This window comes from Lissotriton helveticus, chromosome 2_1 (genome assembly GCF_964261635.1).
Source record: "Lissotriton helveticus chromosome 2_1, aLisHel1.1, whole genome shotgun sequence".
Taxonomy (NCBI): Eukaryota; Metazoa; Chordata; class Amphibia; order Caudata; family Salamandridae; genus Lissotriton; species Lissotriton helveticus.
Genome location: NC_136059.1, coordinates 2,000,863,091 through 2,000,935,179, shown reverse-complemented (window position 1 = coordinate 2,000,935,179; position 72,089 = coordinate 2,000,863,091).

Genomic DNA, 72,089 nt, shown 5'->3' with positions numbered 1-72,089 from the left:
AGCTCCTAAAAGAGGTTGACATGTATCTTGATATCAATGACCCTGCACAAATGTTATATTATAGTAAAAAAAAGAATTATAAATGGGGCTTGCTGGGGGAATGTTTGAGGGAAACCAGTGAGAGCATAACATCGAAATTATGGAATACAGCAAGGGACATCAAGATATTATATTTTTATAGAGCAGCCATAAATTTATTTTGCAGCTTTGAGAATGAAGCTATGCTGTGGTCATATGTACAACTAGCGATCAAAGGGAGGAAGGAAAATTAGCATCTTGAGGCCCTACAATACGAAACTATATAGGTCATACATTCACAGGACAATTATAATACTGTATGCCCATTATCACCTGTGAATTGATTCAATTATATGCTGCTATCCATATGCACTTTATTGTTTAGTCTATTATAGAAACCACATTACTATTAAGCTGCTATTCTTTATGCACTTTATCGTTTAGTCTGTGGTAGACAATTATATATGTACAAAGCTGCTTAATCCCTTGAGGTCTGGAAATCGAGATATAAATGATGATGTGGTTCTTCCGTTTAATTAAGTGATAACATATAATAAGGAAGTTAAATCATACCCTGTGGCCTTACTAGACGAAATTAAAATATGGCACACACCTACAGGATGACTTATTTATTTAAGCTTTTATCGCGCACAGCTACCCACAGTGGGTTTCCCGGCGCCAGGGATAGACTGTAGAAGACTTACATTTTGTTGCGCCTTTTTTTATTCCTGGGATAACTCAAAAACACTATATGCTGCTATTATATGTTTTTTTTCAGTTATTCATTGTATTTTACTGAAACTGTTTATGGTTATGTTTTAACTGGAAAAAGCTGGACTGAATTAAATTGATTTGATCTATAGTAATCTAAATATTGTTTACCAAACTATTGCTCTATTCAGTGTAAATTGTCTATTATTAACTTTAATGTGTCAACATTTTTTGTGAACGATATTTAAGACATAGTATTTGTGATGTATGAAAATAAGACCACAATATTCCAGTACCATACAAGAGAGCAGTAAATGGGTCTTTAAAAAAAAGGCTGATCAAACAGGTGACACAGATCTTTGCCCTTTGGACTTTATTCATTGGTTTGCCAAGGGGTGTCACTGTCGCTTTGATTACAGTGTATGGTGCATAATAAGGTTGCTGCAAAAACTTAAGAACCATTCAATGTTTTTCATCAGATACGCGAAGAGCCTGCAAAAGTGACGAAGGTGCAAAAACATATTTTGGGGTAAAATTCTTAATTCTCTGGATGATCAACTTTTAAAACACCACAATGACCATGGAACTGCATCAATCATATGCTAATTGAAACTGCATGGCTTGGATACCAGAATATCTACTCAATATGCTGCAGGTTGTTCAGAACGCCGCAGCCTGAGCTATTCTTATGGTAAATCTCAGAATGCACATGTCACCTCACCTGAAGGCATTGCACTGGCTCCCGGTTAGAAAGAGGATCCAGTTTAAGGCTCTAGCGCTTGCCAATCAAGCTTTCCATGGTACGGGTGCCGTCTATCTTAGAAGGCGGATCCAGCACTATCAGCCCCAACGAGTCTTGAGGTCCTCTGGGTGGTCCCTCATGCTCATCCCCAAGTTTGCCCGCTCTCGGACGGGGGACGCTCTTTTCGGGTTCTAGGGGCACGTCTGTGGAATGATCTGCCTCTGCATCTCAGACAGACCCAGGACCTGTTACTGTTCAGGAGACAATTACAAACTTGGTTGTTAGAGCTATAGCACTTTGGCAGGCAAAGTACTGCTCTTACAGTTTTCTTTTTTGTTGGTGGTTAAGCACCAGGACAATCTTTGTGTGTAGCCGTGCGCTTTATAAATATCTATTTTCATTTTCATTTTCCATTTCATTTCCGTTTTCATTTAATTTAATTTCACTAGTGGCCCATAGTTAGACGCTGATAAACATAAAAGGAAAATCCTTAATTACAATTAACAATTCAATAACCAGCGTGTAAAACCTATTCAGAACCTGAAAGTATGGAGCACATGAACAGGCTAGGTACAGAGGCAGCATTATGGTTATTCTTAGGACAGATGGGAGAACATGGTCTTAGAAGAAAAACATATATCCAGGAGTGGAAGACATAAGCCACATAGGAGCAGTGCTGACCCATCAGCTCTGTCAAGAGTTACAAATTTGATGTAGATTATGGATACGAATTCAGCCGACAGATTGAATGATTCATGGGAATTGGGTCAGAGAAAGAGTATATCCAATAGATCTGATGAGCACTTGGCAGGAGTGGGGACAACACTTCAGGAAACAAATAACTGAAACATAATCAACAATAACAGAATGAGTACCAAATCAAGCAGAACAGGAGCAAAGTTTGAATCTTTTCATTAGATGTTGCACACGCTTGTCGGGATTTGAGCAAACAAATGGCAGCAGGTTGGCTTCTTTGTGAAGGACAGACATTAGTAGGAGTGACAAGCATTGGTAGGAACTTATACAGTTGCTAGTAAGATATTTTCAGAACAAAGGTCTAGGTTCAATTTAAGACAGAAAAACAAACAGATATAAAGTTTGAGATACAAGAGGGGTCTTCAAGAGCTCTGCCAAATAACACAGGTGCTTAGCGCATTAGGAAGCTTACCTTTGTTAGGTAAGGCTATGACGCAAGCATTGATTTAAATTATTTGTATAACGCTGGAGTGTGATTAATACCATTTTATACTGATTTTCAAAACTATAGTGTAAGTTAATGAGAAATAAAGATGGGTCCATGTCGGTATAGGGTGAGGATCACCTATGGGTTACATAATTGCGGTCATCCTCAATTAACATTTCCCTCTCCATGGCTCTATCACTTAAAGAAGGGGTTACTCCTGGGAACTATAAGAAAGGATGCCACAGCCTCTTTTGAACAGGCTTTTTTGATATTCTACTTGAACAACGTCATGCTAGGATGATTTCTTGGGGCAAAAACATTCTACCTTGATTGACTTGGCTCCATGGTTTTTGGGGTTGAAGTTGGCTTGTGAAACCTGCCTTGACTTGCTTAGTTTCATGCCATTGTTGGACATGTAATCACCCATTCTTTTATGTCCTCAGAGGCCTTCGTGCTACTTACCCCTAAAGAAAGAAGAAGGACCCCACTAAATATTAGAGTTTGATATAAACGTTAAATTAGATCCCTATTGCATCGCTCCTGAGGACATAAAATAGTGGATGATTAACCTGATGCGTGCGGGCGGAATTCCGCTCGTACGCTGAGAATCTGTAAAAGTGCATGTTACATGACGAGCTGGGCTCGTCATGAGCGTGCGAGGAGGCTACCTCATGACGAGCCCAGCTCGTCATCAGCGTCGAAGGGGTTAAGACAAAATCATAGGATAGACGTCCTAATAAAAGTGTTGAGACAGCACTTGAAAACTGAAATTTTTTATCAAATGACTAAGGTGAGGATCAAGTTAGAGGAAGTATTTACTTCATTGTTTTGCATGATTCGGACACGTTATACATTTGGAACCATATTAGAAGATTACTATTTGACTCTAAAATTGGATGGGTCTAAAAGATACTTAGGGTCTGCTGTGTTTGAAGTATAATTTAGATTAGGTAACAGTCAGATGCACCTGTCAATTGATGAAGGAGGTCAGCCACTCTAATATTTGAGAAGTAAGAACTGTGGGTTGGCAACAGAGATTTAAAATAAATTCTCTATAAATCATGAGGAGAAATTGCGGGGACTAGGTGTGACATACATTAGATATAATATTAGAAAATCTTGAATTCAGAGAAGTCTTTACTTTGAATCATAAAAACATATCCTCTAAACAAGGTAGAGATAATTACTGAGTGTGTTTTTTTTTTGGGGTGAGTTAAAGCAACCGATGTGGAAAGTTACATGGATGACATTGAGAATAAACAAAATAAATAATAATGTTTGTTTTCTAATTAGGGATGTATTTGTTGAATTGTCTGTATACTATGCGTTAAAGTGGTTTATAATTGTACAGAGATATATTATGGGCGATGCGATTGTTTTTTAAGGGTGGTGAATTTGTCTGTTTTTAATTCTTATATGTTTTAGTTTTTTATGTGTTTTAGTTTATATATGTGTTGTATTAATGAATAGAAAATATAAATTAATAAAATATCATTTAGAGATATGTGGTATCAATGTTATATTTTTTACATTGGACTCAGGTTGATATTTGAAAGAGTGTTATTGTGGACTGAGTGATATTTTGTTATTGCAGCAGCCTAGGGAAGCTTTGTTGAGGTTTCTAGTTTATTAACCCTGGCCTTCGGGTTTGAAGGCTTGAGCTCTTTTCGCTATTTGCCTTTGGTATAATGAAAGACCGTAATCAGAAAGAGATTTCCTTATGGATACTAAGCTTTGTCTCCGAAGTTAGCATTTTAAACTAGGCATGTAAAGTATCATTAGTAAATATAACTGAACTAGAACTACACATATCGCATTATTATTAGAGTTGGAAAGAGTAGCACATCCTCATACCGGTAATGACCACTTTCCAATATCAGCTAAAGTGACTATTCCTTTATATTAGGTGATTACGCATTTCTGTGTTCCACATATAATGGTTCATTCCACAGTGTGTCCAGTAAGATATAAGTAAAGATCATTTTGGTTGGGCCCCTACCTGACCTTCTTAATAGCATGCTTTCCATTTTTAGAGGAGCAGCAACATGCTCAGGGGACCAAGGAACACAGGATCTGCAGTTTTATTCTATCCATTTCTGAGACAATAACAGTGTGTTCTGTGTCTTGATCTGGCTTCAATCCTGCATATGGTGTGGGTGTGGTTGTTAGTGGTTCTGGCACTTCTTCTGTTAATGTAGTCCAGAATATACTGATTGATTGATTGATAGTCCATCATAGAGTCGAAGTCTCAAAAAATTGAAAGCCAGCCTGACAAAAAAGGCTAACAAAAGACGTCATTTTATAGAAATCTCATAATGTAGAAATGCCATCTTCTCAAAGAGTTTCGTGAAAAATAAATATCAGAATGGGTGTGGTTCCTGGATTTCTCACAATTCCTAAAAACATTGTAATAATAAATGTATTTTAAAAGGAGAAAAGAATAAATAAAAAAGGGTCTGCAGAAGTCGTCTTTTATGCCAACTATTAGGTGGTGTTGAAGAAGAAGTAGAGGACGATGACACAGGGAAGAGGGAAGAGCACAGTGAATCAGAAATAAGAGGTGTAAGTGGGCAGGAACTGAGGATAGAGGAGGTTGTTTGGGTGAGGTTTTTCCTTCTAGGATCTCTTATAGAAAGAGACCAGCAATGTCTGCTGGGGAGCTAAGGAAGAGGTGATTCAAAGGGTGAAACGGCAGGGGGAAGGGGATTTTTAGAGAGGAATCCCCCCTTTCAAAAAAGAAATAAAAATAAAAGGTGAGGGAGTGGCCTGGGGGTAAGAAAGAGCATTTCCTATTTAAAGACAGAATTGATAACACAATCTGAGGAAAGGTTTTCTCAACAAGAATGGAATCCACCAGGACGGTTTCATCAGTCTGGTTCAAGCCATTCTGGGTGGAAAAAACATCAAAGCAGGTTCGAAGAAAATGATTTATTAGAACAGTTTCCTTCAGTTGTATTTTCATGGAATACTCAGATAACTAATTGACTATGACATAATCTACAGATATAAATTAACAACTAGAGAGTAAGGGCACGAGCAGGCACTCCTGTACCCCAATCAATATTTTAACAACAACTAAGGAGTGACTAGGTGCAAATGAACAAAGGATAATTCAACAAAAGGTTTTTAGTGTCTTTTTCTTTATATATATGCCTCTTACCTCCCCCCTCAAGAACAAAGAGACCCCTATGGAGAAAAATATTCCCAAAGGGAACCAAAGTCCCTGTGTGATTTCCAGGGGGAAAGCAAAATCACATCTTTTTTGTAAATGGACCCTCACTCACCACTAGTTGGTGACATGCTTCATCATTGGGTCCCCGCTGGGGTGACCGAATGCCTCCCCAGCGTGCTACGACGCCTGATCTACAGCGGAGCGGGATGTGGTGAGTGCAACAGTGCCCAAATTAGGGTGTGAGTGTAACTGTGGGTGCAAAATTAAAAATACAAGGTTGGGGCATGTACAAAAATCTTAATACCGACCAACCTGTATTAGGTTAAAAACAAAGTGGCGGACTACAAGGTTCTGTTTCAGGAAACCTGTGTCCTTTAACACAAATAACTGGTCAACATGTTTCTGCTGTAACAACTGCAAATTCGCTCAGCATTCGTCAGGACCTAAATTAAGTCCTCCGGTGGTGTACGCGCGTTATGGCACACCCTCCCGTGAGGCTCTAAATGTGAAAAATTATTTTTGAAGTTTAGACCATATAATATTATTCACGGTTAGTCGCCGTGATAGCTCACTGCGATTTGCAGGAGCACAAAAAACCTGTGGAGAGGGAAAGAAAAAGACAATACAAAATAACACATAATGACACACACTGACATAGAATAAGCTCATCGTAATAGCAAATTATAGTGCATAGCAATATTACATGCACAATGTCAGAATGGTGTCAAAGCCATTATTTTATTATATTAGGGTGATCATTTCCAGGCACTCTGAAATTCACAGAGAGCCTTCAAGGTTTTTGATGTCCCCCATCGGTAAAGTGAAAGACTTTTCCACCCCGAGGTGACTTCAAAGGCTGTATTACAGTTGCTTTTATTTAATATAGGCAGGATGTAGGTGAGTATGCTTTACTTATCCTGACACTGCCAAAAGTAATAATTAAAGAGAATGTAGCTATCGTGCTTCGTCCTGAATAGTATCGTGCCTCTTCTACTAGTACCTGGAAACCCAGTGAAAGAAGGCGCCCCTGGTAAGATTTCAGTGGTGCTTTTAACAGTAGCGTCATACAAACACAAACACTCACGTTACGAGAGCAATGGACTCTCCCCGTGGGTCAAGACAGCGCGGGATGCCTTCACGCGGTGTCTATCTTAACAAAGGGGAGAGAAGATGTTATCCCATGGACAGAAAATGTTTTCCTTTGTTGCCGCTAAATCAAATTAGAGCTTGTGACTTACTTCAGCACTCGCGACTCCCCGCGGTATAATGCGGGGAGTCATGAGTGCTGAAGTAAGTCACAAGCTCTAATTTGATTTAGCGGCAACAAAGGAAAACATTTTCTGTCCGTGGGATAACATCTTCTCTCCCCTTTGTTAAGATAGACACCGCGTGAAGACATCCCGCGCTGTCTCGACCCACGGGGAGAGTCCATTGCTCTCGTAACGTGAGTGTTTGTGTTTGTATGTCGCTACTGTTAAAAGCACCACTGAAATCTTACCAGGGGCCCCTTCTTTCACTGGGTTTCCAGGTACTAGTAGAAGAGGCACGATACTATTCAGGACGAAGCACAATAGCTACATTCTCTTTAATTATTACTTTTGGCAGTGTCAGGATGAGTAAAGCATACTCCCTCTACATCCTGCCTATATTAAATAAAAGCAGCTGTAATACAGCCTTTGAAGTCACCTCGGGGTGGAAAAGTCTTTCACTTTACCGATGGGGGACATCAAAAACCTTGAAGGCTCTCTGTGAATTTCAGAGTGCCTGGGAATGATCACCCTAATATAATAAAATAATGGCTTTGACACCATTCTGACATTGTGCATGTAATATTGCTATGCACTATAATTTGCTATTACGATGAGCTTATTCTATGTCAGTGTGTGTCATTATGTGTTATTTTGTATTGTCTTTTTCTTTCCCTCTCCACAGGTTTTTTGTGCTCCTGCAAATCGCAGTGAGCTATCACGGCGACTAACCGTGAATAATATTATATGGTCTAAACTTCAAAAATAATTTTTCACATTTAGAGCCTCACGGGAGGGTGCGCCATAACGCACGTACATCACCGGCGGACTTAATGTAGGTCCTGACGAATGCTGAGCGAATTTGCAGTTGTTACAGCAGAAACATGTTGACCAGTTATTTGTGTTAAAGGACACAGGTTTCCTGAAACAGAACCTTGTAGTCCGCCACTTTGTTTTTAACCTAATACAGGTTGGTCGGTATTAAGATTTTTGTACATGCCCCAACCTTGTATTTTTAATTTTGCACCCACAGTTACACTCACACCCTAATTTGGGCACTGTTGCACTCACCACATCCCGCTCCGCTGTAGATCAGGCGTCGTAGCACGCTGGGGAGGCATTCGGTCACCCCAGCGGGGACCCAATGATGAAGCATGTCACCAACTAGTGGTGAGTGAGGGTCCATTTACAAAAAAGATGTGATTTTGCTTTCCCCCTGGAAATCACACAGGGACTTTGGTTCCCCTTGGGAATATTTTTCTCCATAGGGGTCTCTTTGTTCTTGAGGGGGGAGGTAAGAGGCATATATATAAAGAAAAAGACACTAAAAACCTTTTGTTGAATTATCCTTTGTTCATTTGCACCTAGTCACTCCTTAGTTGTTGTTAAAATAATCTACAGATATGCATCTATGAAAAATATTCTACTGCTCTTCTGGGCCCTTTTGCCAAAGCACTTCCTTTGGAGACTCCTCAGTATACCAAATCTTGTGCTGAAAAACTCTAGGAGCTCTTCCACAGCCAGGAGATGATTCATAAGGGGAGTCTGGAGAAGCCTGGGCTCAGCATTGCCGAAAATAATGTACTCTTCAAAGCTTTGTACTACTAAACCATAAGCTTGTGATCAGAATCCAACAAACTCCGACCTTCTTCTCCTTTTTACCACACATTCAGATCATGATAATGTCTTGTTGCCTAGGGTTCTCCTCTTTCATCATTGTGTGTAGCTCAGCCTTGGTACGTGCAGCCTTTTTGACAGCTATTTTGATTTTCAGTTCATAGAACTTCTTAAATTACAGGTCTGCCACTGTTCATTTTGATACCAAAACAGAACTCTTCATCAGCATCTTACCCAAACCCATTATGTTATTATTCCACATGACAGTGCTGTAAATATATATATATCAATTAGGCTGGAAGGTTTTTCCTTCAGACATCTGCAAATTCAGGTTGACCTCTTTCCAAGTACAGTCATGATCTTCAGGAAATGGCCAAGAAGCATACCTTCCATCTGATAGAACATGTGCAAAACCCATGTATCCAGAAGGTTTCTGATGTCATGGGTCCCTCAAAGTACCTGCGAAAGACCAGTCAATCTAAATTGAAAAACCACTAAAACCTATACTTGTGTAATATGTCTACCCTGTACTCACACTATCATATATATATTTACACTGGGTAATGCAGAATACCACACTGATTGTTTTTATATTTAGTGCAGTTTAATGCAGTTTATTCAGCCACAAGTAGGAGTATCAATAATTAGCTATAGGGGGCAGATGTTTTTTGTACTTGCCACATGACGTTGCTTTCGAATCCTGATATTTTTAGATAGAGATTGTGTTATTATTTGTTGGCCCCATACTTGCACCTTAAAATTGAATTACCTCATTTACACTTGAGCATTTCAGCCGAGCACTCTTCCTGCCTTTCCCCCTGGTGCCACGACGAACCGCCATCTTGGAGAGTTGGCGGTCTAGTTCCTCGGGCACCCGGGGCTATTCTAATCGCATGGTAGTCGGAGTCGAGAGCTATAGGGGGTAGATGTGTTTTGTATTTCCTGCATGACGTTGCTTTTGAATCCTGATATTTTTAAATAGAGATTGTGTTTTTATTTGTTGGCCACATACTTGCACCTTAAAACTTAATTACCTCATTTACACTCAAGCATTTCAGCCGAGCACTCTTCCTGCCTTTCCCCCTGGTGCCACGAGGAACCGCCATCTTGGAGAGTTGGCGGTCTAGTTCCTCGGGCACCCGGGGCTATTCTAATCGCATGGTAGTCGGAGTCGAGAGCTATAGGGGGCAGATGTGTTTTGTATTTGCCGCATGACGTTGCTTTTGAATCCTGATATTTTTAAATAGAGATTGTGTCTTTATTTGTTGGCCACATACTTGCACCTTAAAATTGAATTACCTCATTTGCACTCGAGCATTTCAGCCGAGCACTCTTCCTGCCTTTCACCCTGGTGCCACGAGGAACCGCCATCTTGTAGAGTTTGCGGTCTAGTTCCTCATGCTCCTAGCACTATTTCAATGCGTTTGGAGCGGGCACGCCAATGGCGCGCCGAAGGCGTGCCTAAGGCAAGCCGGTATGCGCCCGTCTGCGCCCGTCAGTGTCCCAGAAGCGGCCAGCACCAGCCACGCTGCCCGTGAGCCTTCAGGGTCTGGTAGGAGATATACGGCGGCTGCCTTGCGGGCTTTAGATCCTTGTTTTTATTGTCATGCTGGTCATTGGAATCTAGCTGGGGCACCTAAAAATGCTTGCAATGCTTGTGGGCTTAGGCTATCTCTGAATTTGGGCATCTCAGCTGAGCCCGAACTACCTCTCTAGCCACGGTCACAGGCCCTCCTAATCCGGGCTGTCCTGATCAATGTGCGCTCGCTTAAGACACATCATGCTGAAGTTTTCGAGCTTCTAGAGGACCATGATCTGGATTTATTGTTTTTGACTGAAACCTGGCTCGACCCCTCAGCTGAGCCGATTGTCACTCTGGCTTTACAGCGGGGTTATAAAATCTCCCGAGCGGATCATTTGAATGGGCGGGGGGGGGCGGAGTCGCAATTGTTTATAGGAAAAAGTGGGCACTCAGGATAGAAGAGGCCACTTCGTGGGGTGGCTGCGAAGCCATTGATTTTAGTGTCCGGCTCTCAGCACATTTTACCCTGGGTGGCTCATTGATTTATAGGCCCCCTGGTCCAGTAGGTCCATTTCTCTATGCCTGGGGGGATGCAGTCACCACTAAAGCGGTCAGATTTGCCAATTACATGGTCTTAGGAGACCTGAACATACATTTGGACCAGGCTGGTAACAAGGATACACAAGACCTGCTTGAAGGTTTACAACTGGCTCTCCTTGAGCTGCAGGTTAGCCTTCCCACTCATCAATCAGGGCACGTTCATGATCCTATCTGCACTAACTTTCCAATACAGGTAGATGAACCTCACCCAGTTACTTGGTCGGACCACTTTATTATCTATTTTTCTCGGGAGGTTTCCAAGGCAGAGCCTTTAGCCTTCTCGAGCCATAATTCAGGCTTGGGCAGGATTTATCCTGTAGCGTTCAACTCGGCCCTGGCTCCTTCCAGACCCAGGTTGGTTGGAGAGCTCGAGGACCAGCTCGCAGGGCTCTCTAGCTGGATCTCTACTACTGCTGCGTCGGTGGCTCTCCCCTGTTCTGTTAGACGGGCTAGAGATTTGGTTCAATGCGTCCCTTAAAGCTCTGAAGCATAACTGTAAAACTCTGGAACAGGCATGGAGGAAGAGTGGCTACTGTTCAGCTGCCAAGTGCAAGCTTAGGGATAAGCAAAAGATATATTATGCCGCCAATAAGCTGGCTAAAGGGCAATTCTATTCAGCCCGTATCGAAGCGGCCAATAATAACTCCAGAGAAATCTATGCAATTGTTCAGAGTTTTATGTACCTGCTGGTCCTAGCTATTGCAATGCCATCCTCGCCCTCCTGGTGCAATATGCTTTCCGGCTTCTTCAGAGATAAGATCTTGGCCATTCAATCTACGTTTACATCTTGTAGTAGCCGCTTGGACACCACTGTGAAGTGTCCAGTGGCTGATGGGGGACACTCATTGTCGGAATTTAATGCCGTGGATTCCTCGGATTGCCTGTATCTTCTGAAAAGTTTAAAATCAGGATCACCTGTAGACCCTTGTCCGGCGAGGCTATTGGCATCTTCGGCTCAGGTTGTTATTGAGGAAGTGAATACCAATATTAATCTTTCCCTCCAGACAGCGGTGCTCCCTGAGGTTTGGAAGAAGGCAAAGGTCTTACCTTTTTTGAAAAAGCAGTCTCTTGACCCTCGCTGCCCAGTGAATTATCGGCCTATTTCTCTTCTCCCTGCTCTGGCTAAGGTTTGCGAGAAGGCCGTTAATAAACAGCTTACTGACTATGTGGAGAAGGAGGGTCTACTTCACCTACACAATCTGGTTTCCGGAAGTCACACAGCACAGAAACAGTACTGGTCAAGGTGGCAGAGGCCATACGGGACTGTTTGGACACAGGCAGGAGGGCGGCACTTTTTTTGCTGGACCTCTCAGCCGCGTTCGTTACGGTCCCTCACTCTTTGCTCTTGTCACGCTTGGCCAGTATAGGGTTATCGGGTGCTGTGTGGGGATGGCTCCTCTCTTTTTTGAGAGGGCGGTCAGAGCAGGTATGGATTCCTCCGTGTTACTCCGCTTCACAGTCAGTCATAACAGGTGTCCCGCAGGGCTCTTCCCTTAGTCCCCTATTATTTAATATCTACATGACTCTCCTGCTATATTTAGCAGGGGCGATGGGGGCTTAGGTGTTGGCCTATGCGGATGACACCCAGCCGCTTTTCACCTGGGCAAAGGGGGATGACTCTGTGCTCCGGGCCCAACTTTGCCTGTCATCTATTTTTAAATGGATGGCAGAGGCACAGCTTAAATGTAATCAGGGGAAATCAGAGATCTTACTCTTCGGTACATTCTCTCTAAATTTTAGAGAACAGCTTTGGCCCCCTGAGTTCCCATGTCCCACCTCTACTGGGCAGCCAGCAAAAAATCTTGGGGTCTGATTCGACGAAGATCTCTCTTTCGTGGACCATATCAAGAAGCTGGCCGGTGGCTGCTTTGCCTTATTGAAATCTTTCAGATTTTTTTCCCCTACTGCCTCTGGCGCCAAGGCAAACAATTACTTGCGCATTGATCCTGTCACAGCTGGATTATGCGAATGCCCTCTTCGCCGGTATTCCTGGTTACCGGCTAAGGAGGCTTCAGGTGGTACAGAATACCACAGCCAGACTTTTATCGGGTCTGTCATCCAGGGATAGTGTCCATCTCCAGCTGCGACTGTATCATTGGCTGCCCCTGGCTGCCAGGGTGAAAGTCAAGGCATTGGTCATCGCACACCGTGCGCTTCACGGGCATGGCCCTATCTATCTTCAGAAGCGCGTTTCTTTTTATACTCCTACGTGCTCTCTGTGCTCCTCGTCTTTATTTCTGGCCCAGGTCCCGTGCTTTAAGCGTCAGAGGATAGGGGGCTGTTCCTTCTCAGTTAAAGTGGCAGTTGCTTGGACTGCCCTTCCTCTGGGCCTGTGCACCATCCAGGACCTTAGTGTATTTAAGTAAAAATTGAAGACACATCTGTCCATGTGAAGCCCTCTGCCATCCCCCATGGTTCCGCGCTGGGACACTCATGAGTAGCTGAGCACGCAATAAATTCATTTAACATAACAAAAAATAACATATTTACTAACAATTGCCTGCTGCTGCTCTCTTCACTTGTGCTGCACACTTTAAAGCTGCTTAGCTCTATGCACACACCTTTGCGCTATAGAGCAGTGTTTCCCACACTGTGGGTCATGGGTTGAATTTTTGGAAAATCCATGCAATAAAGATGCCTTTAAATTCTCTGTTTATCTTGTCACAATTGCAGGTGCTTCAAAGCCAGAGGTCAAATGTCAGGCTATGTCTTCTGACAAATTGCTTCATTATTCTTTTAACATGGGATTGGTGTTTACTTTTCTTTTCTGACTGCAAAGTGACAGGGGGTTTTTAAGTGAATTATGTGATAGTCTTGCTGGAGCACAGGAAGTATGAAAGGAAAGGCTGTAGAGTGTTGTTTTTTGCTACACACAGTTCAGCAGTTAGAAAAGCACAAATGAAGCAAATTTTTCGTAATTCTGAAGTGCACTGAAAAGAGAAACTTTAATTGGATCAAAATAACTTAAGACTCTTTACTTGATGATGAACAAATTATAAATATTGACAGACACCTGATTTAAACCCATTATCATTTGAGTGCTGTATGCAATATAGTTTTTTCAGTAAAATGGTATGTCTGTGCAAAGTTAGTGGCAATTTCATGGAAAATGTGCCGCCTGTAAATGACAATGCACTACCTCACAATGCTTTTGCGACTTTAAAAATTCACCCCTCCTCGTGACTGTTAAAGGTAGATGGGTTGTGAAAGTTTGATATTACAAAAAGTGGATCAGGGTTCTAAAACATTTGGGAACCACGGCTATGGAGCATCAAATTTCTAGCATAGGTTTTGTACTTGAAGTGTACCCTTCCAGTATAAGTCCTTTGCTTAGGCCATGTTTTTATCCTGCACACACGTGATATGAATTGTATAGTGCAGCACAAGTCCAATGCTTTAAATCTTTGGAGAAAAAACAATAGTTCTTGCACTATGTGCCCATCTCAATGAGATGTTATGTTTTTACTCAAAGTCAAATCTGACTATTTGTAGATCTGGAATTGCATCAAAAAACATGGGTGGTAGCGTTGGATTCCACAAGTACCAAATTAGAATTCTCTATTGACACAATGTTGCACAAAGCATGGAAAAGTAGCCTAAAGTGCTGTTTAAGCTGTTTTAAGGGCAAATTTCCAGTACAAAAAACGTTTTACGGCTGAACTACTTAGCATTACTTTACATCTAAACTAAACTCCTGAGGCACAGCCGGGAGCACGCTTGCACTTACTCGACTTTAACTTTTTAAAACATTATTGTGATACTGTGTTAGAACTTTTAATCCCCCCTCTCTGAGCTCCCATTCACCTATATCTCGATCAGGGCATCCCCCCGCAGCCGATTTGAGCGTTGCTGCGGGATACTAACTTGCCGCCATTTCGTCATCCCACAGGTGACGCCTACTGCATCAGGCCACGCCCCCCGCTGATGTTATTTAAGCGCGCTGACCACTAGCGCGAATCTGTCAGTGGACACCTCAACTCCTGAGGCACAGCCGGGAGCACGCTTGCACTTACTCGATTTTAACTTTTTAAAAAATTATTGTGATACTGTGTTAGAACTTTTAATCCCCCCTCCCTGAGCTCCCATTCACCTTTATCTCGATCAGGGCATCACCGCGCTGCCGATTTGAGCGCTGCTGCGGATACTAACTTGCCGCCATTTCGTCATCCCACAGGCGACGCCCACTGCATCAGGCCACGCCCCCCGCCGATGTTATTTAAGCGCGCTGACCACTAGCGCGAATCTGTCAGTGGACACCTAAACTACTGAGGCACAGCCGAGAGCACGCTTGCACTTACTCGATTTTAACTTTTTAAAAAATGATTGTGATACTGTGTTAGAACTCTTAATCCCCCCTCTCTGAGCTCCAATTCACCTTTATCTCGATCGGGGCATCCCCGCGCAGTCGATTTGAGCGCTGCTGCGGGATACTAACTTGCCGCCATTTCGTCATCCCACAGGCGACGCCCACTGCATCAGGCCAAGCCCCCCCCGCCTCCCCTTCCAATATATTAATGTGCACTTCCCGGCCGTGCAGCGGACGAGCGCAGCGGGCGCGCCGTCAGCGCGCCTAAGGCAAGCCCGTCTGCGCCCGTCCGCGCCTGTACCGAGCCTAGGGCCACCCCTCTTGCCAGCTTCCCTAAGACCGGCCCAGAGACAACCCTGACTTATGACTCTAAGTACCTTCACTCATTAAATAACGCACCTCACCTTTGCCCTCGCCTTGAACTTGCTAATCAGCCATACTCCCTTCCTTATGTTTGTCCTACCTGCTCCTTTGTCACTAACAACTATCGTCGCCTACCAACAAGCACCATTGGCAGGAAGAAAATATTGCCCAAACCATGCGTGGCAGCATTAATAAACGCACGCTCCCTGCTCAAGCACAAATACGAAATCTCAAATTTCATTGAGGACCGCAATCTTGATTTACTCTTGATAACTGAAACTTGGGGTGATCTTTCTTGTGGACCTGACTTTGTCACTGCAACCCCCGAAGGATTCTCGAACATTAGATTAGACAGACCACATCCCAAAAAAGGAGGTGGCCTGGCCATTATTTATCGTAGCAATCTAATAGTTCGAATGGAGGCTGTCCCCAACACAAGCTGTGAAGCAATTGCTTTTTCAATTTCCATTCCCCATGCTTCCCCTTTTAAAGGCACGCTTATTTATCGTCCCCCAGGACCTCGTAGTCCATTTCTCGATAATTTGCCAATTCTATTAGAACCACTGGCAGGAGAAAACCAGTACATAATTCTGGGCGATTTTAACTTTCACCTAGAGTTGCAGGACCATCCTGATACCGCAGCTCTTCTATCCGAATTGGAAGCAATAGGACTCCCACAACTAGTTTCCGGTCCCACTCATACTGCGGACCACCTTCTGGATGGCCTTTTTTCTAGCAATACTTCACTCAGGATGAGAGATGTTCTTCCCCTCACCTGGACTGACCACTCGGCCATTCTCTTCGACTTTTCACTAAAAGCTACTCGCCCCTAGCTAAAAACCCTTTACCCACTAATCAATTTAGAGCTTGGAAAAGCATTGATATTTCTGCTTCTCAGTCATCATTACTAACCTCTCTGCCACCTACTGTGACTGATCCTGAGTTGGGAGCGAACAATTACACCAACTGGATTCAGAACACAGTTAATATAACAGTCCCTTTAAAGAAACAATCTATTAATAGGGCTTCTAAATCTGAACCTTGGTACAATGATGCCCTTAGACAAGAAAAACAAAAATGTAGACGTCAGGAACGTAGATGGAGACGTGATTACGATCCAGATCAAAAATTCTGCTACAAAGTCATGATGCTTAAATATAAACAACTTATCATCACGGAAAAAAGCAAATTTTACAGCGCCCAAATGAATCTTGCACATGACTCGATGAAACAACTGTTTCAGGTAGTCACGCGTCTCTCTGGTCAAGTGACAACAACCCCCATAATAGCTACTCAAGAGCTCTGTGATTCCTTGGCAGGTCACTTTCAAAGGAAAGTGACTGACATCTTTACTCAATTCAAGGCTCACACAACCAGCATTGGACATTCATCTTCCACCCCTAAGGATCATAAGCTCTCGGCCCGGGCATGTTCTACCTCGTCTGACTTAACCCCCCATCCCTCCTTCCAGAACTTTACTCAGGTTCCGTCAGAACTGGTATCTCATTTACTATGTACCACCAACTCTGGCTCACCGGACGATCTATGTCCCCCTTCCATTCTTAAAATTTTTTCAGATATCATAGGTCCAAAACTTACGGAAATATTTGATGCCATGTTTTCCTCCAATATCTTTCCTTCCATCTGGAAGAAAGCAACTATCAAACCTCTCATCAAGAAGAGTTCCTTAGATCCCTCTATAGTCACCAACTATCGTCCTATAGCCTGCCTCCCCTTCCCCGCCAAAATTGTGGAAAAGATTATGAACATCCAAATCTCAGACTTCATAGATCAGAACAACTGTCTGGATAATTCACAATTTGGTTTTCGGAAGGGACATGGAACGGAAACCGCGCTTATTAAAGCTACGGATGAAATCAGGATGACACTTGATGGTGGAGGATCGGCTGTGCTTATCTTGCTGGACCTATCTGCCGCGTTTGACACGGTCGACCATTCTATCTTAATCGACCGTGTCGCAGCGGCAGGGATCACAAAGGGTGCTAGGGATCTTATCTCCTCTTTTCTTACTGACCGAGTACAATCGGTCGCCTTCGGCAATTTCAACTCACCTCCTTTTATTCTCCCCTGCGGTGTCCCCCAGGGATCTTCGCTAAGTCCGACACTATTTAACATCTATGTGTCGGACTTGGCGAGGATCATAAAATCCCATCACCTGGCAGTGACATCCTACGCTGATGACACCCAGATTGTCTTGGCTATCAACAAAAATGGAGATGAAGTTGCTTCTAATTTTACTCAGGGAATGCTAGCAATAAGTGACTGGATGTCCACAAATTGCTTGAAGCTTAACTCCGACAAAACGGAGGTGATGGTGTTTGGTAATCTTTCCCCAGCTTGGTCACCTACCTGGTGGCCTGCCGCCCTTGGACCTCCTCCGTCTCCAGTGACCAAGGCAAGAAATTTGGGAGCCTTACTGGACACTAAACTTACTCTTATGCACCATGCCAATGCGGTAGTATCATCCTCATTTTACACCATGAGAATGATCAAAAAACTCCTCCCTTATCTTCCCACGAGCATGGCCAGAACTCTGGTCAGCGCATTAGTGATATCTCGCATTGACTATTGTAACGCCCTTTTAGTCAATAGTCAGGAAGGAGTCATAAAAAAGCTACAGTTGGCGCAGAATGCTGCGGCCAGATTGATCACGGCCACCCCCAAGTATACCTCCATTTCCGGCACTATTGAACAGCTTCATTGGTTGCCAGTAAAGAAAAGAACTACATTTAAAGCACTCTGCATTGCCTATAAGGCAATTCACTCTCTAGGACCTGCTTTCTCAAAGGATGCATTCTGCCCCTACAATCCTGTCAGATCCCTCCGCTCTTCTACTGCCGGTCTTGTGCAGGTCCCAAGGACTAAGAAGGTCTCTTGGGGCGACAGATCCTTTATAGTGACCACTACCAAACTTTGGAACAGTCTTCCAAGCCAAATCAAAACCTGTACCTCCCTTCTTTCTTTCCGCAAACAGATAAAGACTTGGCTTTTCAAACAATAATCACTCATGGACAAGCACAGTGGACACTCAGCGCCGAGACACCCTCGGGTATTTGTGCGCTTAACAAATTTCCTAAATAAATAAATAAATAAATTGCATGACTTTGCATCAGCGCCAAGTCTAGATAACTCTTACGGCAAGTGTGCACTATTGGGTTTCAGGAGTGAAGCAGTCTTAAAGTGGTACAACAAAGTCAAAACACAGCAGTGCTAAATGACTACGATGCAAGGATTAATAAAGATGTAATGGAAGACTGCCTTACAGTAAGTGGTGCAGAATCAAGAGAAGTGTGTCAGTGAAACTGGAAAAGAAGGGGGTAGGACTGAAGTTGCTGGGATCGGTGCAAGATTAGGGAACATATCCGGAGAATGCCGGCATAAAGACAGCACTGAATTAAAGGTGAAGCGGGATCAGTCACTACACTATAACAGTGATTTTCAGGGTATGGACCTAGAATTAACATCCTAGCTCTTTAACAGGCCATGGCATGTGTGAGCTCTATCAATGTGCGGGGAAACCTGCAAGGCCTCAGCATCAGTGCATCATGTAAGTCCTGAAACTGCAATGTGCCCCCAGCCCTTTACCCCACACCTGCATCCTCACCAAGAGCTGCCACAAGTGACCCGTGTGAGCCTATTAAGTAGACTGATGGATGGTACACAAGTGCTTAGGATTTGGCTGAGAAGGGAGAAGGAAGCAGAGGAGCTCCAGAAAAGAGAGGTCTCTTGTGGAAGGATGGATACATTACTCAGGCAATGCAGCTTCAGGACCTCATACCGGGCTACTGTAAAGGACTGTACACATCACAGTGTGGTTGTGGAAGTTGATAAACTTAGCACAGCAGCATTGGGAGACACCAGGGGTCTTAATATGCATTGTGATTGTCTTTTAAAAGGTGCACCGGGCGCAAACAATCACAATGCTTCCTAATATGATTTATGCGCCTCCCCCAAGGCAGCTGTGACCTGGGGGCAGCGCATTCATGTGAAAACACGAAGTAGCCAATATGTGTTTTCACAGTGCAGGCAGCACCCGCCTTGCAAAGGGGTTTAGAGATCCACTTGCAGGCAGGTGCACTCAGTGACTGCAGCCACCTGCATGGGGATGGCTGCGGTGTCCATGGGACCCCCTTTACCCCCTGCAAAGCGCTTTTAAATGGCGCACTGTCCGTGTGCCTCCTGTGTGCTGCTTTGACTCTGCGCCTGTATCTGTAATATAGCGCGCGTGCAGAGTTAAAAGAATTCCCTCATTTGCATAGAGCACGCCTCTATGCAAATGAGAGAACACCCTCTGAAGGTATCGCTGGTTCTTTCAGTGCACCAGCGCTATTGTTATTATACACAGAGACGCAAAAGAGTCTGTTCCCCCTTCTGTAATACCAAAGTGCCCGGGGGGCTCGCAAAACGGGCACAAATGCCTGTTGTGCCCCTGGGCTCTGTTGGTTAAATGAGCAGCCTGTCAGACCAACTCGAAACCATCAGGCATAAACAACAACAAACGCAGCAGTGGTTATAAAATATCACACTTTTTTACTCAACCATGAATTAAGGGTTTAGTATAGTACCACAATTGTATGGAATATACACTACTAACAGTGTCCCACACCCTGGTACCAACGGTGTGTTATTTATGATGAGACCCCAAGATGAGTTATAAACGAAATATGAACATTCGAAGACACTGGAGCACCCTTTCTCAGTATATATAGTCCATTTTAAGAAAATAATCCAAGTATTCTTAGTGTTCGTCCGCTTTTATTATTAGAACTTCAAGTACCCAAACCGGTTGAAATTAGTTCAATAGGTCCACAAATATCCGCAGCCAGCAAGTTTCATCTGGTTCAGACTTTTTCGAGGCTGCAATAGTAAACTTTAAAGTTTATTATGTTACCTATTCTGACCTCTGCAGTCATGACTAGATCAGTATTCATGCGCTCATTATTACCTGGCTCTAATTTCGGGTCTAAATCAGGATTGTTCGTATCAGTCAAATGGAGTATATCTTAATCCGAGTCTGTATGCACTTCACAGGATATGGAGGATGAGGAAGGTGAAAGCAAGAGACAGGATAGGAGCGAAGAGGGACGAGAGAGGGAGGTAATGCAGCACCAGCATTTGCAAAGTTGAAGGAGATATGCAGAGCAAAGGAATTGAGGGGGGTCAAAACAGGGAGAGAGAAGGAAAGCAGCAAGTAAGAATGTCAGCGGAGATTATTATGAGAGTAAATAGGTGGAAAAGACAAGAGAATTTAGTGGGAGGAAAATGTTTTGGACTGAACCCAAGAGGGGTTAATCTGGCAATGACTGAGAACTGAGAGGGAAGGGGGAGTTGGTTGGCGAAGATGGGATTGGATTCTCAGGCAAATAAAATGTGAAATTTCAGAAGAATTGTAAGAATAAGCTCGGTTAACTTATGTGTCTTCAAGTGGGAGGGGTATTTAGATGCATAGAGGGTATACAGTGCGATTCTGAGCATCTGCAAGTAATGTGGAGCAATAGTGAAAATGTCCAGAGGAGGAATAGAAAGTTTGAGAGTAGTCAAGTATTGGCCAAGGGGATCTTGGCATAACGAGGACAAAATCCACTTTCACTAGAGGGGGAGTAAGGCAAAAAAGGTAGTTTCATGAAACAGTGAGTGAACTGGGGAACAGCAGTACTGATACACAGAGGGTGAAGTTGTCGAAAGTAGAGAATTGACATTAGGCACTGATGAGATTAGTAATAAGAACTATCCTAAAATAGTAACCCTCTAACCTATATTTCTTTTACAAGTGGCTCAAAAAAGCTCACATATGGGGCACACCAGAAAATACTCTACTACACACAAAACAGAAGTTGCATTAGTCCATATTTTATTTTGAAAGTTAGAACTTTTTTAGAAAAATATTTTTTATGTATTTTTAGACACTAATGGGTTAGAGGGTTACTATCTTAGGATAGTTCTTATTGCTGTTTTTCCTCCTTATCCCGGACCTTGCAGTTACCTCACAGGGGGGTGCCTCCCTTTTTTTTATAGTACTGATGAGATTAGTGTCACACAAAAAGAGCTTGCCAGTAGCGTAGACCCGGGTAATGTGCAGTGATAGTTTAGAAATTCAGCAGAGGAATATGGGGCATATTACCAAGCAATAGCGATAATTATCGCTATTGCTTGGTTAGAGACAAATATTTACCGCTGAGCTGCGGCGATTTTTATCGCAAATAAACCTTGGTATTACCAAGGTTTATCGCAAATGCAATAAAAATCGGCCGCAATGCATGAATATCGCTGAAAAGTCGGCGATATTCATGCATTACCGAGCTAATGCTCTTAGCCATGTTATCCACCTTCCATTGGATAACATGGCTAAGAACTGCTCAGGGCAGGTGTTAGCTTTTGGAGATATTCGCACTTAGCGCGAATATCTCCATAAGTTGGTAATAGGAGATAGCGATGTTAGCGACTGTTTCCAGTCGCTAACATCTTGGCACGCCCACTTTGCATGTCATTAGTGATAAATATCACTGACATGCAAAGTGGAGCCCAAGATGGTCGCTATCTCCTACTAGCTGTCGCTAACTGGTGTTAGCGACAGCTAGGTAATAGGGAGATAATTTTATCTCCGCTTTCTTGGCTTTTAAAGCCAAAAAAGCAGAGATAAACCCCCTTGATAATATGCCCCATAAAGTGTGAGGGTCTTCAAGTGTGCGCTAACTAGAGCCTAATAAATGGGGACATAATTTGCTAACACAAGAGGGCGAAGAAGGTGAGAAAAAGAGCCCACAGTGGACTCTGTGAATGTGTGAATTTGAAAAAAGCCGGGATGAAGTGAAAAGTAGCTGACCTAGACAGGGCAGAATTGACACTGGACAATGCTGATACTGATGGGACAAAGAAGAAGTCCGTCAGTTGAGAAGTCTCAGGACCTGGATCAGGAATGTGACATTTGAAGCATTGGAGGTATTGTGACGAGGGCCAGCCATTACCATTAGAATGGAACAGCCTTGGGATGGGGAATTACTGTTGTAAGAAGTTGGGGGTTGAGATGTAGATGGAGAGGTGGGTAATAGTTTCTTAGACCACAGAAGAGAGGGAAATTGACATTGATTAGAGTCATGTGAACATCCTTAGATTAAGTCATGATGCTCCCATTTTTATAAATAGAGACAGTGAGGTACCATAATAAAGGAAGGCTAGGGAGATATTTTTATTTTGTTGCTGTGCAGAATATTTTAGGCTCAAGAAACATTATATTCGCTGATGGAAGTAGCAGACCACTTTGAAGTATCTTGAGTGTGTCTATAGCCAGACATAAAAAAGAAAAAGTATTCACAAGCAAAATAAAAAATACAGACATGACTTAGGAATGCATACGTAATAAACTTGAAGTAATTTCAGAGTGCCTTTGTGATTCTGTATATTCTTTTCTGAAGAACCAGAACTGATTCATGTTAACTCCTAAAGAGTTCAGGTACTCACTGTCGATCTTTGATACAATATTCCTTCTGATTTCTATTGGTAAAGCGCGCGCCGCCGAGTTCGCTGAATAAAGAGAGTTGTCAAAAGAATGTATAATAAAAGCACTTTCCCTTCTGTATTCATTTAAACAGTGACAGGAGAATGGAACATTTGACCCCTTTATCGAGTAGTTAAAAGGATTTCTCATTTTATTTCTAGCTTCTCCCCAGCAGTGCATGGTCTTTGTTCTGAACAGTTGCTAGACAGAGGTAAAGCAGCAATGAGCGTGCCACCTGCTTTGATATTCCTAAACAGCACCTCATTTGCGGCCAGTCATGCATGAAATCATAAGTCTGCGGTAATCACAGAACAGGAGTGCGTGCTTTAACAGCTCTCGGAACAGCATCTCCTCCGAAGCCTTGCCTGTTTACATAAAGCCTTCTGAAATCATTTCACAGAAGCAGCAGCGGCCGCACTGAGGACAAATCCATTCTATCAGATGCACAATCAAATTCAATTTGTGGCAGCAGAGCATTCCAGAGGGGAAGCCTTCAAAGGTGATATAACTCGCACATAAACTGCACACGCACATAGAAGGAAGCACAGTCTGCTGACTATTATGGTTACGTTTTCTGGTTCTGCAAAATTCTTAATCTCGACACTGATTTTTTGCGGCTACAGTGTACATTTTAAGTCGTACCTAGTCTCTCCAGTCTTTTAAAAAATTGCAAACATTTTAAATTATCTAGGAAACCTGTACAAGGAATAGATTTGCAAAAAGCGGTCTCAAATTAGATACTAAGGGCCAGATGTAGGTAGCCGACCGGTATTGGGCTTTTGAGACGTAGGAGCCCAAAAAAGGCCGATTCGAATACGAATCGGTATTTTCCAAATCTGTAAATTCTGAATCGGTACTTACTGATTCGGCATTTACCGATTCGGAAAATACCGAATTCTTGTTTACCGAATCGGTAAATAAGAAATGGTAAAAAATTAGAAATGAGATGTAGGTAACTTCTAAAATGCCGAATTTTCGGTAATTACCATGGATTGAAAGTAGGTGCTAACCTGGTGCAGGCCATAAAAAAGGCCCCAAAATGCAACAGTGTGACCAGAATGGCGGAATTCTATGTGATAGCAAGGCGGCTACAACTACAAGCAGCAGGAGAGAGGATCTGGAGACGGGAGGAGCAAGTCTACAGAGAGCGGATCACGCTTTTCCAACTCACTGAGGCAGAGATCTTGCAAAGGTACAGGCTACACTCCCAACCATCCTGGACTTGATTAGGGACCTGCACCCACTCCTGGAGCACCCAACACCAAGGGCGCACGCCATCCCACCACATGTGCAGGTGCTCTGTAGCCTACACCTGCTTGCATCTGGCAGTTACCAGGGGGTGATAGCTGCAGTAGGTGGGGTGTCCCAGAGCTGCCTGTCCCATTTCTTCTGGAAGTTCCTGGAGGCCATGCTGCAGAGAATGCATCATTACATCAGCTACCCTGACACACATGCGGATCTGTTAAAGACCAAGACTGAATTCTATCAACTGGCACAGTTCCCACAAGTCATTGGCTGTATTGATGGGACACACATCCCAATCTGCCCACCTGCAGCCACAGAATACATTTACAGAAACAGAAAGTCAACCCACTCTATCAATGTGCAGGTAATCTGTGATGCCAACAACATAATCATAGACATTGTGGCCAAATTTCCAGGAAGCACCCAAGACTCCTACATCTTTCAGAACAGAGGGATCTACACACGCCTGACAGCGGGGGAATTCAGAGAAGGATACCTGCTCGGTAAAACACTGTGACACACCTTGATAGATATTGCAAATGTATGTGTTGTTGCGCATGTGATTTATGGCTCTCTCATTTCCACATAGGTGATAGCGCATATGTCGTCTGCTCGTTCATCCTGACACCCTACCTGAACCCATCAACCCCAAGCCAGAGACGATACAACGTGGCACACAAATCTACTAGGAACATTGTTGAGCGCACCTTTCGGCTGTTAAAAAGCAGGTTCCGCTGCCTTCACAAAAGCGGAGGCGCACGTCAGTACTCACCACTCATCTGCAGTAAGATCATTGCAACTTGCGCAATGTTGCACAACCTTGCTACAAAGATAGGTACAGAAGTGGAATTAAGTGATTTTGAGGACCACAATGATGAATATGCACAGCCTGAGCCCAACACAGCAGGAGTGGCACCAGCAACAGACGGGAGACAGAGACGGGCAGAGATCACACGCAACTACTTTTAAGTTAGTAAAGACACACAGCCAGGTGGAGTATGTACCCAATATAGTTTAATTTTTGGCACTACGCAAGTACTCAAAGGCACAAATGTGCAACACAAATTGTATCCATCAATGATGGGAGTCCTGGGTCACTTCCCCATTCAAGGTCAGGGAGTGTGTGCAGCTTTAGTCATTTGCGGCCACGCCTACCGGTGCCAGATGAAATTGGCTGGCTGTCCTCACAGGGTGTGTGGGTAGTGGGAGCACCATGGAGCCTGCTGCTCCCACGTGTTTCAGCAATAGAGGGGGTTGTCATGCTGCTCCTACTGGTGCTTACCTCACTCTCAGGTACATCTAGAGCACCAGAATGTGCTGACTGCGCATTAAACAGCACCTCAACAGCTAACCTCACAAGGCCCCTGGACACGTCATTGCTGCTGTGTGCCAATCCCTCCTGCATGTTCATGCATCGCCTGCAAAGAAGGGAAGTGGCTGTGGCCAGGCGGTTGACTGCCTTAGTGTGTCATTGAGCTTGCTGCCTGTCCTTCCGCCTTGTTGTCCTGGTCCAGCTTGGTGCACAACAGCAGCACGGACTGTGAGATGTCCCGCATCCCTGCAGCCATCTCTCTCATGCTTGATGCCATCTCTCTGTTTTTATCCACCAATGAGCTGATGCCCTTTCCTGTGTTTGCCATGTTCTCATTCAGGTGCCTCATCTGGCATTGCACCGACTGGATGGCTTTCCCCTGCATACGCTGTATTTTTACCATGCTACCCGCCAGTCCATGGAAGACACTGGGACCCTCCAGATGTTGAGAAGCACTGCTGTCTCTGGGCCTGTGGCGTCTGGTACCTGCTGCATGGCAGTGCTTTCTTCACCAGCCAAGGTTGGTGTATCATCCCCCGCCGTGTCACCTGCTGATGGCTCCATTTGCACTAGTGTGGCAACTACATGCCTCTTGATTTTTTGAACTACAGGTGTTGTTAGCCGGTGACGCAGGCAGTTCAGGTGAGGACAGGAGTAGAGGGGAGCCAAACCGCTCTGGGGAGGCCTGCTGCTGTGGTGACATTTGCAGGTCTTGGGAGGCTGGCTGTGCTGTTGGCGCACCAGTGTCCTGTGAGGTATTCCCTGCACTTGTGCTTGCCTCCTGTGTGTCTTCCCTCTGTGGTGCACTGCCTTCCTTCTCCCTGGTACGCCTGCGAGATGTCTCGCCTGTGGACAGAAAAGCATACATTAGCTCTGTGTTCCTGCAGCACTGCTTATACAATTAAATTCTAATCACTGAAACACTGTCGCATTTGTCTCAGCTTGCTTATCACTGATGTGTGTCGTATGCCTTGTTGCTTGGTGTGCTGTATGACATGGTAGGTGTTTCAATGACTACATCTCCCATAATGCATTGCTGGTGTATATTGCTACCTATTCTGGAGACGGGTTAACACTGCCACATTGTGGTGGGGGAAAGGGAAGGGGATGGGGTGGGGGTGATTGCTGTGCATGTTTCTTACCTTTTCTGGTGGCAGCTCTGGCTGAGCTGTGTGCATCTCCCAGTCCACAGATGCTGTCTGGTTCAATGGTGGACTGCACCAGCTCCTCCAGCTCAGTCAGGGCAGGTGCCCTGTTCCTCCCTCCTCCAGTAAGGTTTGCCTGTTTGTGGAGCTCTGCCATCTTTCACTTTGTTAAGCTCCTGAGGTCGTACCACCTCTTCTTCAGGTCATCTATCTTCCTTGGGGTCACTCCAACAGCATTTACCTTTGACTGTATTTCCAACCAAATCTTCCATTTGGCAGATCCTGCCACTATCAGGGACTGCTTCCCAAACAATTTTTGGTGTTCCTTTACCACCTCCTCTACGAGGACCTGCAGCTCCATGGTGCTGAATTTGATTTTCCTCTTCCTCTCTGCACCTTCCTTCTCAGAGTTGTTTGCCATTTTTTTCTTTCAAAAGCAGTAATGTTTTCCTGTGGCTCAGGGGCTCTGCACTGCTCTCGCAGCCTCCCCAGAAGCTCCTGATTGCTTGCACCTGCCTGAGTGTGGCCACTTCCTGGTTGGGAGGGGGGTGGTTGCACCTGATTGGCTGACTCCTGGGTTTTTTCTTATTTTTAATAGCCGATTCGGTGTTTACCGATTTGGTAATTCCCATTCATTCCTATGGGCCTGGAGGCCCACAGGAATGAATGGGAAATAATGAATCAGTAAATACCGAATCGGTGAATACCGATTCGGTAAATACCGAATGGATGATACCGAATATTACCGATTGGGTAATATTTACAGAATTTTTACCTACATCCCATTTACCAATTCTAAAATACCGATTCGGTAAAAATTCGGTATTTTTGAATCGGTAAATCTTCATTACCTACATCTGGCCCTAAGTGCCAGATTTACAAACCTATTTAGTGGTCGCAAATGGGAAATTGGCCCGTTTGCGATCATTAAAAATGGTTGTATGCACAAACCTTATTTTGCGACAAAAGGGGGTTTGCGACTCGCTATTAGGAAGGGGCGTGCCAAGGGCATCCCTTCCTAATAGAAAGTTGCACTGGTATGTACAATAATTTTCCGACCACAAATGCGGTCGCAAAACAATCTCAGTTCCCACCTACTTCAAGTAGGTGGTAAGCCAGTTGCAAACGGGAAGGGGTTCCCAGGGGAAATATTCGAAGCACTGGTCCTACGACAACTGCAAGCCCTTTTAAAAATTAAAAGAAAATTGTAATTTGTTTTCTTTTAAACGCATCCCGTTTTCCTTTAAGGAAAACAGGCTGCACTTGAAAAAAAAGTTGCTTTATTTACAAAGCAAACAGAGATATGGTGGTCTGCTGTCCCCAGCAGACCATCATCCCTGTGATATGTGAGATTCCTAAGGGGCTACTAATTGCAACCTACCTCATTAATATTAATGAGGTAGGACTTTAGCGACCCCAATAACAATCGCGAACAGTGTCTGAGACATTGTTGTACATTCCATTTTGCGACTCGCAAATCATCACAAGTGCGACTCACTAATGGGATGGTCGTACATCTGGCCCCAAGTTTTTACAAATCGATTATCATTTTTCAATCAAACCTGTATACAAAAAGGTCGGTTCATACAATCACCATCTGGGGAGGATCACAAATTGACCTACCACATCAATATACATGAGGCAGGTCGCAAATTGTGACTCGTTCCGATTGGATGCTGTCATTTGGATGACGGCCTGCTTGGGTCTGGTGCCTCTAAGGCTTCGCAAATCGGTTATCAATGCTGTTGAGGATTCAGTGACCTATTAATGGTTTGCAACTGAAATTGCACATCATCGGTGCATTGCGTTAAGATTTGAAAATTGGAAGAGACTCCATAAACACATCTTAAAATTGCATTTCGGAAGGCATTTCTAAATTCACTTTGTGATTCGTTTATCGAATCGCAAAATGGGTCCATTTAAGAAAGCCTGTAGTAGTCGCAATCCCAGTGGTTTAACAAATTTTAGTTTTTTTTACTTCTAAATGGCTGCGTACATCTGGCCCCGGTTCTCTTTATTGGCTCACAAACAACTTTTCGGTTTTCCGTAAAGCATACATTGATAGACACGTGTCACCTCATGTAGAGGAACTGTTGAATTTCAAACAATATGCACACCAATCAGAAATGGCATAGTAAGGCGGTCAATTGTACGCTCAATAGTACTCCTTACACATTGAACCTAAGTGTCATTACCACAATGCGTGCTTTCAAATGGCAATCTTTGCATATAATCCCTTACTATTTTTTCCAGCAAATAACAGATGCTTCCGTGATGTGGTTACTGTCTTTTTGCTAGGAGGTTTCATGTTTAAAATAACCCTTCAAAAACAGCAGTAGGCCAGTGACTGCCATGGGCTTTTGTGCTTCTCTGAAACACAGAATCGCTACACCAAAGTGTAGATGACAAATCTGCAACAGTGATAGCAATCAAAATGTTGTTTTTGGAAACTTTCATTTTTATAAAACAGCCAACATACAACAAAAACAGAAAAAAGAAATGACATAGAGGAAGAATTGTTACAATCAATTATCTGAAAACCTAATTCATCATTGTTAGACATTGCTTTTTAGATTGGTAGGGGTATACACCCTGCCCAAGCAGAAACCACAATCCTAGCCAGGGTAAGTCACATCACAATCTAAATTATCTTGTGCTTACTTTCTGGTAGCTTGGCACAGGGCCGTCAGACTTAACTAAAGAGACAAAGTGTAAAGTGTGTGTGCAACATTTCAAACAGTAACACACTAAAAACACCACAAAAGACTCCAAACCAGGTTAGACTAATATAGCTTAATTTTATGAATAAAACAAGACCTAAACAACAAAAATCTACAAGGTAGAAGTCGAGATATGAATTTTCAAAGAATAAATGTAGAATAGCGCTTAGAAGCAATAAGTGCTAACATGAGTTATCTGGTCCTGCTGGACCGAGGCAAAGTCAAAAGTTCAGGCGGACCACAATGGAGCATGGGCTGCAATCATGGATACACAGATATGTGAGTCCACCACACATGCATTCACTGACCTGAGAGGGATGGCCCCTGGGTAGCTGGTGGCAGGGTCCACCAAGACCAGGACAAACCCGTTGCCTAAGACTGTCTTGGGGTCTAAATGTTCAATGATGTTGATTCCCACCCATTCCAAGGGGGTGCCAACTACAGTTAATGGGATATGGAGAGCCTTGTGGTTTTTCCCTGATTCCCCACTGGCCTGGCTGGTGGAACAGGACCTGCAAAATGCATCTGAGGCTGCCTGGCGTCCAACCCGCCACCCAACAAAAGCGGCTCCCCCGGCCAGCTCTGAAGCGGAGCCCGGGATCCCCGCGCCCCCGGGGGCCAGAGCAGCGCCGGAGGCTCCTCGCCACACCAGGGATTTATGGTTCTCCCAGACCTGCAGGATCACCATGCAGCCCCTGCCGAGAAAGGTGAGCCCTGGTCGCCCTCCCCAGCCGCCCCACGTCTGCAGCAGCCCCCGCAATTCTGGGCCAGCAGAGAGGGCACCCACCCCTCCCCAAAACAAAGCGGGCCCTGAAAACACCAGATGCAGGCAGCAGCCCTGCAGCCACATTTGAATGAAAGAAACTACGCCACGGACTCTCCTGGAATTCTTTAATTTTTCTTTTATCCTGGAGGCCATTTTGCTGCTGCTCTCGGCCGCTTTTCTCTAGACCCTGACCCGCCATCTTGTCCATTCCCTCATGCTTTAACCCTTTTCCCTCGTTTCCCCCTTGACGATCCTCAAATGTTTCTTCCCTTTTCTGATTTGCCTTTTCTCCATACCCTTGTATCCCTCCCACCCTCGCTTGGTACTGTGACTGTGTCCCCCCTCCGACCCCACTTAATGGAACTCTGATTTTCCTTTTTTTTGGGGGGGGGGTCTTGACCTGACAAAATCTACTATGTGTATATATGTATATAGAGATAACTCTTATCACTAGTATATGCAGTAGACCTTTGTACTCTCTAACATTCCTATGTGACTCTCAGAGTATATCCATTTGTATCTCTTCCTTGAGTGACTTTACTAGTTGTACATTTGCAATTTTTCTTTCTGTTTGTATCTCTTCCTTGTGTGACTTTACATCTTGTACATTTGCAATTTTTTCTGTTTGTATCTTTTATGTAATGCATGTAATCCTAAGTCCTTATGTTTTGCAACTGGTTCTTATGTAAAGAGCTCTGACACCTTCGGGTAAAGTTTGCACTACATAAAATCGCATTAGATAAAAAATAAATTTAAAAAAGGGCCAATGGAAGTGTGAGACAAGCCTGGGAAAGGTCGTATCTTGCCCCAAATGTCCTGCCTGGGGTTTATTGTGAGCCAAACCCAGTGAGAAGGTCCAGTAACACTGGGGGACCACCAGCACATAGGCTGCCGAGCACCAGAAACTTCAGGCTCGCTATAAAAGAGATTGTTCTCCCAGTAGGGCAGGTGATTCCCAGGGACATGGACTGAGGGCTGAACCCTAAATCTCTCAAGAGTAGTACACTGCTTCTGCACTTGGCAACATTTCTCCCTGGTGGGACCACCCTCAGTGTGCCTTCTGGCAAGCTCAGGTAGGGCACAGAGGGTGGCAATGTCTTCGCCAGTTGACTCTTGGGCCTCCTCCTCAGAGGCCCCATCAATCTCCACCATGGAAACTTCAGGAACTTGTTTATTGCTCCCCTTGTGCTTTTCATTGGCAGCTGTCTGGGACATTGTACCAGGCTCCAGACATCCTTGACTCCCTTTTCGGACAGCCATGGCTCATGTGGTCATACAGATCCACTTAGGCAATCCCATCATCTCCAAGTGAGACCTGAGCTCTACCTCTTTCCAGGTAGTGTGCTCCAGGTTGTTATTCAGCTAAAAATCAACAGGCATGGCAGGAATCACAACAACTTTCAGAGAACTTGAGCACCCCCACTCAAAGGGAATCAGAGCCATGAGTAGATGGCTCTTGAGACTGTCGGTAATTACGACTTGCTGAAATGTATTCGGTAGGGCCTGCTCTGCAGACACCAGTTGACATTTGACAGTTGTCATACTAGCTCCTATGTTTTGCTGGTCCTCCACCCATTGCCCATTAATGGTGACCCACTACCTATACTTTGAAGTATTAGAAGGCATGTGAGCTTTTGTCACCATTTCTCCATCCCCTACGGAAACTAGGATCACCTCTGTTTGTGCCCCAAAACATACTGTGACTACCTCCTCCCTGAGCGCTACGCTCACCAACCCGGTTGTCTGCCCAACAGTGGTGGGCTGTGACATCTTGAGGCATATGGAGTCACACTTGCTGTGCCCATATTTGTAGCACTCTGTACATTGAGGTACAAACCTCGCAGTTTTATGGTAAAATAACCCCTTCTTTTTAGGATCAGTTTGGGACTGGATATCACGACTCCCTTGGGAATAAATTTGGGCCCCTTTTGAGAACTTCTTATTTTTAAGTAATCTCCCCCTCTTTCTTCTGTTGGGAACCCTGGCCACCTTTGTCGGTGTACCCCCAATACTTTTTTCATCCATCTGGTGCTAGCCGAGAAGTCCCTGGCCTCAGCAAGCTTCCTGGGGTCAATCAGTCTGCTGTCAACTAGTTGTTGGCACAGCTCTGCAAAACAGGTACTAAGCATGCGCTCTCTCTTGATCAAATGGTACAACCCATTAAGATCATTAGCTTTGCTGCCCCTCACCCAGCCATTCAGTGCCTTACTGCAGTACTCTGTATTGGTTGGGGAGCTTCTGCATGTCCCTGAACCTTTGGCAATACTTTTAGGGAGTCAGCCCAAATTTAGCAATCAAAATGGTCTTCATGAGGGTATACTTTATTTGGTTCCAAACCTCTAATGTTAGAAGTGTGCCCCTCCCAAGTGTTGGTATGTGTTTTCACAGACCAACCCCCAAGTGTTCCTGAGGAACCCTATGTGCTTTCATTGTGACCTCATAAGCAGAAGACCCAGAAGACCACTTATCAATGTCATCTCCCATCACATAACTGGGCACCGAATCCTTGGTTATATGAACCCTCTTGTCTCCTTCAGGTACTGCAAGTATGCTGGCACTATCACTGCTGGACCCAGACTACCTGGCCTTAATGTCCAGCTCTTTAAACTCAGTTCATGAGTCAGAAGCAGTTTCTTCTCTGCTAAGTCACTTTCAGCCTTTTTCTCCTCAGCATTCATCTTTGATTTTACCAGCTGCTGTTTGAATTCTCTCTCCTCTCTCCTCTGAGCCAGTTCCTCAGGGGATAGGCCACGAGAGGAGACTCTGATTCCTGCTCACTCAGGGAGTTCACATGTGCATGCACTTCAGCCATGCAAGCCCAACACGAAACCTCTTCTTTTATTAAAAAAACATCTTTTTGGGGTACATTGGTACTGCCTTTTAACTTGCATTTTTTTTGCTTACGTGCATGATACAACTTTATCAATTCCTGCAATTATATTATTTCTTTTATTCTGCGCTAAATGTGGCATGAAACAACATTTTTGAAAAAATTAGAGTGTGGATTATTTGTGCATGTGTCTTTGTGGTTAAAAGTTGCCAGAACCCACAGAGACAGTAATTGAATATGCCTGATAGCCTCTGCTGCACATTATGTCCAGGTAAGTGAAGTGACATGCCTGGGTCATTTAGCCTCAAATTATTATGTTGGTTTACACTTTCACTTGCCAAAGGCTACAAAGGATCATGTTGACATAATGCTTATAAAAATGCAACACTGATGTTTCATCAGTGATCCTGTTATCACAGGGGCACCTCCCAGCACAGTATTATTGTGAACAAGTGGTTCAACCAAATTTTGATTTAACATGAGAGGATTTCTGTGTAGTTTACCCAACCAAACCCACTATCTAGGAACCAACACACTTCAAGAGATACTGATATGCAGATTCATCCAGTTTTTAGCTTAGTCTCAGTCTACCTCACCAAGGAGTACTCACACAGCTTTCGATCAGCCCAAGCTTTATTATTCTGTATTGACATCATATTTACTCTGTAGCTCTTGCCTGGTCATAGAATCTTTCCATGACTAAAAGCACATTTAGCCTTCACAGAGACAAACCCAAATACAAATCAAACACAAGAGCATGCTAATTAAAATCGAATCTGAAAACATGCCCAATCTAAAGCAAAATTAAAGCAGAGTCCAGCTGTAGTCCAATTCAACCTCTGCCAAGTAGTTGCCAGTAACAGAATAATCTATACACTTGTTAGGCACTGCACACAAAAAGTTGCTATAAGTTGTTACTGTGCGTATGTCCTGTGTACTAGTTCTTTTTAATGTATAAAAAGTCACTGGGTAATATCTCTAATTAAATAGATATTTTTACACACTACTCATTTAGGTAAAGTCTTATAGGCAATCTTACAACGATTGACAAACTCATTTGACTATGAGCTGGTGTATGTGATACCAAAACACCACCTTTAGCAGTCTCATTTGTTTGATTTATTCTACTGGAGTCTCTCAGGTCCTGTTTTTGGAATCTTAACAGAGAACATTGGGGACAAGAAGGACAAATGACAGTTGTCAAACACATATGGTACAATTGGCGAAGGATTGCATTTTCTTTCACAATGTGCTGGCCCATTCTACTTGAATAAGAATGAAATTAAGGAAATATGTCACATAATACATCCTACTCTGTGGAGAGATTTTTCACTGGGACGTCTGGCCAGGAGTCAGACCAGAAGGGAGTAGCTGATTAGGTGGCAGATGGAGTTCTGCATCATAATGTTTTTTTTTCACAGTAGTCTTTGAATGGTTGGTGAATACAGTGATGAGACCCATTCCACCCCCAGGGTGTGACTCCTGCCCCACCCCAGGGGCAACTCTGTCCAGCAAGATAGCAAGGCACAGTGACAACTGACAGCTGTCAGTGCCGAGAGCCATGCCTCAGACCTTGGAGGGCTCTCTAAACACTGTTGCTTCTAAGAGTAGGGGGCGTTTGCCCCAGGTGTTTGGTACACTTTGTCCACTCTCCCTCCTGCCAGGTCAGTGGTGGTCTCCTGAGACTGGCCCTCCAGTCCAGGGTCAGTACCCTGAGGTGGAACAGGAGCCTGGGGTGGGCTCTCCTACACACTGTCCTCCCCTCTGGGGTCCTGTACCCTCCTCTGAGGAGAGGTACCCCCACTCCAGAACTGTCAGGGCACATGTGGCAAGTGTCCTTCACAATTCTCCCACCAAATCAGGAGTGCTATACTGTAACTGATCTCGCAGCGCAGGGTCTGTACCCTTAGGGTGGACCTATGTCCGTCAAGCAAGGACTTCCGGGGGAGTAACCCTCCTTCCCAAGGGAATGTTTGCGGAAGGAAAACAGTGCTGGAAGGGCGATGCTTGGATATTGAAGCAGCAGAACCACTTCCAAGGGCCCAGAACTGGAATTGGCACCACTTGGCAGGTCATAACTCCCAGCAGTGTAATTCAGAGATGCTGCAGATGAAGTCTTTGATGGCCCTGAGACTTCCAAGAGGTAAGCACACATAAGCCTTTGGAGAACCTTGGAAAAGCAGGATACAAGAAAGCAAAGCACAGTTCTCTCACTGCCCACAGACAAAAGGAGCAACTGCAGGGCAGCTCAGCAAAGTAGAACACAGCAGAGGGGCAGTACTCCTCCTGACAGCTCTTCCACTCTTCTTCTTGGCAGGATCCTTAGTCCAGAAGTATTCTAAAACTGTGGGGTTATAGGTCCAACACGTATACCTCTTTTGGCCTTTGAAGTATGCATACTCCAAAGGAAAGAGTTTGTTGTCCGCAAGATCCTGCCTTTGCTCCAGACACACCACAGGGGTGTGGATACAGTATTGTGGGAGGCCAGGCACAGCCCTATTCAGGTGTCAGTGACAATTCCTCCCACCACTCTAGCTCAGCAAGACCCGTCAGCCTGGTGATGGTATACAAAAAGAAGGGTCCCAGTGAACCATTGTATTCATCACATTTATTCTCAAAACATTAAATATATATACTCATCAGAGCGCATTGCTAAATTATTCACAATGACCTAAATCCACAATACATTTGGAAACAATAATATCTACATATTCATCATAGTGCCCCAAGGAAAGAAAAGAAAGTGACGTGATGTAGTGAAAAGGAAGAAGAAAAATGCAAAAAGGAATAATACGACCATAAGTTACTTCAGAATTGACATACAAAAATAATGATTGGCTTCAGAACCCAGAGCCAAAAATTGGGATTACTAATATCCAAAACTTCAACATTCATCATGTATATGACGCTGGTATTCAATATCGAAATAGGGACCGCGTCAACTGATGTATGAGGGAGTAGCCGTCGACGTTTCGACCCCAAAACTACAGTTGTAGGCGTGGTTGGCACCTTACACCGGGGTCTTCATCAGGACAAACCCAGGGGTACACTAGGTCCTCTATAAAGGTAAATTGAGTCATATATTAGTGCTCTCACAATCATATTAAGAGAGGCAATGCGAACATAACGTAAATCATCATGTACACAAAAAGGTTTTTTACCATGGTGGGTGGAATGTACAATTGCCACAAGATGGTAAACTAAAGCTTCAGTTCAAGCAATCAGGCAATTTCATCGTTACCAGGACGCTTCCAAGGTCGTTCAAATCTCTGAAAAAATGAGTGAATGAAGTCCCAGTCAGGACACATAATTGCCACTTTTTCACTATCAAAAACCACATGGAAGTATCTTTTAAAATGTCCATAAGGAAATATCTAAACATCAACACAGGACACTCGGTAAACCAAAAGACTATGCAGGACACACCTCCACTTCCTTTGTGTGACTTTCTAGATTGAATGCACAAACCCAGCTGTAAGTCTAAACCAGATGTTGATTCCACTGGCAGGCAGAGATACAGGATGGTAAAACAAGAAGTTGCCCACTTTCTAAAAGTGCAAAAAGAACAATTGATGGACAGAATGTTGAATAATGTCAAACATTCACCCCAGTACAGAGATCTGAGCCTAAATCCTTCATCGTTTTGCTCCCCATGCCATTCCAGTTTAAACCCAGCCATATGCAAATTAGTCTTGATCCTGCTCCCCTCGGGAACAGTCGAGCCCGAAATGCCAGGCCAGGTCTTCCCTGGACTGGAAACAAGCATCCTGGAACAGGTTTTGGGGTTTCATCCCTCATCAGCCAGACTAGCTTGATTCCAATGGCATGGAGAGCACGGGGCCCACGTCTGGGCATACCAGACCCACTGAGGTGACAAATGCAAAATGAACAATCGATGGACAGAATGTTGAACAATGTCAAACATTTACTCTAGCACGGAGATCTGGGCCCAAATCCATAGTTTTTTTGTTCCCCATGACATTCCAGCTTGAAGCCAGCCATATGCAAATCAGTCTGTACCCTGCTCCCCTCGGGAACAGTCCAGCCCGAACTGTCAGGCCAGGTCTTCCCTGGACTGGAAACAAGCATCCTGAGATCAGTTTCGTGGGTTCTCCTCTCATCAGCCAGGCTAGTTTGATTCTAATGGTATGGAGAGCACGGGACCCACGTCTGTGCATTCCTGACCTGCTCGGGGGGACAAATGCAAAGAAAACAATCGATGGACAGAATGTTGAGCACTGTCAAATATTCACCCCAGTACAGAGATAAGAAATCCATTCTTTTTTTAAGGCAGTTTGGGCTGGACTGTTCCCATGAGGAACAGAGTCAAGACTGATTTGCTTATGGCTGGGTCTGAACTAGGGTTTTCAAAGTGAGCTAAAGAACGATGATCGATTCAACCAGGGGGTGAGTGTCTGAAAAGTTTTAGTGTTGCGTCCATCATCTCCTTGTTTTTGATTTGTAAAAGAGGCATTTTCAAACACACAATTTAAAAATCACCTTCACTAAAAGATGTGTTTTTAAATTCTGATCTCAGAGAGCCCAAACTCCAAATCTCTAGCTCTTCGCAATTGAAAGTTACACTTGTAGGATGTTGCATGGCAGCTCCACTGATAACCTATTGGAGAGCTAATCCTTGCTATAGGTAAAAATGAAATCGGCAGAATTCCACTCTCAGGTCATGTAAAGCACACCAGCACATGTCCTACCTTTCACATACCCTGCACCCTGCCCATGGAGCTACCTTGGACCTACCTTATTGGTGCCTACATCGTATAAAAGGGAAGGTTTGGGCCTGGCAAGTAAGTGCACTTGCCAGACCGGCATGGCAGTTTAAAACTGCACTGGCAGAATCTGCAGTGGCAGGCTGTTAAGTAAACTCCAACAATTCGTATTAGTTTGAAGTATTTATTTCATGTGAACATCATCCTCGTTGACTATTGTCCACGGGGATTCGGAATCTGCATATATCTGAATATCAATACCGCCAAGAGACAATAAACATATAGGTTTCTTTTTCTTGTCTACGGACTTGTCAATGATATTCATTAAAAACATTTCTCTATGTTCAAAACTGTTACAGTCAGAAGCCATGCTGTCTGCAACTGTATCCCATCCTCGTCGCCACTTTGTTAAGTAAACTCCAACAATTCGTATTAGTTTGAAGTATTTATTTCATGTGAACATCAATCCAGGGAGCAGCTTCCTTCCAGTCCTTCCTTCAGCATGAACGCAGCGAACTGCTGAAACAGACTGAGGAACAACGGAAGGCGCTGGAATGTACAATGAAAAATAAACATGTGTAACACTAAATTCTAATCTAAACATCACTCGTGCTACTGCACGAGAATAAGTATTACAGAAACACAACACATCTTCCTCCTTAAAGAATAAAAAAAAAAAAAAAGAAAAACACATTAGATAAAATTTAAGATGATACATTATCACAAATAAAATCCTTTAAGCATTTTGGGTTAGTATGAGTACGTACTGTGCGGTCATTAATCACAACACCACTCTCAGAGACACCATTAGCAGCATTGTTAACATCCACCCTTTCAGAGATCTCTGAACCAACACCTGCGTCACCCATCCTGCTCCTTACAGAAGAAGGATTCTCAGCAGAATGCACAAAAATGCCAATATCCAGAGATACCTCGGTAGAATGATCAAAACCACTAGGAATACTCTGAGAACAATCAATATCACAAGAGTTTTCTATAACATTTCCAGAGTCCTTACTGACACTAGGAACTGAACTCCTGCTGACACCAGGAACAGGAGGAATAGAATCCCTACTGTCAACGGGAACAACATCATCATCAATATAAAAATATTTGGATGTACTCCTTGATAATCCTGAACTCTCACTATTATTATATAAGTGAATGTCACTTTTAAGTACAGCAATACGCTTCAAGTTCCACACTTTTCCATCACTCAGCTGTACTGTACTGCATTTCGGAAGATCTTAATGACTTTTAAAGGTTCAGAAAATTGGCTCTCACCTTTCTTAACCTTCCAAGGTTTCTTAACCTTAACCCATGAACCAACACTGATATCACAAAATTTGGTATTATGTTTCAAATCATAAGCCTCTTTTATTTTCAGATATTTACTCTCAATTCTGGACCTTATTTTTTTCCATAGAAATGCTAGACTGATTATTATTAAACAACCAATCTGGATTACATTTGGTGCAAACTACTCTTCCCCTCATTACCTCAAAAGGTGAAACACCTAAAACTTCATGCGGAGTAGTTCTGTACATCCAAACCGTTTTAAAAATGTGTTCCTCCCAATTGCAATCATTACTAATTGCAGACTGTATAGCGTTCTTTAAAACTCGAGAGAAGTGGTGCAGTGCCTTATCCCCACTCTCTCAAAATACTCTCTAGTAAATTTAGAAATAAATTGCGGATCACTGAAAGAATATCGACGGACAGAATATCGACCATCAAAAATATCGTTGAGAAAATATCGACAGTCAAAATATCGAGTTTCTATCTACAAACAGGTAAGTACAAAAATATCGAGTTAAAAATATTGTTTACAAAAATATAGTTGTAAAAAATATCGTATTTACTAAAAACAGTGTTAAATTAAATTAATATTAATAATTAATTACTAAAATATACTTAAAATTACTTAAATTAACTTATAATAATTAAATAATTAATGAAAGTTAAATAAATATTTTTTTATTTCATATTTATTAAACATATATATATATAGTAATAAAATATAATAAAATAATACCCAAAAACTGAAAACTGACCCTGAACCCTAAAAATACCCCTTTACCCAAAAACTGAAAACTGACCCTGAACCCTAAAAATACCCCTTTGCCCAAAAACTGAAAACTGACCCTGAACCCTAAAAATACCCCTTTTCCCAAAAACTGAAAACTGACCCTGAACCCTAAAAATACCCCTTTGCCCAAAAACTGAAAACTGACCCTGAACCCTAAAAATACCCCTTTGCCCAAAAACTGAAAACTGACCCTGAACCCTAAAAATACCCCTTTGCCCAAAAACTGAAAACTGACCCTGAACCCTAAAAATACCCCTTTACCCAAAAACCCAAAACTGACCCTGAACCCTAAAAATACCCCTTTACCCAAAAACCCAAAACTGACCCTGAACCCTAAAAATAAAAACGATATTCCTTCACTTACCTTAAAAACGATATTACTTCACTTACCTTTAAAACGATATTTTGGCTGTCTATATTCTGTCCTGTCGATATTTTCTCCAAACGATATTTTGGAGTCGATATTATGTCCAAACGATATTTTGGAGTCGATATTATGTCTGTGCACCATAAATTGCACCTCATTATCAATAACTAAGAGTGCAGGCAACCCTTCCTCCAAAAAAAATATCATCCAAAAACTGTACAACAACTTCAGAATTAATCTTCTCCACTACCCTCAAAATAGGCCACCTTGAAAAAAGATCAATAACAGCAACTACATATTTGTTCTCGGAACCAATCGGTCCCATTATATCAATGGCAATACTGTGCCATGGAGATTTTGGTATAATTGGCTCAGCCATTGGAGGTTTTAGAGTGTTTAAACTTTTATCAGAATTTACACACCAAACACAATTTCTAACAAACCTTTCGATTAATAAATCCATTCCAGGCCACCAGAACCATTGTTTAATTTTCTGCTTGGACTTAACAATTCCTCCATGACCCTCATGACACAACTTGACTATTGTTTCTCTAACCCCACACGGTGGAATAATTTTATCGTTCCTTAAAATATTTCCATTTGATATAGACAATTCATTACGTACTTCTCACAAGTGCTTTAAATCATCAACTAAAGAACCTTTAGGCGGCCAACCATTTGTGATAAAAGAAAACAATTTCATTAAAATTGTATCTTCTTTATAAGATTTTTCCACAAAATTCTGTCAATTTTGGGCAAACCTTGATCATGAACTAAGGCTACTTGTATATTTTCCCATTCATGATAAGAACTATCAGTGAGATTGATCGGCATACGTGACAAAAAGTCGGCCACGGTGTTCTCCTTACCAGGTACATACACAATTTTGTCAATATAATCCTGTAGTCTTAAAGACATTCTTGCAATTCTTGGAGAAGCATTGAACAAACCTTCAGTTGTTAACAACTTCACCAAAGGTTTATGGTCTGTTTTGAGGACACATGGTTTACCCCAAAACATATGCCCTAAAATGTTCCAAGGACCAAATGCAAGCTAAAGTTTCTTTCTCGATAACCGAGAACTTCTCTTCTGTTGGCGAAAGAGCTCTTGAAGCATGAGCAATAATATGTTCTTCCCCACATGAATCAATTTGTGACAACTCTCCTCCCAAACCTTTGTTGCTAGCATCCACTGTGATGCAATTCTCAAGTTCAGGATCAATAGCAGACAAGGCCGGTGCGACAGAGATTGCTTTCTTAATATTCTCAAATTCTCTTTTACATTCTCCAGACCAAATAAATTTAGAATTGTTTTTAAGTAATTGGCGAATATTAAAAATGTTGAATAAAATTCAACCAATCCAACAAAAGATCTCACTTCATCTTTGTTACTAGGATGTGGAGCACTCAAAACAGAGTCAACCAAAGCAGGTTTTGTAGAAATTCCCTCACCACTTATTACATGCCCTAAATAGGTGATGGATTTTTCCGCAAACTTGCACTTAGTGTGCTCAACAGTCAACCCTTTCTGTTCCAGGATACCCAAAACTTCCTTGAGGATCTTGTCATGTTCCTGTCTTTCTTTACCATAGACAAGGATGTCATCTTGAAAACAAAGTACATTATCGAACTTATTAAAAAGTCGATGCATTAATCGTTGAAAGATAGCAGCCGCTGACGCCAGTCCAAAAGGCATTCTTTTGTACTGGAAACAGCCAGAGGGAGTGATAAATCTCGTCAAAGGTTTACTCTCCTCAGAAAGACAAATCTGATGGTATGCAGCAGATAAGTCGATCGTGGAAAACCAATGAGCGTCTTTGATTAGGCTAAGCATTTCCGAAATTTTCAGTAGCGGAAACTTATCCACTACGATATTATTATTGAGATGCCTCAAATCAATGCATAGCCTCAACTTACCATTGCTACGGCGTGCTACCACAATTGGAGAAATCCATTATGAGGATTCTATTGGTTCAATGATTTCAGCTTTAACAAGTTTCTCTAACTCAAGTTCAACCTCTTTCCTTAAGCAAATAGGAATGTTTCTTACCCAATGAATTTTTTGGCATGCATCTGGTCTTAAAACTATATTATGAGTAAAATCATTCAATTTGCCAATATATTAACAAAAAACATTCGGGAATGTGTTCAAAATTTCTTCCAAAAACAGTGTGTTATCATCTATAAGCATGACAGGATCATCACTATTGGGATTGAGAATAATTCTACGATCACCTTGATCTTTCCATCCCAATACTGATGGTCCCTTCTTTGACACATATAATTTCCCAAAAGATTCCTTTCCTTTAAATGTAAAAAGAAGTGATCTGAAACCCACCATATCTATTTTCTCTCCAGAATACCCTTCAGGATGGATATCGGGAGGAGATAATTGGCTACCTAATTTCTTGACAAACTTTTTATTCCATACATCCTCGTTGACTATTGTCCACGGGGATTCGGAATCTGCATATATCTGAATATCAATACCGCCAAGAGACAATAAACATATAGGTTTCTTTTTCTTGTCTACGGACTTGTCAATGATATTCATTAAAAACATTTCTCTATGTTCAAAACTGTTACAGTCAGAAGCCATGCTGTCTGCAACTGTATCCCATCCTCGTCGCCACTTTGTTAAGTAAACTCCAACAATTCGTATTAGTTTGAAGTATTTATTTCATGTGAACATCAATCCAGGGAGCAGCTTCCTTCCAGTCCTTCCTTCAGCATGAACGCAGCGAACTGCTGAAACAGACTGAGGAACAACGGAAGGTGCTGGAATGTACAATGAAAAATAAACACGTGTAACACTAAATTCTAATTTAAACATCACTCATGCTACTGCACGAGAATAAGTATTACAGAAACACAACACAGGCCTGAGAAATGTGCGCAGGGCTACTCATGTGGGTGGCACAGTTATTGTGCTGTAGGCCCCCAGTGGCATTTGATTTACAGGCCCTGAGCACACAAAGTGAACTTTACTTGGGACTTGCCAGTAGATCAAATATGCCAATCATAGATTACCAATCATAATATAATTTAGACAGAGAGCATATGCACCTAAGCACTGGTTAGCAGTGGTAAAGTGCCCAGAGTTCTAAAGTCAACAAAAAGAGGTATAAAAAGAGGAGGGAAAAGAAAATACGTTTGGGGATAACCCTGGAAAAAGGGCCAGGACCAATAGTAGTGTATTTGCATTTAAGATTTTGTTGATTGATTACTGGCCTTTAAATGTGGAGTGTTAAAATATGGGTCTTAAAATAGGAAAAAGTAATTACAAGCTGAGGAAAGCAAGTTTTTCTAGTACTAACAGGATGGCTCAACAACTAAGGGGCATATTTACCCAAATGTTGCACAGCAAGTCACCTTGCTGCGCTTGATGAGAGGAAAAGGGCAGCAATTCACCTCATTTTACATAATACTGCACATTCTGCCTTTTTTCCCAGCACTGGTGCAAATGTGCCTCCTAGCGCCAATGTAGGCACTCTTGCACCATGGTGCCAATGTGCCTGAGTTGTTCGCAGGAATATTTTTTTTGCAGGAAGGAGTACCTTCATGCACAAAAACAATTCCCTGAGGCATTTTCCTCTTTTTATGTATTTTGCAGAATGCAGCACACAGAGAAAGAGAAAATAATGAGAAGAAGCATGCTTCTCGTTATGCCTTTTCTTCCAAAACTTTATCCTGGTGACGAAGGTGGACACATGGTCAGGTAGTCAATATTTAATAAGGACTGCAACAGGCACAGCCAATGGCCACCAGAAACATCAGGCCAAACGTGTTTCGGGCTTCCCAGCCCTTGTTCACTGGCCAACATGACAAACAGCGAAAGTTGCAAGGCACTAATTACACTTTAAATAAAGTGCGACCCAAGTGGGCCTCCTGTGAGTCTCCGTGTAGTTTGGGAAATATAGTCCAGCAACTCAATTTCATCCCCAGTGGGTTCGCTGCTTGTAACATGTTCATAAGCAACGTTCAATGCTCTCCAGTGGGCTCTCTTATGCTCCATTGAGTCAGCTTGATGCAGTATACCTTTTACTAGGCTTTTCCGCTCGTGGCACAATGCTTGTCACTGCAGACTCACTGTATCTTGCGGTGGTCAGGGTCAGACTACCATATATAGGGAACACTGAGAACAGGTTAACAATTGAAGATATGTCAATACTACAGATGCTGACTGACCTAGGGGAAGACAGAGAGACTAACATCATAGATGAAGAGACCGACCCCTTTGACCCCACACACATAGATGATACAACAAGCAAATTTGGGATAAGTATGGGAGAAACCCTCACTACTGAATTTAGGCAGGGTCCAAATATGTACCTATGACAGCGAAAGACAATATTGATATCTTCAGCAACTTGGCTGCACAGGTCCTTAAAAAAAATACACCAGACTCCACGCAATATAAATGTGAGTAAGAACCAGTGGGACGCCATTAGGAAACTACAGGGCGACCAGGACCTAATCATCAAGCTGTCAGACAAAGGGGGGGAATGTTGTGCACATGTCCAGAACCATGTATACTAGGGAGGCCCTCCAGCAACTCAATACCACACTCTGCTACTGCAGAGTTGATAAGAAATATCTTTGGGAACTACAACAAACATACCACAGGAGACTGGATGACCGGCATGAGGGAGGATCACTGATGTGGGATGAGAGAAGATTTCTCAAGAAATATATACCCACTACACCCAAGTTCTACTTACTACTGAAAGTGCACAAGAACGCACAGGAACCCCCTGGGAGACCAATAGTTTCCTCCTTTTGGAGAAAACCTCAACCTTTGTAGACTATTTCCTGTTCCCGTTTGTCAAAGATTTGAATTCATACTTGAGAGAGACAAGCGACTTCCTGGAGAAAATAAGTGACATTACCGTTAACAATAATAACTGGCTAGTATGCCTGGACGTAGAGTCGCTCTACACTAGTATTAGACATGAGGACGGACTCAAAGCGTGCAAATTCTTTTTGCAAACACGTGACGTAAGATTACTGTAACACACACATATGCTCTTGAAAATGGTGGAAATTTGTCTGTGTTTATGTTTGAAAAAGATCACTACAAACAACTACAGGGGACTTCTATGGGCACCTGCTTCGCCCCCAGCTACGCTAATCCCATGGTTGGCTGGTGGGTGAAGCAGGTGCTCTGGAATGACCAGACTGAGAAGTTGATCTATTATGTTTCTAAGTGGCTACGGTACATAGACGATGTCTTTTTTCTGTGGGAAGGAAGTGAAGTTGATCTGAATCTGTTTATTGACCTCTTGAATTCCAATAATATCAATCTAAAATTTACAAGCCTTTACAGCAGGGAAAGCATTGACTTCCTAGACCTGAAACTCACCATTGAAAAGGGAAAAATATCCACTAATCTCTTTAGAAAGAAAACTGCAGGAAATTCTGTCTTGCATGCAGCCAGCAGCCATCCTCCAAACTTTAGGTGGTATACCATTTAGTGAGGAAAACCACATGGTTCACCGACACCCTCAAAAACCTCAAAGAAATCCTGCCAAACCCTCAAAAAAACCTGGCGCCACGAACGGACAACAGAAAACATGACAGCCCTCAAGAACGCCACTCGCGAACACCACCAGCTGATCCGCACCACCAAAAGGACATCGTTCAAAGACCGGCTGGACAACAACACCCACAACAACAAGGAACTCTTCAACATCGTAAAAGAACTCTCCAACCCCAGGGCCAGCAACAACGACATCGCACCGTCGCAAGACCTCTGCAACTCCCTCGCCACGTTCTTCTACCTCAAGATCGCAGATATACACAAGAGCTTCAGCACCCTAACCCCGCCTCCAGCCACGTAACCAACAATCACCTCCACCGCCCTCAGCGCCTGGACCCCCGTCAGCACTGAAGACACCACCCACGTCATGAACACCATCCACTCCGGCTCTCCCTCTGACCCATGCCCTCACCACATCTTCAACAAAGCCGACACCATCATCGCACCTCACCTCCGGAACATCATAAACAACTCCTTCACATCAGCCACCTTCCCAGAAAGCTGGAAGCACGCAGAGATCAACACCCTACTGAATAAACCCTCAGCCGACCCTAAAGACCTCAAGAACTTCCGCCCCATCTCTCTCCTTCCCTTCCCGGCTAAAGTCATCGAGAAGACCGTCAACAAACAACTGACTGCATTCCTCGAAGCAAACAACTCTCTCGACCCATCCCAGTCCAGATTCCGAGCCAACCACAGCACCGAGACCGCCCTCATAATAGCCACCGACGATATGAGGACGCTGATGGACAATGGGGACACAACCGCTCTCATCCTCTTAGACCTCTCGGCCGCCTTTGATACCGTCTGCCACCGCACCCTAATAACCTGCCTCCACAACACTGGGATCCAAGTAAAAGCCCTGGACTGGATCACCTCGTTCCTCTCCGACAGAACCCAGAGAGTCCGTCTCCCTCCCTTCCGCTTCACGGTCACCAAGATCATCTGCGGCGTACCCCAAGGCTCCTCGCTCAGCCCAACCCTATTCAACATCTACATGAGCCCCCTCACCGCCATTGCTCGCAATCACAACCTCAACATCATCTCATACGCCGATGACACCCAGCTGATACTCTCCCTCACCAAAGACCCAGCCACCGCCAAAACCAACCTCCAGGAAGGAATGAAAGACGTCGCGGAATGGATGAAGCTTAGCCGTCTGAAACTCAACTCAGACAAAACGGAGGTCCTCATCCTCAGACAATCTCCATCCGCCTAGGACGACTCCTGGTGGCCCACGGCGCTGCGCACCGCACCAACACCCATGGACCATGCTCACAACTTGGGATTCATCCTGGACTCCTCCCTCACGATGACTAAACAAGTCAATGCCATCTCATCGTCATGCTTCTACACCCTGCGCATGCTCCGAAAAATCTTCCGGTGGATCCCCACCGAAACTAGAAAGACAGTCACCCAGGCCCTCGTCACCAGCCGACTGGACTACAGGAATGCCCTGTACGCAGGAACCACAGCCAAACTTCAGAAACGACTTCAGCACATACAAAACGCCTCCGCACGACTCATCCTTGACATCCCTCGCCGCAGCCACATAACACCCCACCTGAGAAACCTGCACTGGCTCCCTGTCAGCAAGAGGATCACGTTCAGGATCCTCACACACGCACACAAAGTGCTCCATGACATGGGCCCTGAATACCTCAACAACCACCTCTCGTTCTACATTCCCACCCACCAGCTCCACTCCGCCAGCCTCGCCATCGTCCCACGGATCCGCAGAACCACAACCGGAGGAAGATCGTTCTCCTACCTGGCCGCCAAGACATGGAACTCCCTCCCGGCACACCAATTTAGTATGCGTGAAATATTTCACTCGTGCATGGGTCGTAGAGGTACAGGTTGCCCTGTAGCCAGATTGATCGTGAACAAGGGATAGGTTATCCTGAAACGCGTAGATCTGAGCCTGCCTGCCTAAAATATCCCATGAACTGAAGGATTGAAAGAAAAAGTGCAAAATAAGGAGCACGTGAGTTCGTCCCGTTTTTCTCTCTGCAAAGGGAGATTTTGGAAGCAGCGGCATGGTTCTGCCGCGGGGGTTAATGTACCGACATTAGAGCGCTGCATTTCCCAGCAAAAGGAACCGAGGGGAAGTGATTGATATATATATATATATATATATTTTCCTTCTCTTGTAAATATATTGTAGCACTTATGTGAATTTTTGCACTTTAGGACATGCACTGTTTGGCACTAATATTAAGCACTTTACACTTTATCTACTGGATTATGCCCACCCCTAAATAAGATAATGACAAACAAATAGAAATAGTCTCCGCATCCCTTATGGAACCAAGGGTGTCTGTATGTGGTAAAATTGAAATAACATGTGCAACTAACGGATTTATCCTGTAATAGTTTTAATTGCTTCCAAAATATATGACAATGATTTTATGTCTAATATAAGTATTCATACTATATTTACAGCTTGTTTGCACATGTTGCGGTAAAAAGTATGTTCACTATGTCTATGACCACATGATGTGTGGGAGGGGCGTGTACCAGTGATCACTTGGCATTATAAATGTAAAAAAGTAATAAACAGTCTTGTGCATGTGAACAAGGGCTTGCAGCCCGAAACGCGTTATGCATTTCCTGAAACGAACGTTAAACCTGGATTAAAAGAACTGTTACCTAATCTGGTGGTCCGTCTCCTGCTTGACGCTTCGCTAATCTACGAGGTTGGAAGTGGCGTTTGAAGTTTTCTGTGACTGAAAAAACCATAGGGTTCACACATGTTATAGTTAGCTGGACATGTCACTCATACAAAACCATTAAAATTCCCTTGTTATAGTTAATTCAGCTAACTATAACTTGCGTGCCCGCAATGCACTGCTGATGACGTCACATATTACATCACTCATGACATGGTCAGTGACATCACTCATGACATCACAAGATGGCTGCCAACACTTCCTGGGTTGGAGTGTTCCCAGCTAATGAGCATGCAGCTCGTACTCGGAAAGGTACGTGTACGGTACTCATACGGTAGTCAAACCCCGCGATTTTTGTCCAAAAAATTAATTTGCGGGGGCCTTGGGTGTCCTTGTGGGACCCCCTGAGCAGGCCTAGGGGGTCAGGGTGTTTCTCCCCTGACCCCTTTTTGCGTTCTACACGTTTGTTTTTCTGCTTTCTTGTGCCTCAGTCTACTGAGGCACAAGACGGCTGCCAACACTTTCTGGTTGATTGCCAATTAGCATTCAGCTTGTGCTCGGGAAGGTACAGAGTACAGTAAGCTTACAGTAAGCTTACCGTAACACCTCCAATGTATATCTATTAATATTATTATTATTATTATTATTATATTTATATTTATAGAGCGCGCAGCTACCCAGAGGTTTCCCGGCGCTAAGGACAGGATGACGGAGGGCACAGCAAAGAGACTTCGGGCCTGGGAAGAATAGCCTATTGGTGTTTAAAAATTCATGCGGAATTTGAGGTAACATGGTTTTGTGCGAAGGTTGAGGGGGTTAGAATTCCAGAGGGAGGGCGCTAGATACGAGAAAGAACGTCCACCCATTCTAGCTCGATTAATCCTGGGTACCTGAAACTTGTGCTGGTTTGAGGAACGAAGGACACGTGAAGGGCAGTATTGGGGAACTAGGGTTCTAAGATAGGGTGGTGCCTTGCCTGATTTGATTCTGTGCATATAGCACATGGCTTTGAATTTAGTGCGGCTTTCAATTCGGAGCCAGTGAAGGTTGCGTAAAGAGGTGGAAGTGGAGGATTTGTTAGGCAGTTTTCAAAGTAGCCTAACCGCTAGGTTTTGTACCGTCTGAAGTTTCCTCGTTACTTCCTTGCATGCACCAAGGTTCAAGATGTTGCCGTAGTCCAGTCTAGATGTTATTAGAGCCTGGACTACGGTTTTTTTGTGTGTCCTGAGGAAGCATCCATATAATCTTCCTGAGCCACTTAAGGATAGTGAAACAGGTAGCAGCAACTCTGACCGCTTGTTGTTGCATGGACATTTGGTCATCAAAGATGACGCCAAGATTGCGAGCAGTTTTGGAGGGGGAAGGGAGAGGCCCCATCTGAGGCGGCCAGTGGTGTGGGCCCAACAGGGCTGCATTTTTACCAAAAAGAAGGAGTTCGGTCTTTCCCCCATTGAGTTTAAGCTTATTTTCATGCATCCATTTGGCAATATTGTTGAGTCCGCAGCAAAGGGAGGATGGGTTAGAATGCGCATTGGCGGAAAGTGAATAGATTAGCTGGGTGTCATCAGCGTGTGAATAAATAGTAAGCCCAGCTTGTTCCGCAATGGTGGCCAGGGGGCTAATGTACAGATTAAACAGTAGGGGGCTCAGAATCGAGCCTTGAGGAACACCAAACTGAGAATTATGTTTTTTAGAAGCCGAGGTGGAAGAAAAGACTTGAAAAGTTCTATCATTGAGTAAGCTTTCGAGCCATTCAAGAGCAGTCCCAGAGATACCGCAGGATTGCAAGGTGTTGAGGAGGATGGTGTCAAACGCGGCACTGAGATCGAGTAAGAAGAGTGCCACGGTTTCCCCATTGTCAACCTGCCGGCGTATGGTCTCAGAAACACCTAGAAGTGTCGATTCTTCGAGAATCCTGCCCTGAAACCTGACTGAGATCTGTGAAGGAGGTTCCTTGTTTCAGTATATTTAGTAAGTTGTATGTTGATGTGTTTTTTTAAAATTTTAGAAAAAAACTGAAGAATCTATGATTTTACTTTTGATTTACTCAGGAACTACTGAACGGATTTACACCATTTAACAAAAAAGGCCCATCTGCGAACAGAACTCTACCTTTTTGCCAAGTTTGGTGTAATTCCTTTCAGCCGTTCGGGCTGTAGCCCCGGCTACAGGTCCTATGGGAAATTGCATGGGGAAAACACGTTTTGGGACCCCCCTTTTTTCTCTGCCCCTGCTTCACGAATCACCCCCACACTTTCAGGGAAGGAGCGGAGCGGAGCAGGCCATCTTCTTGGAGAAATATGCGAAGACTCGTCCACCGGCGCAAAGTTAAACCAAATAGAATGTTGTGGATTTCCTATGGCAACTAGGTTTTAACTATAACTACCTACTGGCAACCGCCAGTAGGTAATATATATATATATATATATATCACTGAAAAAACCATAGGTTATAGACCATATATAGTTAGGAATTTGCATTTACAAAACCTTGAAATTTCACTGAAAAAACCATAGGTTAGAGACCATATATAGTTAGCTGGACATTTCATTGACATAAAACCAATGAAATTCCATATATAGTTAGTTGCACTAACTATATATCGCGCACCCGCAATCCACTGCTGATGATGTCACATATTACATCATTCATGACATGGTCAGTGACATCACTGATGACATCACTGATGACATCTCAAATGACATCACTGATGACATCACTGATGACATCTCAAATGACATCACTGATGACATCATCTAGTGTCTGTGTGTTTTTGTAAAGTTTAAATATGTTTTACATATTGAAGAATGAGTGGATGTATGGAAGACTGAGTGTGTGTGTGGCTGGCTGGGAGGTGTGTGACTCTGTGCATATCAATGTGTACTTGTATCAGTGATTGTATAAGAGAGTAAGTATGTGTTAGTATATGTGTGAAAAGTATGGTGTTCTGTGTTTAACTGTATAGATGAGGAAATCGAAGTGTGATTGATTCTTCACAGGACTGACTAGGTGTATGAGTGCATATGATAGTGTTGTAATAATGAGTGACTGTATGTATGAGTATTGTATGGGTGAATGAGTGAATGTGTGTGTAGACGTAGGAATCAGTGAGTGCGTATGTAGTAACTGGTATTGGTGTGTCATGATGTCATCAGTGATGTCATTTGAGATGTCATCAGTGATGTCATTTGAGATGTCATCAGTGATGTCATCAGTGATGTCACTGAAGTATGGTGTTCTGTGTTTAACTGTATAGATGAGGAAATGGAAGTGTGATTGATTCTTTGCAGGACTGACTAGGTGTGTGAGTAACTCCATGGATGAGTGGCAGTGTGGGAGTGTATGCATAGGTGTATGAGTGCATATGATAGTGTTGTAATAATGAGTGACTGTATGTATGAGTGATTGTATGGGTGAATGAGTGAATGTGTGTGTAGACGTAGGAATCAGTGAGCGCGTATGTAGTAACTGGTATTGGTGTGTCATGATGTCATCAGTGATGTCATTTGAGATGTCATTTGATATGTCATCAGTGATGTCATCAGTGATGTCACGAATGATGTAATATGTGACATCATCAGCAGTGGATTGCGGGTGCGCGATATATAGTTAGTGCAACTAACTATATATGGAATTTCATTGGTTTTATGTCAATGAAATGTCTAGCTAACTATATATGGTCTCTAACCTATGGTTTTTTCAGTGAAATTTCAAGGTTTTGTAAATGCAAATTCCTAACTATATATGGTCTATAACCTATGGTTTTTTCAGTGAATTTCATTGGTTTTTTAAAAGCTAATATCTATAGCTGTAAAATATATTCTTTATTACGTGACGTATCACGTAGCCACGTGAGACGCCTCATGACGCGTCGCATAACCGTGACGTATCAGCTCTGCAGCGCAAACAAAACCCGTAACGTAAGCGTGCCGGAGCACGCTTACAGATATATATATTTTTTTTAACCTTAATTAGACAAATCCACACGTGCACATATCTTGAGGCCTTGCAAAGGCACATCAAACAAACAGTCCCTACAATTTTGCCAAGTTTGCTGGAAATCTATTCCCTTAATTTTTTTTTTACTGTTTCTCTTGGTTTTCCCCTTGTTACGCTTACCAGGACGCTACCCGGTACGCGAACCGGACGCTCCAAAAACACAAGATGGCGGACTCCCGTTACGCTGCCGGTTAGCTGCCCGGTTCGCGTACCGGGAAGCGCCTCTACCGCGAAAAAGCGCGGGGGACTTTAATATCCCCCTCATCAATCCTAGGGGGTCAGGAGGGGTTTACCTTGCCCCCTTTCCTTCATTTCCCCTTCTTTTTTCACCACATCTTGTCTCTCGAACCTACCGAGAGACAAGATGGCGGCCGCTCCGGACTGTTTACAATGATGACAGCTACGCTGCCGTTTAGCTGCCCGGTTAGCTGCCCGGTGAGCTGCCCGGTGAGCTGCCCGGTGAGCTGACCGGTTCGCGTACCGGGACGCGCCTCTACGGCGTAAATCGCAAAAAAAAAATTTTTTTAATTGTTTGCCCCGCGGGGCACTTTAATATCCCCCTCATCAATCCTAGGGGGTCAGGAGTGGTCTACCTTGCCCCCTTTCCTTAATTCCCCCCTTCGTTTTTCGCCACATCTTGTCTCTCGATCGTACCGAGAGACAAGATGGCGACCGCTCCGGACTGTTTAGAATGTTGACAGACACCGGAGAGCCAACCAGCTTCGCTTCGCGAAGTTCCGTTACGCGTCAGGTACGCGAACCGGGGCGCTAACCGGAGCGCTGTCACAGATATATATATTTGTTTAAACGTTAATTTCTCAAAATCCACTGGAGCACATATATTGAGACATAGCAAAGGCACGTCGGGCAAACCATATCTACAATTTTGCCAAGTTTCATGTAAATCTATTCAGCCGTTCGAGCTAAAAGTGAGTCCAACCGCCCTATGGAAAAATGAATGGGAAAAACGCGTTTTGGTACCCCCCTTTTTTCTCGGCCCCCCCTTGACGAAACCCCCCCAAATTTTATGGGGCTGCTCAGAAACAAAATGTGCCATTTTCCAGAAAATTTCAGCCAATTCTGTCCACAAACGCCAAAGTTATTAGACATAGAATTTTCAGAAATCCCATAGAGAAAAAATCCTAACTATATATACCCACTGGCTATCGCCAGTAGGTAATATACATATATAAACATATATAATCTGCATATCTATATAAATATAAATGCATGCATACATATACATATATGCATACATATGCATGTTATTTACATGAAAGTTTTAAAAACACTAATAAAAGCAAAGCTAAAAAGCCACCTCATTACAAACAGAATGGCTTTAACTTAAACGAGGGCGAGATCTATTGCATTTTCAATGCTTGTTTACTTTGGTTCTATCAAGAAGGCATTCAGATGTGTCACACATTTGCCATAAATTCTGAATGTTAGCACTCTAGTTGCTCATTAGATCACTGTAGTAAAGCTAGTGCTCACCAGGGAAGTCTGCTGCTAATCATGGTTTGCAGCCATTTTCCCGCATTTTTTATCCCGCAGACTTTCAGTCCGCATACCATTATCCCGCAAGGTCATTGACCTCGCATACCATTATCCCGCATTTTTTCAAAACGCATGTGCATTTATTGCGCATGCCTTTACAAAGAATTACGTTTTAAAGGCATGTATGGTAAATGCATTTGCGTTGTGAAAACCACGATGACGAGAGAGGTAAGTGGGTTTGTGTTAATTTTTTCGTGGGTTAGTGATTGTGTAGTGTAGTGTAGTGTTGTGTAGTGTAGTGTTGTGTTAGTGTAGTGTAGAGTTGTGGTGGTTGTTTAGTGTAGGGTCATGCTGGGGGTAGTGTTTTAGGGTTTAGGGTTGTGTTGTAGTGTTTGCGTAGTGTAGGGTCATGCTGGGGGTAGTGTTTTAGGGTTTAGGGTAGTGTTGTAGTGTTTGCGTAGTGTAGGGTCATGCTGGGGGTAGTGTTTTAGGGTTGAGGGTTGTGTTGTAGTGTTTGCGTAGTGTAGGGTCAGGCTGGGGCTAGTGTTTTAGGGTTGAGGGTAGTGTTGTAGTGTTTGCGTAGTGTAGGGTCATGCTGGGCATAGTGTTTTAGGGTTTAGGATAGTGTTGTAGTGTTTGCGTAGTGTAGGGTCATGCTGGGGGTAGTGTTTTAGGGTTTTGGGTAGTGTTGTAGTGTTTGCGTAGTGTAGGGTCATGCTGGGGTGTAGTATTTTAGGGTTTAGGGTAGTGTTGTAGTGTTTGCGTAGTGTAGGCTCATGCTGGGGGTAGTGTTTTAGGGTTTTGGGTAGTGTTGTAGTGTTTGCGTAGTGTAGGGTCATGCTGGGGGTAGTGTTTTAGGGTTTTGGGTAGTGTTGTAGTGTTTGCGTAGTGTAGGGTCATGCTGGGGTGTAGTGTTTTAGGATTTTGGGTAGTGTTGTAGTGTTTGCGTAGTGTAGGGTCATGCTGGGGTGTAGTGTTTTAGGGTTTTGGGTAGTGTTGTAGTGTTTGCGTAGTGTAGGGTCATGCTGGGGGTAGTGTTTTAGGGTTTTGGGTAGTGTTGTAGTGTTTGCGTAGTGTAGGGTCATGCTGGGGGTAGTGTTTTAGGGTTTTGGGTAGTGTTGTAGTGTTTGCGTAGTGTAGGGTCATGCTGGGGGTAGTGTTTTAGGGTTTTGGGTAGTGTTGTAGTGTTTGCGTAGTGTAGGGTCATGCTGGGGGTAGTGTTTTAGGGTTTAGGGTAGTGTTGTAGTGTTTGCGTAGTGTAGGGTCATGCTGGGGGTAGTGTTTTAGGGTTTAGGGTAGTGTTGTAGTGTTTGCGTAGTGTAGGGTCATGCTGGGGGTAGTGTTTTAGGGTTTAGGGTAGTGTTGTAGTGTTTGCGTAGTGTAGGGTCATGCTGGGGTGTAGTGTTTTAGGGTTTTGAGTAGTGTTGTAGTGTTTGCGTAGTGTAGGGTCATGCTGGGGGTAGTGTTTTAGGGTTTAGGGTAGTGTTGTAGTGTTTGCGTAGTGTAGGGTCATGCTGGGGTGTAGTGTTTTAGGGTTTTGGGTAGTGTTGTAGTGTTTGCGTAGTGTAGGGTCATGCTGGGGGTAGTGTTTTAGGGTTTAGGGTTGTGTTGTAGTGTTTGTGTAGTGTACGGTCATGCTGGGGGTAGTGTTTTAGGGTTTAGGGTAGTGTTGTAGTGTTTGCGTAGTGTAGGGTCATGCTGGGGTGTAGTGTTTTAGGGTTTTGGGTAGTGTTGTAGTGTTTGCGTAGTGTAGGGTCATGCTGGGGGTAGTGTTTTAGGGTTTAGGGTAGTGTTGTAGTGTTTGTGTAGTGTAGGGTCATGCTGGGGGTAGTGTTTTAGGGTTTAGGGTAGTGTTGTACTGTTTGTGTAGTGTAGGGTCATGCTGGGGGTAGTGTTTTAGGGTTTAGGGTAGTTTAGTTGTTTAGTGTATGCTAAAGGCATATTCGTTCTAAAAGTTTTCGTTATTTTAATTTGCGGCCTAATAGTACATGCAGGATTTTTTTTTGCGGACTGATGGTATCCGGGATTTCGTCATATATTCGCTAATCATACTTTCTATGGCAAAATGAACCCCCTCATTTTGTTCCTTTTTAAATTAAATGTTTTAAGAGTTACCACTTTATTCCAATCAAGATGGCTTCTGGTGTGCCATACCTTTGTAATAAGTAGGACTGTTAGCACTCTAGTTGTTCTTTAGAACACTCTGGGACATTCTGTCATTGGGCTATAGTTGGGCTACATCTGGCTGATATTTGGGCTACATTTGTTTTTTTTGTCTCTGGTGGCCATCTTTGGGCTACATTGGGCTACATTGGGCTACATTGGGCTACATTTGGGCTCCAACATATATATAGCCCAATGTAGCCCAATATATATTTTTCAAAGTTAATTTTCGTAAAAACCACTGGAGCCTATATCTTGAGACATAGCAAAGGCACATCGGGCTACCAGTCCCTACAATTTTGCCAAGTTTGGTGTAAATCCATTCAGCCGTTCAGGCTAAAAGTGAGGCCAACCGCCCTATGGAAAATTGCATGGGAAAAACACGTTTTGGGACCCCCCTTTTTTCTCGGCCCCCCCTTGACGAAACCCCCCCAAATTTTCAGGGGCTGCTCAGAAACAAAATGTTCCATTTTCGTGAAAATTTCAGCCAATTCTGTCCTCAAACGCCAAAGTTATTCGACATAGAATTTTCAAAAATCCCATAGGGAAAAAATCCTAACTATATATACCTACTGGCTATCGCCAGTAGGTTATATATATATATATATATATATATATATATATATATATATATATATATATATATATTCACTGAAAAAAACATAGGTTATAGATAGGGCTCCCGGTTTCATGGTATTTATTTTTTTGCCATTTCCGTCTGTATTTATCCATATTTATTTTTGGGACATTTTTTCTGTATTTATCCACATTTATTTTTGCCACAAGCAAAATACGACGGTACAGCTAGTATTTTTCCACATTTATTTAAAGTGACACTGTACTCTAACTACACAGGGAGAGAATTGAGTAACACCAATCTAGTAACAAGCATATGATGATCATCCTTCGGTGTTAGCAAGTTTTCTGGCATATATTTGTATTAAAAAATAAAAAAAGTATCTGTTGCACCAGTTTGCCAGAGTCAGACCTATTGACTTTGCCAGTGCTCGTTTTCCTTCGACATTATATGTTGCATTCAGGAATTCAGGGCTTTGGCCACATGCCACCGTATTCTGAGAGGAAAAGCCCCTGTCCCACTACAAAGTCTGGTCACCTGGTATGAGCCCACCAGGAGCTTGCGATCGTCATGTACAGGTCTTCTGAAAATCCCTAAAATAAAGAAAACGCGCATGGGGGGTAGATCATTCAGATACCTGGCCGCGAAGCGGTGGAATGATCTGCCGATAGAACTACGCATGGAGTTTTCGGAAACCCTGTTTAGGCGAAAACTTAAGACCCATCTGTTCAGACGCTAAATACTGTTTGGGTTGTTACACGGCCACCCTACTTACCACAGCGCGGGGACACGCCTTGGGCGTAAACCAGGCGCTTTATAAAACTCCCTAATAATAATAATAATAATTAAATAGCTGGGCTGCAAGTGAAGTGACAGAATCGTAGTCTGGCCAGGTGTGGTTTTGAACTGTGGATGACAGAAGCATTCAGTAGGACCTAGCCAGGTGTGATCTTGTTCACTTTCTATCCTGCCCAGCCCATTCTGGGGATTGAGAACGTCGTGGTGAAAAATGGCTGAATTCTTTGACTGCCATGCAGATATCTGCGGCCAAGGATAATTTATTCTTCAAATACCCTCTGATTCCCTGACGTCCTTGCTGCTGAAATAGCTTATACGGTTAAGCGCCAGCTGCTGAAATCTGCTGAAATCTATGTTCACACTGCTATTACGGGTTCCTATCCTGGCTGGTCCACTCAGCCTTTCATCCGTGTGAGGTCGATACAAGCCATTGAGTTTAACAACAAAGTATATATTACAGTGCAGATGCCTGTATGTTATGCTATCTGGTGCCCCAGCTGGAAGTTGGTCTTATTGCCTGTGGACCAGGTGCTGCTTAGTATGGCACATGCCGTGTGTGATTATGTTCTCTGACTGCCATGTGTAGCCTGGTTGGAGGTTACATCACCAGGGTTTACCTTGTTCCCCGGATAAAACCAGCTTGATGGGGTGTGATCTTTTTTCCATACTGCCACGGGTTGTTAAGCAGATCATGTGCCAGGTATGAGCGTGCTGTCTCTGACTCCTCGTGGTGAGGTCTACTGTCCAGAGCGACTGTTGCTCTTCTCTGCCTGGCATTTCTTAACAGCGTGTAGGAGGAGACTGCTCTCATTCCAGAGAGAGCCCCCCCTCCTCTGCCCCACGCTCCCCCTGCCCCCTCTCACCTCTGCTGCCAGCCAAGTGCAGACAAGAGCATTCTAACAGACTGCGTCGTGCAGCCCCAGAAGAGAGAGATCAGAAAAAACTCTAATGGGACACAGGGAGAGTGTAAGGAAATGTTAACTAAATAACAATTTTTTTTAACATAATATTAACAATGTCCAATGTCTTCCTCCTCCTCCCCCACTCCCCCCCCACGTCACCCAGTCTTTATCCCCCACTGCAGTGATCTCAGGCTTTCCACACGGCAAACATCAGGGTGTTCATGGTGCCCCAGGGTTTAACCCCTCCCTCCAAGACACTTCCTGGAGCAAGCTGCGTTTGTTCAGTCTCGCAATGGTGTGAATAGAGGCTTCTAATCTGACTCTGGCAGGGCCTCTTAGAAGGGGTGAAAGTACAACAAAGACTCATCAACAAGTAAATGGACTTTTTTAAAGAGCTGTGAAGTACTCGGGTGCGGCTGGCAGCTGTGTGTGTGCCCGGGAACCTCACTCAGCCCGGGCTGACACCTCTTAACCCACTAGTATTTTCCCGTTTTTATATATAAATACAGATAAAGGAAAACTTGTTTTCCGTCTGTATTTATATGTAAAAATCCGTAAAAACGGAACACCGGGAGCCCTAGTTATAGACCATATATAGTTAGGAATTAGCATTTACAAAACCTTGAAAATTCACTGAAAAAACCATAGGTTATACACCATATATAGTTAGGAATTAGCATTTACAAAACCTTATTTTACTCACACAAAACCATTGAAATTCGCATATAAAGTTAGTTGCACTAACTATATATCGCGCACCCGCAATCCACTGCTGATCATGTCACATATTACATCATTCAAGACATGGTCAGTGACATCACTGATGACATCACTGATGACATCTCAAATGACATCACTGATGACATCACTGATGACATCTCAAATGACATCACTGATGACATCACTGATGACTACATCCAGTGACTGTATGATTCTGTAAAGTTAAAGTATGTCTTACATATTGAATAATGAGTGGATTTATAAGTGTCTGGATGAAGGATTTAGTAGGTGCATGACTGACTGTATGAGTGAGTGATTAAATGCGTCTCACTGAGTGCATGGGTTAGTGACTAAACTGTCTTAATTTGTGCATTATTATGTCTGTTCTGTAATCTGCTGCATGTGTTGATCATTAGCTATATGAGTAACTATATGGGTTATTGATTGGTTGCCCAAGTATTTGTATGGGAGACTGAGTGTGTGTGTGGGTGGCTGGGAGGTGTATGACTCTGTGCATAGATGTGTGAGCAGTTGATTCACTAGATGTATGGGTTCAAAAGTGCATGTGGAAACAGCTGTATGGGCGGTTGACTGTGTGCATGAGTGTATTGGTGAGTGAATGGATATCTCAGTGCTACATGTCAAAGTAAGTACATATGTAAAACACAGTACATGTGAGAGTTGACATATATAAATAACTGTGCATAAGAGCCAGTGAATGTGTGAGTGGCTGTATGGATCATTGTGAACTTGTATCCAGGATTGTATAAGAGAGTAAATATGTGTTAGTATATGTTTGAATAAGTAAGGTGTGTATAACTGTATAGTTGAGAAAATGGAGGTGTGATTGATTCTTTGGATGACTGACTAGGTGTGTGTGTAACTTCATTGATGAGTGACAGTCTGTGAGTGTCTGTTTACACTGAGTGTATCTAAGGTTATATTAGAGTCTGAAGAGGTTCATCGTATTATCACATGAATGATGTCATCAGTGATGTGATCAGTAATGTCAAATGAGATGTCATCAGTGATGTCATCAGTGATGTCATTTGAGATGTCATCAGTGATGTCATCAGTGATGTCATTTGAGATGTCATCAGTGATGTCATCAGTGATGTCACTGAACATGTCATGAATGATGTAATATGTGACATGATCAGCAGTGGATTGCGGGTGCGCGATATATAGTTAGTGCAACTAACTATATATGCGAATTTCAATGGTTTTGTGTGAGTAAAATAAGGTTTTGTAAATGCTAATTCCTAACTATATATGGTGTATAACCTATGGTTTTTTCAGTGAATTTTCAAGGTTTTGTAAATGCTAATTCCTAACTATATATGGTCTATAACCTATGGTTTTTTCAGTGAATTTCAATGTTTTTTTAATAGCAAATATCAAAAGCTTTAAAATGTATTCTTCTTTAAATCGAAAAATATATTTTATTTGTTTTTAATATAATTTTTAATGTATTTATTTTTTTTTTTTTTTGCGCTACCGGTCCGCGAACCGGGTAGCTTCCCGTTAGCTCAATTTGGTGCCGCGACCCGGTCCGCGAACCGGTAAACGTTCCATTTGCGCAACTGCCGCGTTAGAAAACAACATCGTGACGCGTCGCGTAAGCGCGACGTATCGCGTTGTCGCGTAATGCGTCTTATGACGCGCCGCGTTAGCGCACCCGGAAGTGCTACGGAGCGCGAACCGAGGCGCGAAGCGCAGCTCCCCGGAAGTGATCCGGGGCGCGGCGCGGAGCGCGTAACGTAAGCCTAACAGGTCATGTGACTTGTTAATAAAACTTTCTATTGGTTCATTTCACTTTTGGTTTCATAATGATGTAAGGTTAGGTCATGTGACCTAAAAATAACACTTTGCATTGGTTTAGAACATGTTTTTTCCCCCAAATGATGAAAGCCCCCACCTTCTTTTCTCACTCTGACTTTCAACTTTGTGAGAGGAAGACCTATTTTGATTAATAAGAAATGGCTTCATTAGTAGCTGCAGCTGGTGCACCCCCACCACCACCACCACCTCCTAGGAAGGAAGGACCACCTCCTCAGGTCATCCTTAATCAAGAGGAGGAAGAAGAGGAAGAAGAGGAAGAGGAGCAAGAGAGGAGAAAGTTTTTGCCTGAAGAGCCAAGGAGGTCCCATGTGAAGGATAGTTATATCTGGCAATTCTATACATTTCCCCGGGGCCAAAAAAAAGTAAATGCCCGCTACGTCACATGTCTGATCTGTGACAAAGCTCTGTCCAGAGGGACTGATAAAAAATACAGCTTCGGGAATTACACCATGCATCGGCACATGGAGAGGTGGCACCCTATAAATTATAGTGCTGCGCAGGTACGTGACCTGAAGGAAAACCCCCCTCCTGTGGCCAGTACATCAACCGAAGAGGCAGTGACGGGACCAGAGGCGAGGGAGACGGTCCCAAACATTCAGATGAACTTCGGGGTCGTGAAGCAAGTCTGCATTTTTTGCGGCAAATTAATTTGCTTTAGGGAGAGTAGCATAAATCTTATCAACAGAGCTATTGAAAATCATAAATGTCCAAAACGCCCCAGAAAGTAAATTTTTTTTTGTTGCTCCTGTTGAGCCCTTTATAACGAATGATTTTCGTTCCCCCCCAAAAAAAACTAAAAAAATATAAAACCGTTCAAAAAATACAAAAAAAGTAAAAAAATGTTCAGAAAAATAATAAAAAAAATAAAAAACAACAAAAACAATAATAAAAAAAGTTCTTTTCAGGACTACCTCCCATTTATAAAAAATTGCTAGAATGTTTAGCACTCTGGCAACCTCTATTTCTTTTGATTCGCTTCCCGGTTCGCGCGCCGGTACGCGAACCGGAAGCAAAACAGAAAAAAAAATTACAAAAAAAAAGGAAGAGTGAGTATAAGGGAAGGAAACAGAGAGTAATGTTAAAAGAAAGACAGCTAGAGGGAGTAACACAGAGATACTGTTTAATAGATCTATTTACCAAATAAAAGATGTAAGAGGGTATCATTGAGAAAAGCAAAATAGATAAGGAAGTGAAAGAAAAAAAGGAGAGTAGAAGAATAATAAACAAGAGTTTCTTAGAGAATGTGAGTGAATGTTCAAATTAAGAAGAAAAACAGTAAAGGATGTGGAATGAGAGGTAGGGATAGAACCGAACTAAAAGAACAACCCTGAGGGAAAGTGTTAAGAAAACAGTGAGCGAAAGTAAATAGGAATAAAACAAGATGTATGACAGTGACTAAAGTTAAAACATGTGGAATAACAGAGAGAAAAAACAGAAAGCAGAAAAGAAGAAGTGACAGAAAAGGAATAATTGAAACAGCAAAGAAATGTAAATAACATAGTGTGCTTGAACTACAGGGAGAAAGCATAATGAACAAGTAGTGAAAGAGTGATGAGTCAGAGACAGTGAGAGTAATAGAGACGGAGTGAGTGAACAGGAGTGAGGAACTATGAGAACAGAGGGACTGAGAAAAGGAGTGGAAGGAGTAGAGTAAGTAAGTAATAGAAAAAGAAATGAGGGAAGTAGCAAAGGCAGGAATCTGAGGGTTAAAGAAATGAAGCAGTGGAACTAATAGAAGTTAAATGTGATAGAAATGTAACGAAAAGAGTACAAAACACTTACCTTATAATTGTCGTTAACTTAGTCACTTGTTATTTTTATACTTTCAATCTGTGAAAGAAAGAACAAAAATTTGAAAAATATTAAAACATGTATTTAAAAATTAGAAAAGACAAGGGAAAAGATTGAAAATCATCCAATTTTACAAAGAAATAAAGTTAGAGATAAACATGCAGAAAAAAAAGAGAAAGAAACGGTGATAGACAGTCAGAGACAAAAAGAAATTGTAATAGAGTAAATTACTAAGAGAAAAAAAGGAAGATACTTTCAGTGACAGAAAAGAAGGATAGAAGAGAAAACTAAATTGAAGTTGTGTAAGCTACTAAAAGAAAGTGAGTAAGGTAAACTATATAAGGAAAGGGTGAATAAGGAAAAGAGAGTGAGGGAGAGAGGAGACAGAGGAAGTGAAGGAAAGAGTGTCAGATACAGACTGAGTGAGGCAACAAAGAAAGATAAATGAGTGAGGGTGAGTTATACTAACTGATTGCACCAAAAAAGGAGAACCCAAAAATATTTAATTTAGAAAACAAAGGGAGGAAAGATGGAAAAGACAAGCCAGAAAAGAAAAAAGCAGGGTTGGAATAGGGAAACAAAGGTTGAAAGATAAGTGGAGTTAGAGAACAAGGCTGAAAGAGAATAAAACAAAAGGCAATGTGAGTATGTAAAGAGGATTGATAGAAGGTAGTAAAAGACGAGTGAGCATGAGACAAGACGAGTACAAATTAAAATTCACTATACAAAGTACAGAATTAATTATACATGTTAAATGGTTTATTTTGCTGTTCTCAGAATATATCAAATTTCACTAAAAACAGTGAGTTGAAGGTATTCATCATATAACAGCGGGGAAAAAAAAACACAATCAAAAGGATTGTGTTTAGAAAACCCATATAACATAACCAATCAGAAATCAGAACTACTCAAAAGTAACTTACTTTCCATGACGTCGAAGGATGTCCTATGAACAGCTTATACTCTGTTGTGCTGTTATTATTTTCTGCCCGCCACTTTCTGAAAGAAAAGCTCCATCGTTTTGACAAATATGTTACACACAATAAATGACTTCTCGCTCTCTACCGCACTTCTCCTCAAGGCCAAATAGTGTAAGAGCCATTTATAACTCTTGGAATTCTTCTGAGCAAATCCCGTCATTTTCTTTTTCCACAACTTTCAGAAAGAAAACGTTCAAGATCACTTTCACAATCCTGTACTAGTAATATCTCACCCTTCTTCCTCACTCATGTTCCACATTTCCTATGACACTGATACTGCTTACTATGAGGCACACTTACACTACCTCTATGACTACTACAATTATTTAATTCTCTTGATCACTGTTAATCACAAAGCAATTTAAAACAGTACATAAAATTATATCAACTCCTAGAATCATTATAGGCCAGTTACCTACCCTAAAGTCTCTCTTCTGAAAACACAAAGTAAGAATATTTTTAAGTCAAAAGGCAACATTGTTTCATAGTCAAGTGGGAATCATTTCCGAAACACCAGCTTTTTTTACATTTTAAATAAGCTGTGTAATAAGCGGATGTTGTCAAAGGACCATCATGTCATATAATAGCTGCAGTTACAAATGTTCTTCCTAAAATCAACGACTGTGTAGCCACAACATTTGTAATTAAAGTTGAAAACTTACTTTCATCAGGTTTATATATTTGGAATTTTAAAATGACATTGTAACCAAAAGTTTGTACAAATAATGTGGACAGCATTGCAGACTTACATTACCTCTACTCCATGTTTTGATTGGCTGCTTGAATTAGCTTATTAAAAGAAACCGTTTTTCTGAACTCATTCAAAGTGCAGTTATTTTTCCATGACGTCAAGTGTTATGGTAAGAACACCGTTTGCTTTGAGAAATACTCTGTTATCCTTTAACTAATCCGTGACCACCACTTTCTGTAAGAAAACCTTCTTTTTTTCAGGAACTACTTAAAACTCAAAAATAACCTTTCACTCTGTACTACACTTATCCTCAAGGCCAAATAGTGTAGGAGCCATTAGAACCTCTTGAAATTCCTCAGAGCAAATCCCGAGATTCCTTCCCTAAAATTTTGGTTGTAAAAACACCAGGTAAGAATTTTTAAGGTCAAAAGGCAATCTTTTTTTGAAAGTTAAAACAGAATCATTGCAGAATGACCAGCCGTTTCCAGACTTCAAATAAGCTGTGTAATGTCCTGATGTTGTTGAAGGACCGTCATGATATATAATTGCTGCAGTTACAAAAGTCCTTCCTGATATTGACAACTGCGAAGCCACAAAATTTTTAATTAAAGTTGTCAATTTTGTTCCATCAGGCCTACATCGTTGGAACATTAAAATGACATACTGGCCATATGTTCGTATAAATAATGTGGACAGCATTGCAGACTTACATTGGCTACACTCCATGTTTTGATCGGCTGCTTTTACTAGCTTATTAAAGGACACTGATTTACTGTCTGGCAAAGTTAAATAAATAAATCTTTCTGAGTCTACACTAGTAGTACTTGATACCCTACAGTTCTCGCAGTCATGCTGCCATTGATAAGAAAGGCCAAACAGATGATCTACATCTACACCTTCATCTTGCAATACATCAAGCATATACATTAAAAACTCCTGACAATCTTGCTGAATATTTTGAGAGAATTGCGTTTGACCTGAACATTTGTCTAACAGATTTCGAATTTCAGACACACTTTCTATTTTTGTTCTATCAGTGCTACATTTCTCTAACACAGAATTCAATAAACAGCAAAAACTTTGATCCGAATTGATCACAATCTGTTCTTTTAAAGTTTCTAGAGAAAAGACAACATTAACCACTACATTAGCATAGCAGTTGACACCAGAACTATTTTCAAATTGAAAACCAACAACATCTTCAACAGAATCCATTTTCTTTCTGCTTATAATTTCGGGTTCATCGACTTTTCGTCTTTTTGCTACAACCTCCCTACTATTGGTCACATTTCTTCATTTCCGGCCTACCACACGTTTCTCAAACAAAGGATATTGAGGCAAATGTGGCGCATACTCTCTTCTTAACCTATTGTATTTCTTAACACAATCTAGATCCGCACAAATGTTTGTGACATCACACTCAATCAAGTACAATCCCGATAAAGTTCTGACTCGTGACAATGCCACATATGCCATACCCTCCTTGAACACAGAACTGACAATATTCACCAATGCACTGTCTACACTTAAACCTTGCGATTTATGGATTGTCACCGCATATGCCAAGCAAACAGGAAACTGCTTACGGCGAACATATAAGTCTTTTACAAGCAAAAACCTAGCAGAGCAACGACCAATTAGCTGTACTTCCTCAATGCCATCAAATTTAATTTTTTAAAATTCAATTCCATCTCTATTTCTGTATTTCTCAAAATCGACAACATTACCCATTGATCCATTTACCAGACCTCTTTCAACATGTAAATTCCTTCTCAAAATGATACGGCAATTTAAGCACACATTCAGAGTCTTTTCAAAACCAGCAGTTTTAGATATAGTCTTCTCTAATGAATCCAATTTAGATTTCAAATTCTCAGACAAAATAATTGTTGCTCCCATATGCTCTATTCTGTCAATAGCTTCCAGTTTCACAATCTCTTGGTTTTCTAAATTCAACATTTTGTTGTTGAAGATGGCACATTCTGCAAGAGTTGGCATCAAACATATTCCAGATTTCTTCTCAGTAATTTTCCGAAAAATATTCTCTGGCAGAACGTCTTCTTCTGGATACAAATTTGACAGTAATCGTGCATGTAAAGCTTCTTTCCCATGCTCGGTCACTTTTCCGATTCTAACATCTTGTAGAATATTCTTATAATCTTCATCCTTCGCTTGACGCATATTTTCACGCAGTTCAGCATAATTGAAGTTTAACCATATATTAACGTTGCCAATGCTCCCTAGCCACTTCCTGGTATCTTCATGTGTAAGTAGTTTAAACACTGGTTGTCCTTTCACTGGTGTCAGCTGCAGAAGATCACCGAAAACAATGATGTGTTTGCCACCAAATAACACATCATACTCTGTTTTAAGAACTTCTTGCATTCTCATATGGCCGGGATGCCCGCCACCCCCTCCCAACATATTTCCCCAAGAATGGGAAGTCGGACAATAGTTGAACTTTTGGAAGGCGGGAGGGAGTCACCCTCCCGGCCGTATTTATTAAAATATGAAACAAAATTTAAAACATTAAATAAAAGTTTCATCATTATGCATTATGTACAATTTGTCATTTATTACATTTCGATGCAGTCATGTACTTTTGGCTAACATCCTGAAAATGCATACACTCTAACTCAAATTGTACATCCTAGCATTAAGGGCCAACGGCAAGGTCTTAACCGGTGTCAGATCCCTACTACCAGACTCCCGCCCTCACGGTGTGAGCGGCGCATGCGCAGAGGACTGTACCCTCATTGCCAACTGTAACTTCCCTTGTCGTGGTGGGGGCCCCCTTTCTACTCGACGCCATCTTAAGGGTCGTCCGAGTTCCCGTATGAGGTCTCTGTAGGAAGGACAGCGTGGACTCTCCCCCCATCCCCACACTCTCTATCCGCCGTCGCGGATATCCGGCCCCGGGAAATTAGTAGGAGGGGCATCTAACCGCCTCCCCCCCTGGGAGGGGCCCATGGCCATCTCCCCGTAGGCGCCCCATCCTTAGTGGGTGCCGCCTCCCCGTGGAAGGGGCCAATGGCCGTCTTCCCCTGGGCGCTCCCATCCATTGTGGGTGGCGCCCCACTCTAGGGACCTTGAAATTACTGCTCACCGATCATGACCTTACCGCCACAGACCGGATAGTTGACCGACTATCCGGTCCCCCCAAATCCTCCTAAAGGTCATGCTTCCTCAAACCCCTTAGCCATGCTACGAAGTCTCCTATGAGTAAGTCATTCCCCTCCCTGGACAGGTGAACCCCATCGTTCAGATACATTTGATCACCCCGAATACACCCATGAGGAATGTTATGCAACTGCGCAGAACGGAACAATCTACCTATTTTATTATTGACCCGTTTAACTGAATGGTTCAGTGCTGACACCGAAAGGCCCCCCTGCCACATATTCCTAGGAATCATGTGGGACCAGGCAATCGTACACCCCAGGACTCTTTTAGCCAACCAGCTAACCGCCGACAAAATTCGTTCAAGTAACACTCGTCTACCCAGTGTCACCAAGTCGTTGCCTCCCAGGTGTACTATGACTACAGATGGCGGTGACCTATACCGCCCTAGAAGCCCTTCGAAAAATGATTCAAAGTGGTCAAAAACGAGCCCGACCTTCCCATGGAAGGCCACTCTGAACCCGTATTCCCCAGGTGCGTGAATCGCGTCACCTTCCTTGAATACGTCGCCGGCGCGCCTCACGTATGAGTGGCCCACGACCCATACCATCCTCTCTCCAGTCGGTGGACTCTGACCGCTGGTCTCCTGGTGCTGGGTCGACCTCAAATTCCGCCCCGCGTTGCAGGCTCGCGAAACTGTAAAGTAAACAAAAGACAGAAAACGTGAGTGCATGTCAATTGATCACTCACAACATGTGCAATTGCACATACCTCTTGAAGCAATTCGAGGACCAACGGCCCAATTGTTTCACTTCCTCAGCACTCTGACCCCTGGCTGTAGCCTCAGTAGCAGCCCCTATCCTAAAGGAGTGGGTCCCAAAATCGCACGGGTCCATGCCCGCGTCAGCGATTGACAGTGCTAGCACCCTCTGAAACTGAAATCTCGTCAGTGGAGTGCCATCCTTGTGTCGGAGTAAACTCCCCCCCCATGCGGCCGCCCTTAGCGCCAAATAGTCTTCCACACACTTCCACGGGCAGATGGGGGACCCACGTTTGCGCTGTACGACCACACTGTTTCCCATAGCCCCCTGGTCAGTCTTGGACCTGGCTATCACAATCACCATCGAATCACCCCTTATTTGGATGTGATCCCTGCACAAGCCTCCCTCCATATCTCTCTTGTTCCTTGCGACAAGTTCGCTCACCCTCATAGCCCCATGGAATGCCAATGGGAACGCTGCCCGGAACAGAACTTCTTCAAAATGGGAGGAACACGTCTCATCCAAGTTCGCTCACCCTCATAGCCCCATGGAATGCCAATGTGAACGCTGCCCGGAACAGAACTTCTTCAAAATGGGAGGAACACGTCTCATCCAGCTTTGCTAAAAGCAGAGACAGTCTGTCTAAGCCAATCGGGTGCCTCGTATCTAGCTTGCGACCCGCAAGGCGCTGCCAGCCGCGAAGGGCTTTTTTCACCAAAACGGAAACTGTAGGGTCTTTTATGCCGTTCACCTGGGCCATGAATGAAATGGCCGCCCTATGCCTACTGGCCGTTGCCGCTGATCGGCCCTCTCTGTGCAGCGCTACCAAGTACCCCAGGAAGGATTCCTCCTGATCCCAGTTCTGACTCTCTGTGGGACCCAAATATGTGCAATAGGAACGAAACGCTCCTTCGTATGCTTTCCTTGTCCTGGGGGCTAAACTCGCTGCCACGAGGTCTTGTAATCCGGGGCACCGATTAGCCATATTGTTTCGGGGAATGGTGCTGCCTCTAGGTCCGCTGTGGGTAGATAACCCCTGAATGCCTGCATATGTGAACGAGAGAGTGCATCAGCCGCATGATTCAGTACACCCGGCACATGTTTCGCCCTGAACTGTACATTCAATCTCATGCAAAGCAGCACAATTTCTTTCAACAATCTCAAGATCAATTTGCAGCGTGCTGCCTGTTGGTTAATGCACTCGACAACAGTCGTATTATCAGACCAAAACACCACTGAGCGGTCCCTGAAGTCGTCAGACCATGTCATCAGAGCAACCCAGATGGGGAATAACTCCAGGAACCCAATGTTACTTGTGAGACCGTTGGAGTGCCACCATGTTGGCCATGTTTGTGCCGACCATCGATTACCTAAGATGGCGCCAAAACCCACACTCCCTGCTGAGTCGGTCCATAGACCTAGTTCATCTGAAGATTCCGGTGGGGAGTTCCACACGACTCGACCGTTGAAGTCCGCCAGAAATGCCATCCAAATACGCATATCCTGGCGAACCTCCCCTGACAGTCTCGTACGGTGGTGACCCTCCTTGAGACCTACCATGGCTTGCGCGATAGAGCGCAAAAAGGGGCGGGCCATAGGCATCACCCTTAAGGCAAAATTAAGCTGACCCACTGTTTGTTGTAACTGGTGCAGGGTCACTTTTTCCCCACTCAGGCATTGCATCAAGGAAGCCCTAAACTTGACCACTTTTTCCATCGGCAATCGGAAACACCCCTCCACAGAATCGAGTTCAATTCCCAGAAACTCCAGTGAAGTAGATGGTCCAACCGTCTTACCTGGTGCCAATGGAACTCCAAATTCACTCATGAGGATGCAGAAATCATACAGCGCCTGCGCGCAGTTCGTATCACCGTCTGCCCCCAAAAACAGGAAGTCATCCAGATAATGCATAACATGTCTATGCCCTGTAGCCTCGGTGAATGCCCATTCTAAAAAACAGCTAAACATTTCAAAATACGCACAAGAAATGGAGCAACCCATGGGCATGCATTTATCCATGTAATAACTTCCCTGAAATGCAAAACCTAGCAGGCGCTGATCCTGCGGGTGCACCGGAAGCAACCGGAACGCTGATTCGATATCAGATTTCGCCATCAGTGCCCCAGGGCCTAGGTGGTTCAACATGGCCACGGCATCGTCGAACGATGCATATCGTACTGCACAAATTTCTGGGTCAATGGCATCAGTCACCGAGGAACCCCTAGGAGCAGAAAGGTTATGTATGAGTCTAAACTCCCCTGGGTCCTTCTTCGGGACAACCCCCAACGGGGAACAGATGAACTCAGCCACCGGCGGGCAACGAAAGGGCCCAGCCACTCGCCCTAAACTGACTTCTTTTGCTATTTTCTTTTCTGCCACGCCTGGGTTGTGCTGTACCGATAACTGGTTTCTACAAAAGGAGTTCCCCCGAAAATCCCCCCGCCGGGATGTGGAAGCCATGTAAGAATCCCTTCCTGAACACCCCAGCGGATATATGATCAGGGTATTTGTTTAACCAAGGAATCATAACCATGAGATCAACGGGTGTAGGCAATCGGTCACAAAACTCTACCTTACACCTGCTTAGACCCGCCTTTACCCCCGTCCCGCTAATTTTCGATCTACATGCACTTTCTGGATGTGAGGAATTCCCAGAGCCGGCACACACATGCTTAAACTTGCATGTCCCCTGTGGTCTGTTACAGTTGCCTCTATTGAAGCCCCAACAGACCCCCCCTTTTCCGCCATTCCCGCCAACTCTAGGCTGGTAGCCCCCCCCTGTGCCTGCTCGAAAGGGCACCCCGGGCTTTTGGCGGACCACTCCGGACCCGCTCCCGCCTGGCGAGGACGTACCTGTCGCCCCTGGCAGGAGCTGTTTGTGCCATGACACCGAGTCCAAACAATCCCAAGACAAAGAAGCATCATATTCTTTTGCTTTACGGAATTTCATGTCATAGCCTTTCCATTCTTCCCCCTCATACATTGAATAGAAATCCATAATGCGATTCTGATAGCAAATCAAATCAGTCATAACCTCGGGTTTACGTTCCCCCATCACTGCGGTAAATATAGAGAAGGCCTTAACCCAGTTCGTCACTGTCTCGTCCACCCTGAACTCGGCCATCTTGGCGCGCCAGACACTCGGGTGCCACAAATCTTTCTGCGTTTTAGCATACTCCATCTCGCGATGGTCAGTTAACAATGAAAACATGTTGACATACTTGTCTCCCCATATTAAATCTTTCGTGGCCATGGGAATGTGCTGTGCAACCTTTTCCCGCCTTGAGGGTATTGAGCCCTCCCCCGCCATCGGCAATGCGAGCTTACCCGGATCGGCCGTTGCTGCCGCCGTCTTTTCCTGACCAGCTGCTGGTACTCCAGGTGCCACCTGTGGGGGAACAAGAGGAACACTCGCCTTTGCGACATCTCTCGATTGCCGCAACTGCTTCATTAATACTCTGGCTTCTTCGGCCGGATCACCCGGGGTCACTGTGCCCCCCACCTTTGTTTTGAGCCATGCCGTCAACTGTGCGGCCAATTCAGGGGGCATTTCATCATCCTCGGTCGAGGTGATCACCACCGGGATAGGCTGGCCTAAATCTGGTTTCTGAACCGGGTTACCAGCCGGTACGAGGGGGGCGATGGGGGGTACCTCTGGGACCGGGACCCCCCCCGAAACCGCCCTTTCTTTGACCCGCTTCCCTCTTACCCCGGGGACGACTCCCGGCAAGGCCGGGCCTATTACCTTTTTCGGCTGACCTGGGTCGTTCAATGCGGTTGCTTCTTCACTTCCGCTAAACCTCTCCCGAGCGATTGGACTTGTCCGAGCTTTCGGTCCATACA